The sequence below is a fragment of the Helianthus annuus genome, chromosome 8 (assembly GCF_002127325.2).
Source record: "Helianthus annuus cultivar XRQ/B chromosome 8, HanXRQr2.0-SUNRISE, whole genome shotgun sequence".
In the NCBI taxonomy this organism is placed as follows: Eukaryota; Viridiplantae; Streptophyta; class Magnoliopsida; order Asterales; family Asteraceae; genus Helianthus; species Helianthus annuus.
This window is the reverse complement of record NC_035440.2, coordinates 86303496-86365383: the sequence shown is the minus strand read 5'-3', so window position 1 is coordinate 86365383 and position 61888 is coordinate 86303496. Positions and strand designations below refer to the sequence as shown.

Here is a 61888-nt window from a genome sequence, read left to right as displayed (position 1 = left end):
TGTGCCATGAGGATCCTGCTCACATGAAATATTTCTTCAAATGGACAGCATTCCAAGCTCTTGGTAACAAATCACCTTCCATGGTCAACAATCTATATGCCCCTTTTCCTGCTTCAGCTTCAATCAAATAAGGGCCTTCCCATTTTGGTGCCAATTTTCCATCAGCAGGATTGGTGGTATTCTGAAATGCTTTCCTTAATACCATATCACCAATCTGAAATTTCCTGATCCTAACATTTTTGTTGTAAGCACCAGCCATTCTTTGTTGATAACTAGCCATCCTTATCCTAGCCAGATCCCTGATTTCCTCAATAGTATCCAGGTCTTGAGCCAAGTTCTCATCATTTTCCTCAGGATCACGGGTACTTGTTCTAGCAGTTGGAACCACCATTTCTGTTGGGATCACTGATTCTGCCCCAAATACCAAAGAGAATGGTGTTTGACCAGTAGCATTCTTAGGGGTTGTCCTATCAGCCCAAAGCACATAAGGTAATTCTTCTGCCCATTTCCCTTTCTTGGATCCAAGCTTCTTCTTCAAATTGTTGATGATGATCTTGTTGGATGATTCTGTTTGACCATTAGCTTGTGGGTGGACTGGTGTTGATGTTATCATCTTAATCCCCCAGCTGTCACAAAAGTTAGTAGTTCTGCCCCCAATAAATTGGGAACCATTATCACATATAATTTCAGAAGGGATACCAAATCTAGTTATAATATTTCTTTTAATGAAGGATATAACTTCCTTTTCTCTGACTTGGGCAAAAACTTCAGCTTCTATCCACTTGGAGAACTAATCAGTCATGGCTAGCATGAACACTTTTCCACCAGGTTCCTTAGGGAGCTTACCAACTATATCCATGCCCCATCTCATAAATGGCCAAGAGGAGGATATAGGATGTAGAAATTCAGCCGGCTGATGAAGGATATTGCTGTGTCTCTGACAAGGATCACACTTCTTAGCATATTCCACAGCATCCCTTTTCATAGTTGCCCAGTAGTATCCTGTCCTTAGGATCCTTGAGAACAATGCCCTGCCCCCAGTGTGGTTTCCACAATCTCCTTCATGGAAGTCTTTTAAAACTTCTTGGACTTCAGGATCCTCAATGCATCTTAAATATGGTCCTGCAAGAGATCGCTAATACAACATATTATTTAAGATTGTGAATTGAGATACCTTAATTTTGAAAGCCCTAGGATTTTCTCCCGTAGGAATCTCTCCGTGTTGTAAGTATCTCATGATTGGTGAGATCCATGATCCTGATCCTGAATAAGATTGAGTATCCTCACTAGGGATAATTGCAGAATCCTCCCCTATTTCCATGGCCACATGATCCTCGATGGCAGGAGCCAAGATATGGATAATGGGGATACTTATATCCTCCGGGATCTTCAAGGATGATCCTAAGTTAGCCAATGCATCAGCTTCTGTATTTTCTTCCCTTGGTACCTGTGTCAAACTAAAGGAAACAAAAGAGAGTGCCAACTCTTTGACTATCTCTAAATATTTGGTTAGCTTTTCACCTTTAACAGTATAGGATCCATTAAAGTGATTTGTAATCAATAATGAATCTACATGTACCTCAAGGTACCTGATCCCCATATGCTTAGCAATTTGCAAACCAGCAATTAAGGCTTCATACTCGGCCTCATTATTAGTGGTTTGGAACTCACAAGCTATAGAGTGGGGTATTATGTCCCCCTGTGGCGATTTTAGTAGTATACCAAGCCCTGTGCCTTTGACATTTGAGGATCCATCAGTATAGAGTATCCAAGGATCCTTGGTCTCCTCTAGCTGCTGGACTTCTAACTCAGCTTCTTTTTGTGAATCACTACTGAAATCAGCCACAAAGTCGGCCAATGCTTAGGATTTGATGGCTGTCCTAGGCTCATATCTTATATCATAGGCACTAAGCTTCACTGCCCACTTAGCCATCCTTCCTGACATCTCTGGTTTCCTGAGGACATTCTTAATTGGAAAATTAGTTTTAACAACAATAACATGAGTTTCAAAATAATGTCTCAACTTAGTAGATGCCATAATTAATGCAAGAATAAGCTTTTCAAGGTGTGAATACCTGGATTCGGCATCAAGTAAACTCTTACTTACATAATAGACAGGATGTTGTGTACCTCATCCTTAACAAGGACCGCACTTACTGCTTTTGAGGATACTGCTAGATACAAGGATAGCACATCGCCTTTTTCTGGTTTCATCAAGGCCGGGGCTGAGGATAGGTAATCTTTGAGAGCTCTTAAGGCATTTTCATGCTTCTCAGTCCACTCAAATTTCTTGTTCTTCCTTAGGATATCATAGAATTCTTTGCACTTCTCTGAGGATTTGGATATAAATCTGTTCAAAGCTGCTATCCTGCCTGTTAGCCTTTGGACATCCTTAGCATTGGCAGGAGATTTGATATTCACTAAGGCTTTGATCTGCTCCGGGCTAGCTTCAATGCCTCTCTTGGTCACCATGTATCCTAAGAATTTACCCGCTTTAACACCAAAGTGACACTTTGAAGGATTAAGTTTCATGTTATATCTGTCAAGGATATCAAATGCTTCCTCCAAGTCCCTTAGGTGATCCTCAGCTTTTATGGACTTTACCACCATATCATCTATGTAAACCTCCATAGTTTGTCCAATCTGATCCTTGAACATCATATTCACCAGCCTTTGATATGTTGCACCTGCACTCCTTAATCCAAACGGCATAGCAATATAACAATATATACCGGTTGGAGTCATAAAAGCCGTATCCTCTTGATCAGATGGTTCCATCTGAATTTTTTGAAATCCAGATGAAGTATCCATAAAAGTCAACAGTTCATGACCCGCCGCTGCATCCACCATGGAGTCAATGTGGGGTAATGGGAAAGGATCCTTGGGACATGCCTTATTTAAATCTGTGAAATCGACACATACCCTCCACTTTCCATTTTTCTTTTGAACAACAACCACATTGGCCAACCATCTTGGATACTTGACCTCTCTAATCATACCTGCCCGGAGCAATTTCTCTACCTCTTCCTGGATAATGGCATTTCTTTCGGGTGCAAACTTCCTCCTTTTTTGATGGATTGGTTTGAATGACCTGTCAATGCCAAGTTTATGAGTTATAATATCTTTAGATATACCTGTCATATCCTCGTGTTTCCATGCAAAGGTAGTCTTCCTTCTTTTGAGGAAGGATACGAGATCTTCTTTCATTTTGCCAAGGATCCCTGATCCGATATAGATTTTGGATTCAGGATCATCAGGATCCATGAGGATTTCTACCACATCCTGCTCTCTTGCCTCCAAGACATCCCTTGGAGGATACTTTGATTGCTATTGCTCCCTTGACTTCGAGGCTGGTTTCATCGATGAAGTGTAGCAGTTCTTAGCCTCCTGCTGATCACTGTCAATCTTGACTATTCCCCAAGGACTAGGGAGCTTCACACATTGATGGTAGGTAGATGGGACTGCTTTCATATCGTGTATCCAGGGCCTGCCAAGGATAACATTACAACAAGATAAACAGTCAATAACACAAAATTTTTGATAAGAATGTAGGCCTTCTATGTATATTGGGAGTTTAATGTCCCCTAGGGTATTCTTAGTTTCGCCACTAAATCCCACGAGCACGGAGGATCTTGGTATGATATCTGATTTAGGGATACCCATTTTCTTTAGAACATCAAGCTGGATAATGTTCACTGAGCTTCCTCCGTCAATAAGGATCCTGCGGACAAAATGGTTAGAAATGAAAAGAGTAATAACTAAACCATCGTGATGAGGATCCTGGATATCAACGCGATCGTCCTCATCAAAGGTTATGACTTTTCCTTCAGAGACACTTGATGTTCGAACAGGTCTTTCTCCATTATCCATTTTAGTTTCCTTTGCATGCCTTTTAGCTGCTGAGAAGGATGTACCACAGATGTCTGATCCTCCAGAAATAAAGTTTATTACTTGTGCATCTGCTGGAGGGGCCGGAGCTTTTTCAGGGATCCTTTCAGGATCCTGAGTCCTTGACTTTTTTCTACCCAGCAATTCTTTTAGATGCCCCTTGTTTAACAAGTATCCAATTTCCTTTCTCAATGCAATGCATTCTTCTGTTAGATGCCCAAAATCTTCATGGTATGGACACCACTTTGATTTATCTTTGGTTGTAGCTGGTCTGTCATTTTTTCTAGGCCATCTGACTTTATCACCTAGGTTCTGCATCGCAAGGATTAGTTCATTGTTATCAACAGAAAAACAATATTCAGAAATTGGAGGATAATCCTCATCATCCTCTTCTTGATCAACTGCATGCACGTTCTGGTTATCAGATTTGTTATAGGATCTTAACTTGTTATTCTTAAACGAGGATCCTTGCTTCTCTTGCTTTGAGGATCCTGCTAATCTCTCCTGGATCCTCTTGTCATCCTCTAGCCGGATGAACCTGAGTGCCCGGGTTCTTACCTCATCTAAGTTCCTGCATGGTGTCATAACAAGATCATCATAGAACAATGAATCCCTAAGCAATCCCATTTTGAAGGCCTCAACAGCCGTGGCTATATCCAAGTTGGGAATGTCTAAGGATTCTTTACTAAATTTGGTAATGTAATCCCTTAATGATTCATTATGACCCTGGGTTATCCTATATAGATCACTAGTTAATCGTTCAAATTTTCTACTACAAGAAAACTGATTATTGAATAAGTTAACTAGATTAGCAAATGAGGTGATAGAGTAAGGGGGAAGACTTAGCAGCCATTTGAGAGCTGATCTAGTAAGAGTGGATCCGAATCCCTTGCATACGCATGCTTCCTTTAACCTTTCTGGAATTGGATTGATCTCCATCCTCTCCCTGTATTGTGCTATGTGTTCCTCAGGATCCGTCGAACCATCATACAGTTTCATGGTTGGCACATGGAACCTTTTGGGTATCTCAGCATCACAAATTGGTGGTGCAAAACGAGATATCTTATGGCTTCCATCTGCAATCTCCGGGATAGGTTTGACCACTCCTGGAACACTTGATATCATATCCTTCAATTTTTGCAACTCTCTGGCCATGGCATGGTTGATACCTGTATCCTGCATGAATCCATGGTTAGTTGTAAGAGAATTATTAATAGTGTTACCTCCCATCGGGTTTAAATTAGGAACACCGGATGTGAATCCGTATTGCTGGGACTCTGGAATGACCGAAGGGCCAGTAGAAGCAATGGTCTGCATCGGAATAAAATCTCCTTGATGGACATCGGAACTTCCTGTTTGCAAACTCCTCAAGGATCCTGGCATCTGGAAGGATCCCTGAAACTGGGACGATCCTGGAACAAAGGAGGATCCTTGAACCTGGGATGATCCTGGAACAAAGGAGGATCCTTGAACCTGGGATGATCCTGGAACAAAGGAAGATCCTTGATTCTGCTGCGCTCCTGAGTATCCTCCTGAATTCATGAAGGATCCCATATGCTGAGGATAGGATCCTGCTGGCTGGAAATATGAACCTGATGCCTGAGTCACTATTGCTGATCCGTAGTGCACTCCCTTTGGTCCACCCACATATTGAACATCTGGAACCACTGATGGCTGAGAAGTAATCACCGGAGTATCAAAATTTAAAGATCTGGGCACCAGTGGGGAATGATCCTCTGCCGCTTTCTTTTGTTTCTTGAGATCTCCGATTTCTTTGAGAATCCTTTCATTGGTCTTATCCTGTTGCTGTATATGATCCTTCATCTGCAAAATCAAAGTAAACATGTCACTAGTAGTGGGAGTGTAAGAAGCAGAAGAAGTTGGAGGTTTGGAGAAAATGGGAGTTGGTTTCTTCTCAGCATTTTTATGAGATCCAGCAGGTGGTGGAGGCAAAGGTGGAATGCCCTGAGACGAATTGACCGCAGACATTGCAGTAGAGGTATTCTTCAATGATGAAGCCATGTACTTGTATGCAATGAACCGGAATGATCACCAACAGAAAAACTTCTTAGGAATGAAGCACCAATTGCCCCACGGTGGGCGCCAAACTGTTTTGGTCAAAAATCTAATGAGGATAATGCAACCAAACTCTTAGTTACGGGGAATGATGCTTGAAATGAAGAACAATAATAAGGATCACTTCGGTGTAAATTGCAGAAACAACACAATGATTTATACGAGGAAAAAGCCCTTGATCAATGAATGATCTCCGGCATAAAAGACCTTGGGTGATGGAAACTACCGATCACTAAGCTCAAATAAATCAATAAATGTTTACAACTTCGGATAGTGACGAGCTAAGTACAAGGATCACTATGGTTAATTGTGTAAAAGTGTGTGAAAACTGTTAAGTATTTGCTGAAAGCTTCGAGAGTGCAGTTGTACGAGAGTGTATGTAGCTGAAAATGGCTAAGTGTTCTAAAAATAGCTCGTCACCCCTTTAAAAATAAAAGCTAACTAAGCTAACAAACTGTCCGACTTTTGTGCCATGCTCCCACGTTCTCAACAACGTCCATTTCCATTCAAATGTGTGCGAAATACCCGTGGAATATTCCATAGTAACGTTGCCAAGACCAAGTCAAGCCTATTACTCCTGCAAAACAATACGAAACATAAACAGCCAATCGTTAGTATGAGGATCCTTAGGGTGATCCATGATCCTGATCCTGAAGCTCTTCTGAGGATCACCATCTGTCACAGAAGTAAGGATCACTATTAGGATAACAAGTAAGGATCACTAATTGTTAGAAAATCCTCCCCTAACAGGTATCGGTATCGGTACTGGTATTTCGGTATTTTACCGCATTGGTACCGCTTTTGTGTTTTCCATTGGCTACCTAAAAAATATCACGTAAATCCATCTATCCGTTATTAACTGAATTAGCGTAATATATAGTGGAAAAACTAGACAAATGTACATAGTAAAAAACTAAAAAATCAAAAGGAAAACATACATGAGTTCGAATTTCGAATTTTAAAGATAAGTTTAGAATAAAATATAACTTTAATTTATTGGTGGCAAAACTGTAACTTATTATGCTATACTCATAAAGTCCTCTTTTCTAGTTTCAATTTACTACAACGAAGAGCTTTTAATCATGTTTTTCTTAACAAAAACTGTGGTTTTACAAAGAGTATATGACGAATTCCTATACCACGTAAGCAATATATTGACCCCTTCTGTTGATTAACGAATATACTTGCTCATATGAGTTCAAAGTCATGAAAATATAAAGGAGAACAATGATAATTAATAGAAAATATAAAGAAGACAATGATAACTGATAGTATTGTAGTAGTTCTTTGAAGTTTGAATACTTTGAAGAAGATGGCTTTGGATCTTTAATTAATCGCAAGACGTAGATTACTTTGGAATGGAAAATAAGATATTTTAGGTTTAGGCTATGTTTTATATTAGTACAAGATTATGATAAATTAATTATATTTGTCAAAAAATACCTTAGTAAAATTCGGTATTAATACCGCTTTTTACCAAAAAATTACCGGTACCGATACCGTTATTTACCGATACCAAATTTTGAAAATTCTAATACCGATACCGGTACCGTTTATGATTATTCGGTACGGTACTGGTACGGTGCCGGTATGGTACCGGTACCGTATCGGTATTTCGATAAAAGTTCTCATCCCTAATCAAAACCACTAAAAAATAGGGAAATATGACTTTAATGAAGGAGGGGTAAAATTGACACCATAATGTATATAAACATTTCTAATTTCTCCATACATTATCATTTTTTTAAATGGCATCACAAGATCACATTTTTTTTATCTTTCATTCGAGTATATTCGAGCATATTTTAATGACATAAAAAAAGATTTAAGGTGTCGTATTTTTTTTTTCAAAACTACTATTTATTACTGTTGGGGATAGAATTTTAGTGTTTATGGATCATGTATCCTCAGTTTGGCCTGGATCACGGATCCTCAGAAAATGGTGTAGGAAGACTAAGGATCACGGATCCTCACTGGTATTCTTAAGCTAACAATTGTTTCCACTATCCTTTGGCTTTGCTTTGCAGGTGCATTTCGTGGACGACTTATTCCAACCGAGATTCAAGTGGAATATGCTCTCTTTTTTGGCACGTGCATGGGTCGAAGACCGTTGGTGGTGAACGTGGGTACATGGCTGAAAATTCGGATAGTTAGTTGAGGATATTTTTAGCTAGATTATTAGGGGTATTGAGCTAAATTAGAAGGCACTTGCATTATTTTGAAATGAACAACACTTCTGCTACTCTCTCTCTTTAGTACACACACACACTAAAAATTATTGTAACATGCTCAATACTTCCAAAGTTGTAATCTATGTTGATCAATATAGTTGATAGTGATAGTTTTCACTATCCGAGGTTTTTTATGCCAGAGATCACTCATTGATCAAGGGTTTTTTCCTCGTATAAATCCTTGTGTTCATCATCATTTACATTTCATACTTGTTCATACGATTGGATCATTATTTCAAGCACTCAATCTCACAAAATCAGATTTGGTTACATTATCCTTGTGTGATTTTTGACCAAAACAATTACTACACATGTGCAAAATTACAATAAACCTAAACCCTCACCCCACACCTAAAAACCTAAACCCGCTCCGCCCAACCCACTCCCCATCCCCGCCGAAAAACTAAACCTAAAACCTAAACCCCTAAATACCTAACCCTAAAAGCTAAACTAAACCCAAAATCTAAACCTTAAGGAAAATTACATGTTATGTTGCACATGTGCACCATTATAATTAGGGGTGTGCATGGGTCGATTTTAGCCTAAAATCATAACCATAACCGCGATATCGGTTAATGGATAACCATAACCATAACCGATCTGTTACGACGATTATGGTTAATCGGTTTTGATGGTTATAGCGGGTCGGTTGTGGGTGGTTAACCGTGTATTTAGCCTAGCTAACAATAGTTTAATGTTTTTTAACATGCAATAAATTGTTATTGCATATTTGTAGATATTAGTATATTACATGGTATTAAAAAATACATATAACCCATAATATCAATACCGATTATTACCGAATATTCAAATAAGTGATCTGATATATTCCATAAATTCAAATAAACATTCAACCAAACCCGCAAAACGACATGAAATAACCAATAAATACGATTTTTTTAATCAAAAACATTAAATATTAGAATACTGGTGAAAAGTCCTAAATCCTACAAAGATTTATTACATGTCGGTTCGGTTCGGTTATGGTGGTTATCGAAACATTGATAACCATAATCGACCCGCTACTTTCGGTTTTCAAAAAAACCATTAACCGACCCACCGGTTTTTTATTTGGTTCGGTTTTGTCGATTAATTCGGTTTTTGCACACCCCTAATGGTTATTAGATTGAACTGTTTTTTTACAAATGTGATCGACTTGTCTTTTTATTTTTTTTCTACAAATGAAACTAATTAGTGTATATATTAATATTAATATATACGGGTTATGCCCTATTTAATAAAAAAGTATTAAATAGTTTCTAATAAAATATAAATTTGGAAATATCAAACGTTATTTTAAGACAAGATATATTTATAAAAACAAATGTAATATGAATGACAGAAATAAGAGAAAGAAGAAGAATATTGTATTCACGTAATTATACATGGTATGTAACCAATTACTTATTTATTAGGTATATTGACACGTGGTCTCAAGCGTGTCAAGATGAAAAATTTCATTCAAGTGTATTATTGTGTTATTATTAGGTATATTGACATGTGGTCTAAGGCTCGTCAAGATGAAAAATTTCATTTAAGTGTATTGTTGTGTTTTAAAATTGGTCAAAATCTAAAAGTAAATAAAGTAGGTATTTCGACTTAATTATATTTTTATTTAAAATGTAGTTTAAAAACTGGTTGTAATAAGAGAGGCAAGTTACATTTTCTGTGATTTGGCAAGTTGTTGGGTTTGAAAAGACCGTTGTATACCCATGAGAAGATCAAAGATTGAACATCTTGTTTGTTTTAGTTTAGTTAGGTTACTAGGCGACATTTCTAGCGACACTCTCTAGTGTCGTCAGGTGTTTTTGTTGTATAGACCAGGAGTGTTGACCGTGACCGGCAAAACCAAATGATTAATATTGCCAACACTCATGCGTTGGGAGTGCCTTTGTCGCCGGTGCATATACTAGTGATAGAGCATTGTCGCTGAGACACATTTGATTTGCCTTTAAATAGTCCAAAGTCAGTTTCATTATTTTAGGCTTTTGGATCTTTATTCTCTCACATTCAGTGTGTGTTTTATGCGTCTTCAGAAAAGTCTTGTGTTTATTGTAAATCATATTCAGGCTAAGGCAAAGCTTTTTAATGATGATCTTGTTATGTTCTTGAGTGCTCTTTATTTCTGTTCTTAGATTTCTAGCTATTTTCAGGTTCTATCATCAAATTCATTGATGTGTTTGGATCTGAATCTTGTGAGAAACATCACTAGCATTGTAGATTCAGGTTTGAGACTTACACAAGTTGTGAAAAATAATGATGAAAGATGGTACGTCTCTAATGTGGAAAAGAGGGGCGTTGTGACAAGCGTGGCAAACAAATGAAGTAGGCACTCCCTCCTTTCTTGTAGTGCTTGAATAAAAAGTAAAAACACAACAACCATCCTAGCATTTTTGAAAATCAAATGCACATCTTCAAAAATGATTTTGAATCATTCTTTTTGTTTAATTTAAAGGTCACACACAGTCATATACCTTAAACATTTACATTAATGGGTCGAAAATATATTCACATAGGTCATGTGCAAACGCTAAAAAGCTAACCGATCGATACATACGTTTATATGAAGTAATACATAATCATTAGTAAAACGAAGACTAAACTCTATAAACAAACACAAAGGTTAAAACACATCGATCCATACATACAATAAACTAAAATAGTATTAATCATAGATCTTTTTTATTCTAAAATTCAAACATTAATTTGTCACATGTGAATCACATCTATAATTAGAAATTGAGATGAGATGAGAGAAACAAAGAACAACGCTTTCTAGTTTAAACCTTTACTTGATCAAACATTTAAAATCATGAAATGGCTTAAACATTTACTTGATAAGTTGGAAAGTGGGGACGTTAGACACTGAGACGAGATACAAGAACAACGATTCCTAACTGGGACATCAGATGACGTGCGAGCCTGGGCAATATGAGACCGTACATTGATATTGGAATTCTGATCATTGCTCCCGAAGCCCCACCTCTCTAATCTCTCTTTTAGTTGATTTTGGTTTTGATTACTTTGAAAAAGATATGATTAATTGTGACTTTTGGATTAGGAGGGGCCAACCACACTTCTAACCCTAACTAAACAAACTCCACCCATCCTCACATATATCTAAACATACTTATAATAGAACTTGAACATTCATTATTTAGGATAGATACCACTTTAATACTTTGATACCATTATCTTAAATGCCCTAATCATAATAAATAACCATACATATGGTGAAAACATTTTGTAAACTATCAACACCCCAACCATGAAATATGAAGAACATGTAAGCAAAATAAAACAAAACAATATGTCAATTTTGTAACACAAAAGAAATGTTGATGGCCAACCAACGAAAGGGTTGGGCGATAAGGATATCTATCATACATAAATGATGCATCTATATCACTTTCCAAGATCTTTTTCCACTAAAAAAACACCACAATTAACAATCTCAACAACCTTGATTAAGAAAACAACCTAAAGATTTCGACCCATTTCTTTTTTCACACCTGTTTCCTCCATCTTTGCGGCTACTCTGTTCTTGCTCCATCAGGTTTTCCACTCTCATTCTCAAAATCTACACACATTTTTGTAAATACCCATTTGGATTTGGGTATTATGTTATTGAGGTTATTTATGTTTTTAGGGTTTCTATGTATGCATTTAATTTAGCAGATTTTCTTGATTTTTGTTTAATTTTCATTACAATCAAGCTTAAAGATTCAATTTTGGTTTATTTCTCAAAATACCCATTTGGTATTAGTTGAATATGATTCTCATTACAATCAAGCTTAAAGATTCAATTTTGGTTTATTTCTCAAAATACCCATTTGGTATTAGTTGAATATGATTCTCATTACAATCAAGAATGTTGCATTTCACCCATGTGTTATTGATCAAGTTTAACGATTCAGTTATGGTTAATTTCTCAAAATACCCATTTGGGTTTTATTATGTTATTGAGGTTATATATGCTTTTAGGGTTCTTATGTATGCATTTATTTTAGCAAATATACTTGATTTTTGTTTAATTTTTATTGCAATCAAGAATGTTACATTTCATTACAATCAAGTTTAAAGATTCAATTTTGATTTATTTCTCAAAATACCCATTTGGTATTTGTTGAATTGAATTCTGATTACAATCAAGAATCTTTAATCAAGTCTAAAGATTCAATTTTTATTTATTTCTCAAAATACCCATTTTGTATATGTTGAAAAAAACAGGTGTAATTAGGTGAATTTCAGTTTTGTGACTGGAGGAAACCCTAAATGGCAACATGTATACCCTCATCTTTAATGCCTTTAGAAACCCGAAATCGAATGGGGGCATTGACTGTTTTCGGTGGGAGAGTGAGTTCCTTAAAGATAATTGATGACAACAAACATGCGAACAACGCTAGCCACAAGGTTTCTTATAATCCCCAAATTAAATGTATGTCGAATTCGCACAACGTCAATCAGTTCAACAGTAAAGATAAGTTTCTCGATCTTCACTCCGAAGTTTCGATGCTTCGAGGCGAGAAAAACAACAAGAACGACAACAATACTGTGATTAACCCGAGTGTTACTGAGATTTTGAGAGATTCACCGGGTTCGGGTGGTTATAATGAGGCGAAGATTAAAGTGATCGGTATAGGAGGGGGCGGGTCGAATGCGGTGAATCGGATGATCGAGAGTGAGATGAAGGGTGTCGAGTTTTGGATTGTGAATACCGATGTTCAAGCGATGAGAATGTCTCCGGTTTTCCCTGAACAACGGTTGCAGATCGGTCAAGAGTTGACCCGTGGGCTCGGTGCCGGTGGTAACCCTGATGTCGGTATGAATGCGGCTAAAGAAAGCCGAGAATCCATTGAAGAAGCTGTTTACGGTTCCGATATGGTTTTTGTAACCGTAAGTTTTTAACTTTTTGAGTAAGGTACACGAATAGTCCCTGTGGTTAACCAAAATTTTGGATTTAGTCCTTGGATTTTTAAAAGTACACGGATCGTCCCTGTGGTTTACATTTTGCATATTTAGTCCCCAACTTTTGCCAAAGTACACGGATGGTCCCTGTGGTTTGCACTTTGTAAAGCATTTAGTCCCCAACATTTAGTGACTAAATGCGTTACAAAGTGCATACCACAGTGACCATCCATGTACTTTTGGCAAAAGTTGGGGACTAAATGCGTTACAAAGTGCAAACCACAAGGACCATCCGTGTACTTTAAAAAAGCTAGGGACTGAATCCAAAATTCTGATTAACCACAGGGACCATCCGCGTACGTTACTCTTAACTTTTAATATTATTATTATGTTTTGTAGATTCATAAGGTTTCTGGCATATGATTAGAAAATATTATTTTTATCGCGTGCAGGCGGGAATGGGCGGCGGGACGGGTACGGGTGGGGCCCCTGTGATCGCCGGGGTGGCAAAGTCAATGGGCATATTGACCGTCGGTATCGTCACAACTCCGTTCTCATTTGAGGGTAGAAGAAGAGCGGTTCAAGCGCAAGAAGGAATTGCGTCTTTAAGGGAAAACGTTGACACTCTTATCGTAATTCCAAATGACAAATTATTAACGGCAGTTTCTCCGTCTACACCCGTAACAGAAGCTTTTAATTTGGCTGATGATATTCTTAGACAAGGTGTTCGTGGCATCTCGGATATAATAACCGTAAGAAAATTCATTAAACGTTATGTTATGAGTGTGACAGTGTTGATATCCTGTTTTTTTTTTTTTTTTTTTTTTTTTTTTTTTTTTTACTTTATTTGTAGATTGAATGAGTTGATGTTATTTTGCAGATACCAGGATTGGTTAATGTCGATTTTGCTGATGTACGAGCAATTATGGCGAATGCGGGCTCGTCGTTAATGGGGATAGGAACCGCAACTGGTTAGTATGAACTAGAGTGAATTACACGGATGGTCCATGTGGCTAACTAAAATTTTGGATTTTGTTAACTAGTTTTTCAAAAGTACATAGATGGTCCCTGTGGTTTGCAATATGCCAATTTGTTACGTATTTAATCTCCAACTTATGCCAAAAGTACATGGATGGTCCTAGTGGTTTGCACTTTATAACGCATTTAGTCCCCAACGTTTAGTGACTAAATGCGTTACAAAGTGCATACCACAGGGACCATCCATGTACTCTTGGCAAAAGTTGGGGACTAAATGCGTTTAAAAGTGCAAACCAGAGGGACCATCCATGTGCTTTAAAAAAGCTAGGGACTAAATCCAAAATTTTGATTAGCCACAGGGACCATCCGTGTGCTTTACTCTATGAACAATGAAAGACCTACTTTTTTTTTTTTTTGATTGAAATTTATTAATGTATGTTTGACAATAGGGAAGACAAGGGCAAGAGATGCTGCGTTGAACGCAATTCAATCACCTTTGCTAGATATTGGTATCGAGAGGGCTACAGGAATCGTTTGGAATATAACCGGTGGTAGTGATTTGACATTATTCGAGGTCCCTTTCTCTCTCTAGAAAAATACATTCATACCCACACACACCGATTCCCACTCCCATACCCGTATATGCATATAACCACCCGTTTGACTCATTTCTTTTTAATCTATTTTTGCCCGTTGGATCTATTAGAGATAAAACATAACTAGAACCGACACATTCACATGAAATCGGTTGATTTTTCCACCTTTATTTGCTGAGATCAGTTCATGTTCAAGATTGATAATGGTGACGGGAAAACGTATATTTTAAAATGTAAATTGTTGCATTTATATTAATTAAAATGTCAATATGAAAGGTGAATGCTGCAGCCGAAGTCATATACGATCTTGTGGATCCAAGTGCCAACTTGATCTTTGGAGCGGTCATTGATCCATCGATAAGCGGTCAAGTAAGTTCATTCTTCTATATGATCTGATGTGGCTATTTCGACCCATTTACTTATGAATGTTTAGTTGGGTGGTATTGAAATATAGTTAGTTAAAAAGGAAATGGTTCAAATGGGCCGAAACTATCCCAAAAGCGCCTATTCTTGCAATATTCAAAAGCATAGATTCTTTTTAATTAATTTTTTGTCCCACCCATTTTGTCACCCGTTACACGTCTTGTCTTCTTTTGGCCTAAACTGTTCATCTTTCAAATTGTGGTGTTTTTTTTGCAAAACTGATCTTTTGTTTACGGCCAAAAAAAATATAAAAAAGTCCAAATATGGTGGTAAAAGTCAACCATTTTTTTTTTTAAAATTATGGGTGTAAACGCGTCGAGCCGAGCGTCAGTTCATTCCGAGTCTTGGTTGTAAAGTTTAAACTAGGCTTGTTAGTAACTTATAGGCCCAAGCTTGGCTCATTTATTATAAATATTAATTATATTGTGTATAATATAATAATTTTCTCTATATATATGTACTATTTACTTTTTTTATAATAGTTAGAGTAAACTGCCATTTTGGTCCCTGAGGTTTGGTCACTTTTGCCACTTTAGTCCAAAACTCAAACTTTTTGCATCTGGGTCCCTGTGGTTTCAGTTTTATTGCCATTTTGGTCCAAAAATGAAATCAGGTCATATTTGTCTTATAGAATCCTGCAATTTTTTCTTTTTCCTCAGGGACAAATCAGGTCATATTTGTCTTATAAAATCTGGTACTCATTTATTAAACAGAAATGACCATTTTGCTTCTGCGGAAAAGGACAAAATAGCAGGATTTTATAAGACAAACATGACCTGATTTCATTTTTGGACCAAAATGGCAATAAAACTAAAACCACAGGGACCCAGATGCAAAAGGTTTCAGTTTTGGACTAAAGTGGCAAAAGTGACCAAACAACAGGGACCAAAATATTATGCTTGCTGTATACACATTATCATATTTATATAACTAATATTCTCATTTTGGCTCGTGAGCCTAATTAAGCTCACTATATGAATGCTCGTTTATTTAACGAGCTCAAAGATAGGCTCGGCTCAAATTGACCTCGAGTGGATGGGTTCACTTACAACAGCTCACTTCACTCATATAAGCGCATATGACGCAAATTAACTTCCTGACTTGATTAGAAAAAAAAAAAAAAAAAAAAAAACTATATATCGGGTTTTTCTCTTGGTTCAGGTTAGCATAACTCTTATAGCAACCGGGTTCAAACGACAAGAAGAAAGTGACGGACGGACTCTCCAGGTATCACTTCAACCACGACGTTGATCACACAATTTTAACTATTTTTTAAGTTAACTGAATAATAATAATAAACTTGGTCAAATGTAGGGTGGTCAGGCGGATGCAGTTGGAATGAACCGACGAGCACCAGCATTCACAGAAGGCGGCTCAGTAGAAATCCCAGAGTTTTTAAGGAAGAAAGGACGCTCACGCTATCCTCGAGCGTAAATTTATAATTTTACTTTTTTGCCCTTGTGATATACTAAGTATGGTTGTGTAGGTAGAAGATTGTAAAGTGGTTGGCAACTATATTACTTGCTGCCAAGACTGTTTAAATTAGAGGTTTAGAGTTGTTACCATTATAATATAATGATCATACTTTGTTTGGTGTTCAAACATGTTGAATAAAACAATATATCTATCCTTCATTCCAATTTAATTATATTCAATCCCAAAAAAAAAAAAAAAAATCTAAATATTTTGATATTCAATCCCGCCAAAAAAAATCTAAATATTTTGATAAAAGGGAAATTGGATTTTAATAATCTCATCTAGAGGTGGCTGACCAATAATAATTCCACTTTCAAATATTGTCACTGACAGTCTTACCTTTTAAATATTTTTTTTCTCACCGGGCCTTTGTTTAAAAAAGTTAACTCCGTTAGTTTTTTTTTTTTTTCCGAATTTTAAACTAATGATTTAGGACTTTTGATCAAAACAATGATATGAGTCAATTCATGTAAACCTTACATTAAAACGGTGCTTTAATTTGGGTGTGTAAACTTTCAATTAACAAAAATCAAGTTGTTAGAGTATCGTTTCGAGGTAAGTTTTACATGAATCGACTCGTATCCTCGTTCTAATAAAAAGCCCTAAAACAAGAGTCTGAAATTTGGGAAAAAAACTTAACGGAGGTCCAATGAGAAAAAAATATTTAAAAGGTGAGACTGCCAGTGACAATACTTAAACGTGCGATTATTATTGGCCAACCACCTCTTGGTGAGATTATTAAAAATCCAATTTCCCTTAATAAAATCATAAACTAAATTACATTGATTTTAAAATATTGTTGGCCACACAAAGGAACATGTGGTAGAAGAGCAAGATTTAACATGTGGTAGAACTTAGAAGAGCAAGGTTTTTCTCATGGGACAAGAATCATGACAAGTAGGGATTGTTAAAAGCACCATCACATAATATCCGTGACTTGTTTTTGCACTCGTATTCTATTCTTTCTCCACACGACACGCGTTAGGGGTGTTATGGTTGCAACAAATAGTGTGCATCCTAAAGAAACCAAAAGGTAGACAAACTACAGGTTAAGTGATTAGAGTTTAGTGAGATCACTTGGGATTTATACCATTGTACATATGTAGGAGCTATAACACATTTTCATTTGAGTTGTTAGTTTGTTATGACATTTAATAGTCTTTGGACATCTATAATGTGGCACGGTAGCCGAATTAAAGTGGGTTGTTACATTAATGATATCAGAGTTTAGGCTCGTTCATGTAACAGAAACACTATAAACTATGAGGTTTGAGTAGAAAAACGTTAGGACTCTATTAGTTATTTATTAGGATCATGTTATATCATAAAGTTCAATTTGTCACCAATTCAATTTCCATTAATAACTTAGCATACCATTAAGATACATGAGGGTCATCCATGTCATCTCTAAGCCAAAATGACGATTATACTTGATCAATGTTGTTATAGAATCAATATTTTATTTATATGCTATTGAAATCCTGTTGTGTAGATTGATGTTCATATTGACGTTCTGTATACTGCGTCCATAAATTTATACAACTTAATTTGCGGTTTTCTTGTTTGTTAATGATAAAATTTAGACAAAAAAGATATTTTGATTAGTTAATGTAGAAAAACTTATATAATAAAAAAGTATGAAAATACCTAATTCTAATTTCCTGATTTTGAATTGTGGATAATTGGATTGAAGGAATTGTGGATCATTGGCTTGACAGCTGAAAAACTGGATTTTAGCGTTGGTAGGGTTAGGATGTTAAAGGATATAATGTATTCTCCGTACAATCATTTTATAAGTTTACTTTATATCTCATCAATTTTTAAATATCACTATTCTTTTATGGACAATACATTAAATGCATTTGTCCAACACACTACTAGAAAAAAAAAAAAAATACAACTGACGTATAAAAAAAGTATTAATAAATATGAAAAATACCCTTGGTAACTTTCAACTTACTAGCGACGCATAACCAAAACCAGGTCGAAGAGGAACCTTAAGACGGCGAAGAAGAATCCGAAATTTGAAATGAGTAGTGGATGTTATTAAACTCGATTGTAACAATGATGAAGGTGCACAATGGAAAGGGAAGGGATCCAGAGCGAAGCTATTAGGGTTAAGGGTGAAGGAATTTAAGCAATTTTATGCAGCTTTGACATTTATAAATCGAACACATTTTTAATTTTGAAATCCATTTTTATTTTAATGTCTTAAAAAAGAGGTACTAACCAAACGGGTCCATAGTAGCTTATTAGTGGAGATGGATATGATCTACTAGTTCCGCTGATAGCACGATAATACGCCAGTAGTTGTCAGTAATCCAAAATTTGCCGTTCAAAAAAAGTATCTTATTAGTAAAAACCATATGTTAATTCACTATATGGTGGATAGGCTTATTGGTGGTGTCAAAACCAAAAAGGAGAGATGATTGTTTGAAGGTGTCCGGTGAAGGACAATATATGCTAATTGTGGTGCTTCTAATATGATGTGAGTTGTCTTGTAAGAAGATAACTAAGTTGTCTTGTACGAAAATAACTAACAATATATAATAATGACAAGAACAATAATAAAAAAGTTAAATGTCATTTTAGTCCCTGTGGTTTGGGTTAATTTGTCAGTTTAGTCCAAAGGTTTGAAACGTTGCCTTTATAGTCCGAATAGTTTGAAACGTTGCCATTTTAGTCCACTTAGTTAACTTCATCCCATTTTTCTATTAACGAAAAGGGCAATTCGGCCATTTTATATGGCCGAACTGCCCTTCTAGTTAGCAGAATTACATAAAAAATGACTGAATTGCCTTTCTAGTTAACAGAAAAAATAGATGGAGTTAACCCAGTGGACTAAAATGACAACATTTTTGGACTAAAATGACAACGTTTCAACCCTTTGAATCAAACTGATAAAATAGCCCAAACCACAGAGACTAAAATGTTCATATAACTCATAATAAAAAAAAAAAATACTTTTAAGACAAAATCTGGCCAGTAAAAAATATAACAAAGGTATGAACTTTGTAAACCAAACACGTGCACTTTTCACAAACCATACAACATGTATATATCTTCTCTACCATTTTCATTTTCTTCATTCTCATCAATCAACAACTTTTCTTCATTCAAAAATGGACACACACAAAAACCTTAATTCTATTCAAACCATCACCACCCACAACCACCATCAACAACATCTCAACACCACCACAACACCACCACCACAAACGACGGAAGAGAGCGGAAGAGAGAGGTTGAAGAGGCACCGGGTGGAGATGGCGGGTCGGGTTTGGATCCCGGACGTATGGGGACAAGAAGACATGCTAAAAGATTGGATAGATTGCACTGTCTTTGACTCTTCTTTAGGGAACAACTCTATAATGTCAGCAAGAATGGCTATGGTTCAACAAGCAAGATCAACGGTCAAGATTAAAAACCGGTGTTAAACTTGGTTGAGGATCATCCTTGGAGGATGACCCGCCAAGTAAGCGTCACGTAGGATGGGTGTGAGGATGGGACAAAGGGGATGAAACTAAGGAAATGGGGGATGAGCCTAATATATATATATATGAGTTGTATGTATGTGTGTGTAAGAGAAGAAGGAGGTGGGGGTTTTGTCTTGTAGTGCCCGTCTCAAACGTCTGAAGGGCGACGATTATGACGACTAGGGGGGGGGGGGGAATGGTGTTGCCGGCGGCGTCCGACCCCGTACCGCATAGCCTTAGTAACCACCGATACGTGAATCAAATGATGGTGATCGCATCGGAAATAGTCAATTTTCTAGTAGTGCTAAACGTATCTCATCCCTTATGAATTTTATTGACGCATCATCACTCTACTTTTTTTTCATAGGGGATGAGTTAAGCATATAAAGGTATTTTTAGTCTCACGTAAGTGGATATTGGATAACTTTTATGCTTTTCTTTATGGCTGTTAATATTCACACACCCCTCATCTCTATCTCTCTCTATATATACATACATATATAGAGAGAGATAGAGTGAAAATGGTGTGTAAATAAGATTTTAGAGACTTGGGAATAGAAAGAGTGTTTCTTTATATGTACAAGTCTGCTATAAAATTTATGTCATGATTCCTAAGTTCGTGTTAACTTTGTTTATAACATTAGGGTACACGGGGTACCCACCGATTTCATATCGGGGACCCCTTTTCCCGCTCGGCAAAAGCACCGCCATCCATGCGGTGAGGTAGAGAGAGGAAGAAATCCGGTGGGGAGCTGCCGAAGAGAGGGGGAGGAGAGAGGGATGAGGGGACCAATCAAAAGTTTCTTTTTTTTTTAAAAAAAAAAAAAAAAAAAACCAATTCACCTAAGAGGGGAGTGCCGCCATCAATTTAGGGTGTTAGGGGAGTTTAAGAGGGGAGTTGGCGTGGCACACGAGGATTGGTTGGGCGTAAGAGAGGGGACTCACCTCTTAGGTGAGCACCCCTTACACCCTTAAACGAGGTTGACTTAGTATGTACTTGCAAATGCAGGATCGCCAATAATGGGGATAGAACTGCAACAGGTTAAATATCAAATAAAAAAAAACTTTTCTGAGGTAAAAATTTGACACTTTTTCAGGTCTTTCACAAGTCTCAGATCATCATATATGTTTCTAGTTTCTTATGTTTGATTTTCAATTTTTTTTTAGAAATAATGGATTTTAATAATCTCAACTATTTATTGTTGGTCGCTGACAGTCCCAACTTAAAAAATAACCACTGGCAGTCCTAACTATTGACATATTGGTCACCAATGGACTCTGACTAACAAAACCCTAACCCCGTTAGTCTTCGGTTGCCGGAAAACCGTTTTTGTCCAGAAAAAGATTTCTAAAGATCTGATCTAAGGTTACAAAGAGGTTTGGGACGAAAATGTTGAGTTTTTCGACCAAAAAGTTCAGTTTTCCGGCGAAAAAGGAGTTTTCCGGCAACTTTAATAATTGGGGCGTTTACTAGAAAAAGGTTCCCAAAGGTCCACAATAAGGTTACAAAGAGGTTCGGGACGAAAATATTGAGTTTTCTGGCCAAAAAATGTTTTTCCGGCGACCGGAACACTAACGGCGTTAGGTTTCTGTTAGTCAGGGTCCATTGGAGGCCAATATGTTAAAAGTTAGGATTGTCAGTGGTTATTTTTAAGGGAAATTGGCCTGTAATAATCCCACCTAGACCTTATTGGCCATTAATAATCCCACCTCAGAATATTTCCCCACTAGTCCCACCTTTCACCTATTTTTCCTACAATGGTCCCCCGTTAAAAATAACTTAACGGAGTTAAGCTTTTTTCACAAACAGATTTTTTAGGGCTTTTGATTAGAACGACGGACGAGTCTATTTATGTAAAACTTGCCTCGAAACATTGCTTCAAACGATGAAAACGACGCTTCAATTCGGGTGTTTAACTTTCTAATTAACTAAAATTAAGTCACTTCGAGCACCATTTCGAAGTAAGTTTTACATCAATTGACTCGTATCATCGTTCTGATCAAAAGCCCTAAAAAATCTGTTTGTAATTTGGAAAAAAGCTTAACTCCGTTAAGTTTTTTTATCGAGGGACCATTGTAGGAAAAATAGGTGAAATGTGAGACTGGTGGAGGGAATATTCTGAGGTGGGATTATTAGTGGCCAATAAGGTCTAGATGAGATTATTACAAACCAATTTCCCTATTTTTAAAGTTGGGACTGTTGGTGGCAAACGACGAATAGTTGGGATTATTAAAATCCAATATTCCTTTTTTAACGTGTTTTAGTCGCATGTGGACGGCTAAAGCGATTTAATTAGGGGATTAATACAAATTATAAAAAAGAAATTGTTTTGTAAATAAATTATTTTGATAGACCCAATAAACCAAGATACTATTGGGTAGCGTTTGGTATGCAATATTAAGAGGCAGAATGAAATAGACTATTGAGAGGGAATGAAAAAAAGGAAAATTACCAAAATATCAATTGACCAAAACTTTTTTCAAAAATGTTAATCTCCTGCGTCGGTGGAGAGACTCATGATGCGTGGGATGCGTCTGTGGAGCGAAACCCAATGAAAAATGGACACGTGGCTACGGGATGCGCCCAGCGAGTTTCTGAGCGTCCGACAAGTTTTCCGGTGAGTTGCAGGTTTCCAGAAAAAAAAATTATAAAGTTAGTAAATACATACAAATTTCTGGTTGTTTTGAGTTCTATTATAAAAGTTACATCATTAAATGGCAACAAGTGAAAAGGTGATAAGTTACTCGTAAACATCATGACAAAGGTCCTTCATGGAGGTAGATAATAAGGGGATTCCGGATCCTTCAAAACCAAAAGATCAGTAGTTAATTATCTATAAATCATTCATATTTATGTTTTTCATTTTATGTATAAGTCTGCTAAATTATATATATTGTTATGTCATGATTCCCAAGTTCGTTTTAGCTTCGTTTATACATTAAATGAGGTAGTTAATATGTACTTGCAAATACAGGGATTGGTTAATGTTAGATTTTGCTGATGTTAGGAGCAATGGCAAATGCATTTCTGAGTTAATAATTTGACATTTTTTTGAGCTCCCTCAAAACACATATGAATCTATACTTGTTTCTTTTTGTTTGTAACTTTTTTTTGATCGGGTTTGAGAATAGGTTAGTTGCATTCGAGACGGCTCAACCATTATTGAGGATTATTTCAAAACTTTAAAATTAGTGTCTTTTCGTTAATAAATTATTTTGCTTATATTCATAATTAATAAATCAAGACGCGATAGTCGTTTTGATATAAATACTAATGTAATGCATTTCTTAAATACTTTAAATGAATGTTGACTCATTAAGGCTATGTGTTGTGGGTTATGTGAAAGGGGCGTCAAGCCCACCACCATGCAAAACACCGCTAAGGGCAAGTGAGCACCGGTATGAAGACCACTACGGGCATGGGGTGGAAATGTGATTTTTTTAAACTAGTCTTAAGATACCCGCGTTGCAGGGCAAGGGCGTAAAACCGTTGTGGGGTGAGGGGGAGTTAAAACCGTGCTAAGTGCAAACGAAATTCACTAAATAACAACCGAGTAAAGTACATGATATGTAAATAAAAATTCATTAATGACAAAGATAGGGGAAAACCGTGCTACCAGCATTGCAGGGTAGGGGGTATAAAACCGTGCTAAGTAGTAATAAAAATTCACTAAATGACAACGCCGATGTATATGAAAATTCATTACATGTTTCACATGCTTTCATCCCTCCACAACGTACATGTTCTTAGGTGCGAAAAATGAAACCCTCTACCTAGGGCCGACCCATGGGGTAGTGAACCCGAACACTTGCTTTGGGCCACCACCTAAATAGGGCCCAAATTTAAAATGACAATAAGAATTTTTTAGATATACATAAAGTTAACCATTACTAGTGCTCTAGTGGTGGCCACGGGTATTTAAGTTTCACCCATAGTGGGTTCGGGTGAGTTTTTCTCTCTAGGTCTCAAGTTCGAGTCTAGATGATATGGGTTTCTCATTGAGGGGTTTAAATTGGAGATCTATTGTGCGAGGGAGCTCTCTAGCGCGAACCCGATTAAGACAACGTATGCTAGAACTCCCGACATTCGCGAATAGTAACCAAGTTTCAAAAGTGTTCTAATTAGGTCACTCGTATCGTTTTTGTCCCAATTAGATAATTTAACCTTCAAATCGAGTCATGTCCTTTTTTCTATGTGTCAAGAAAAAAATGAAGAATAAGATGTTGGGGTCAGATTATTTTAATATATGAAATTATATTTATTAAAAATAAAAACACTTTAATTACATTAAAAGTTAAAAAAACAAGTTACAATTCACGTTATCACTCAAAGTTAGCATCAAATAAAAGGGAAAAAAGAAACAAAAATTCACATCACCATGGTTACTTATGAAATGGATGAAAAAACCCTTAATTTTAATAAAAAATGAACGTTGAGTGACCTGATTAGAACACTTTTGAAACTTGAGTGACCTAATTGAAACACTTTTAAAACTTGGTTACTATTCTACAAAGTTACCTCTTTCAAAGAGATATACATAAAGTTATTATACTTAGAATTTTTTGAACCAAATTTGACTACAGCAGGCTGGTTAACGCCACCAAAGATCTTGATAGGTAAACAAGTGAAAAACAACGTAACAAGTAAAGGGTCATCGATATCATTTCACACGAAAAAGGGTCAATCTACATACATGTTTGATTCTTTTTCTATTGGTTTTGTAACTTTGATTGTGGTTTTGTTACTATTCTACAAAGTCACCCCATTAATATTCCCCGTGTTCCTTGTTGAATGCCTTTCAAATAATAGGTGCATGCTAGGTCAATTACTGTGTGTTCTTAATTATTAGATGGTTTGCTAGACATAGTTATCAATTGGAGTGTTATTCATAAATTGAATAGGGTTAAGTATTCTACCAATCTTGATAGTTGTGGGTGCGAGATTGTTGGTTTGCCTTTAGTGTTAGATCGTTAGGATTAGATACTTTCTGAGAAGATCCCCTTAGTTTCCCTTTCACTATTTGCTTATCGAGTCTAATCATTAAACCATAGTTACCTGTGACTTTCGCGCTGTAAGGTAGATTGTCTAGAGGGTACTTTATCATTACAGTAGGAAAGCCCGTGAAGGAATCCTCTAAACTGGTAATTCAACAACTTTTAGGTCTCCATAGGTTTCTCCTCGAGAAAGGTCAAGGGTCTTGTAGGTTATCCTTTAAGTTTAGTATCTTAAGATCCCGGTTCCACAATAATTTCTTTGCCGATAAAAAGCTTGTCATTCGTGTGTAGGATTCTGGCCTAGGTAGTGCTTTCCTATCATCTGAATTCGTCCTCAGTCTTAGTTCGTGTCTTAGTTCAGTTTTAGGTAATCTTTAATTAGTTGCTTTAGGATATTAGAAAACCCCCTAAAAAAACAATCAAGTCAAGTCAGTAGATAAGTAATCGAGTCTAGTTAATGTAATTAATAGAGTCTCGTCTCTCGTGGGTTCGATACTCGGACTTCTTAGGTTGTATTACATTGATTGGTATACATGTCGGTTGTGTGCTTTACGTTTAGAGAGTCTTAGGTTATAAATTTAAAACTTAGAATGTTTAGTTTTGAGTTAATTTAGTTAGTTTTAATTAAACCATTTTGAGCACATCAAATACCTTGTCTAAGCAGGGGCGGATTTAGCATGGTTCCATGGGTTCCCAGGAACCCATTCGATTCGAAGAAAATGGAAAAATTTAGTGTAAACCTTGTATGATTTGGGAAAAAATAATGAAAATTAGTGAAAAATTACCAAAAGGAACCCAGTAAAATCCGACCCTGGATCCGCCAATGTGTCTAAGCTATTCTTAATACCTTTTGGGCGTATTTGTTGTGAACAAGAGGCAAACTCCAGAATGTGTTTTGAGTTGGAGAAATTATTGTTGGAGTAGCTTTGTGGGAAGTTTTAACCCCGTGTATTGTTAGAAAGGTGTGAGCTCTAAGTAGCAACTTGATCAACATGAGGGCCATTGTTACAACTTCCATATTAATTTGTTTAAGTTTGAGAAAGTTTAATGGTTGTATTTTAAAGCATACGCGAACATGTATATATCAATAACAAAAAGGTAGCAATGATCCATTGGCCTATTGGTCAAATAGGAGGTGAGAAGCTTTGCTTCTCTTGAAGGTCTTGGGTTTAAATATAGGCATGGGAGATTTTAATACTAACTTGGTAATAGTAACATACTAACTACTAACTCGGTTAGCTTCATCCTAACCATACGCCATTAAAAAAAAATAATAATAATAATAATAATAAATAATAATAATAACAAGAAGTGTAATATGAATAATTACAATTAGATAGAAACCTATGTTTCGCAGTTTAGTTCAGTTCGTCACGGTACAAATACACCAACACTCGTATGGCTACAATAAACAAAGACCTCTACTTTGGATACAACTTCGAAGTGAAATGTCGAGAAAAAAAAAATACAATTATGTATCATCGTTTTTTAAAAAGTTAATGAACGTAGGTTATAACAACTTAAGTAGGTTAATATTGATGCATCTACATACTTGATATTTTATATTATAATAACGGAAATGATAAACGCCGTCACTTTATATAAAAAAACTAAACCGTGATACTTTAAAAACATATACGTTTGTGTTTTCATTACTTGTACATTATTATTCACAACTCGGTTTTGAATGAAATTTATACCGAATTATAAAAAAAAAGAATATCACAACGACATACTCCAAATCTTTAAACTTTATAAAACATTATAATTTAAAAGCTATACTTAGAAAACAATATATACTCAGAACTAATTATAAAAATAAATACACTCTTAAGTGACTAGTGTCCTACTTCCAAATGTGTGAAAAAACAAATATTCTCTATATATAATATAGGTAGAGGATCCTGTAAAAAGTGCTCAAAGTGTGAGAAGTGTGAGAAGTGTATTATAACATTATATATAATATTATATAACACCATATAAACACCGTATAACAATATGTAATACCATATAATACCATATAACACTATGTAACACTATATATCATTATATAACAAATATAACACTATAGGTTGTCTGATAGCATATCTATGATAGATGTGTTGATGCAACAAACACTAGACCGAGGATGGTAGCTGAGTTGGTTAGGCAAAAAGGCTGAAGGGTTCAGTTTTGCCTAACGCAGGTCGCGGGGTCCCCCCACGTTTTGCAAAACGTGGAAGGAGGTTCACTAGTATGTAGTTTGTTTGCTTTGAGGTTCTTTCTCCGAGACAAGCTCGAATCCAGAAATGAAAGCAAACAGAATGTATGTGGTGAATATGACGAGGAGTAACTTTGAGGTTCCTTCTCGCTTTTCCCACTTCACAGCTTTTTAACCATTGAACCGTTTAACCTTTTAAGCACTTATATGTTTGGTTACTTTATTTGGTCTTGGGCTACCCCCGTCATCAGCCCCCCAAGTCAGAGGCTTTTGGGTAGTATACTCAAAGACTTCTGACTTTTATGCCTGTGTGTTATTGCTTGAAGGTTTCAATGGTTCGTTGCTTGAGTGGTTGAAAGGTTGCAGGCAGTTAGTATTTTGGATTTGAATTTTAAATTATTGACAGTTGATTTGATTGATGTATGGCAGTAGATAGGGTGGCGGTTTTGCAGGAGACTTTAATTACTTTTATTGCCCCTATAGTAATTCATTTTATATTTTTCTTTTGCTGCCTTTTCATTTTCCATCAAGAGTTTCCTGCAAATCTTTCCCCTTTTCTCTCAAGGTTAGTGCTTGTTCACCCTTTGCTTTACTTTTGTTTCATAATTTTCTTACAAAAATGGGTGCCCTTAAGGATTTAGCGAGATCCTTTTCCCGGTTAACCCAAGAGGAAGTAGAGTTGTTTTGTAAAGATTATGGTATTGGGGCTGAATTTACACCTACTGCTCCTGCCTGTGATGCTTCGGTTGATAAATGTCCGGCTGGTTTTATTGCCCTTTATTGCCGTCATTTTGAATTTTCAAACCTTCGCTACCCGTTTTCTCTGTTTGTTTTGAATTTGTTAGAGTATTACCGGGTTTCCTTTGGTCAGATTCATCCGAAGGGCATGGCTAGGGTTTTACACTTCGAGGTTTTATGCTGTGCCCTTGGTTATGATCCCTCTTTGTTATTATTCCGTCGCTTTTTTCGTCTCGCCAAAAATGGCGATTGGTTTACTTTTGAAGCGTCTAAAGTTGATTCTGGCCTTATTTCATCGATGGTTACCACACTTGGAGTTTGGAAAAATCGTTTTTTCTGGGTTTCGGACACTATTGTTCCGTTTAAAACTGTGTGGCGTCACCCGGATGCCGTTCTCAATGAACCGGAACCCCTTGAGTCTGATTTAAACGATGCTTTTCTGCAATGTATTCGTAAATGCCCTGCGAGGGTTCGTCCCTTTCCTGAGCATTTGCTGGTTCTATTAGGGGTTAGTAAGTTGTGGGAAAAAGCCGACCGGGATCCGGTTCTGATGAGAGATGGCACGGGTATGCATTTTTGTTTTTCTTGTTATTTTGTTTTTTTTTAATTTTTCGTCTTATGTTTTGTCTGATTGTTCTTTGCAGTTATGTCTGCCTTGGACTTTATTAAAAGTGATGACACTTCGGACGTTGTGTTTGAGGATGTTCCCTCTGTTCCAAATGAAAATGTTGTTGTTAGGACCGCTGAGCAAAGGTTTGAGGGTAGTGGGTATGCTAGTGTGTCAATTGTGAAGGGTTTCTCGAAGCCTCTTGCTCCCAAGGCTTCAACTCGACGATCTAATCGTCGTTTGAAAGCTGCCCCTCAATCCACCTCTACTGAACCGGTGGATTTGAGTGACGATATTGAAGTTTCGGAAGATCAGGTTGAAGCCGGTGTTGAGAAGGACAAGGAGTTGGTTGTTCGTGGTAAAAAGGTTCAAAGCAAAAAGGTTGTCTCTACCCCTGTTCAGGAGTCTTCAAGCAGGGACGTTGAAGGGTTGAATCCTGAAGGTACTTATGTGCCTGCTTGGTTAGTAAAAATGATGACACCTTCAAGGATGCTGCTGTTTGTGAGGATGCTCTTAAGCATCTTGCTCCTCCTTCTGTGCACAAGACCATTGCTGAGATGGATGATGACTTAATGTTGTCTCGCATGGTTTTAAGCACCTGCAACCTAGCGGCTATGCTTCCTCAAGGGATTACTCGTTTTCGTCAAAGGATGCAAGAATATGAGGACTTTTCCAAGAAAAAAAGATAAGATGAAATCCTCCCTAGCATCAATGAAGAAGGAAATAGCTGGTTTTGCGGAGAAGGAAGCAGCGTGGCGGAAGGAGGTTAGTGATTTGAAGAGAATGCATGATATTGAGATGGGTGATTTGAGGAAAAGTTTTGAAGCTAACTTGCTGAAATTAAAAGCTGACCGGGAGGCCTTGGCTGTTCAGCAACAGGCCTTTCGTGAGGAAAAAGAAGGGTTGAAAGCTTCGGTTGGCCATGTTACTGCTGACAATCAGTGGTTGATTGAGCATGGTTTCCAGCAGGTTGTCACTTACCTTTTACATTCCAAGGAGTTTAACTCTGCCCTTGGTGATGTTTATACTAAGCTTCTGAACCTGGGGAAACATCAAGGCCTTACTGCTGGTTACAAGCTTCATGAGTCTGGACAACCCTTGGAGAAATCACCTATGTTTCGCCTCGAGGCTTCTGATATTTTCAAAGGCTCTGTTGAGCAGATGTAGAGGCTAACCTACCCTTACATTCATGAGGTTTCTTTTTGCTTTGGTAAGCCTTTATCTGTTTTACAGGATTTGAAACCTGAGGGGCTGAATGAGAAGGTGTGTGCTGAGGTTTTGGGTTCCCTTTCAAGGAAGAGGTCTTACTCTGGGGATAGCGATGATACCCTCTCAAGTCTGCCTGATGCTTCAAAAGATGCTGGTTTGGAGACCTCCGCGGTTGGTGGTGATGAGGGTGCTAAGGCCAAGAAGACTAAGAAAGCCAAGAAGTCCAAAGCTGAAGGTTCCAAGCCTTCTGCTACCTGATGTTTATTCGTCGCTTTCTTAGCAAACACTTTATGTCTGTAATATCTTAAACAATATTAGGTTTCTAGGAACCCTTAAGGTTCCTGTTGGTGGTTTGTTAGGCCTGTATGGCCGTTTGAACACTAGTTTCTCTTGCAAGTTACTAGAACTTGCTTTAACTTTTTCTGAAGGTCTTTTATGGCCTTCCTAGTTATGATATGATGGTTGCTATGTTGTTTGTGTTATGTTTGTTTACTTGTTTTGCTTGGTTTGTTTTGTGGGTTTTCAACCCTTCAAGCCTTTTGTGTAGCTGTTTTTGGGTTAAAGCCTTTAACCTTTCGAGCTTGTTTTCTGTTAGCTTGAAACCTTGATAGCTTTTGGTTTGGTTTACATGTTTTATTGATGGGTCTGCTCATTTTTCCCTTGTCAACTATTTTTATTTTCTGGTCTTGCCTTTGTTGAGTTTACTTTGTCTTTATGTTTTTTACACTTTAAAGGGTTCAGTGCTGCAGACACTTTACCTTAGTGTTTATTAACAACAAGACGTAGTATCTATCCTTTTCATTATTTCTTTGTAATTTATTTGATTTCGTAAGTCTATTTGTTGATTATGTTTCTAAGACTTAAGGAACGATTGGTGTAAGCTGTTCAAACCTGTCTATGAGACATTATTGTTTTTTCTTAATAAATCTCATGGAGTTGTGTTGATTTAGGAACTCACCCCTTATATAGGCTCATTCAACCCTTGAACCTATTGAGCGATATGGCCTGGGAGCTCATCCCCTTACATGGCCCTTGCCATGGAGTTTTTTGCTAGGTTCTCAACCTGATATTAGGATAGAAAGACAAGTTTGATAAATCAACTTCATTCATTCAAGCAGTATCTGCTTTTACAAAAGGTTTTCGTTTTGATACAAACCAAACTTTTTAAACATAGAACTTTCTCAGGGTTTTTCCGTTCCAATGCCTTGGAAGCCTTTTGCCTTCTGGGTCTGCTAGCTTGTAGGATCCGCCCTTGTGTGCTTCTAGGATGGTATATGGACCTTCCCATTTTGGGCCCAGCTTCCCTTGATTTTCCTTTTTGCTAGCTTCGTTGTTTCTGAGGACTAGATCCCCTGGCTTGAATCGTTCATTCTTAACCTTCTTGTTGTAGTAGGCTTCCATCTTTTGTTTATACTTGGCTTCTTGTATTGCCGCTTGATCTCGGGCTTCCTCTAGGAGTTGTAAATTCAACATGGTCTCTTGTTGATTTACTTCGGGATCCATGTTGACAATTCGTTGGGTTACAACTCCTATTTCAGCGGGGATTACGGCCTCGGATCCAAATACCAAGCTGTAAGGTGTTTTCTTGTGACTTGCTTTTTCGGTTGTTCTAATTGCCCATAAAACGCTAGGCAATTCTTCGAGCCAATTGCTTTCATACCTCCCCAATCTTGTTTTGATGCCTTCCACGATGCTTCTGTTGGTCCTTTCGACCTGGCCGTTTGACTGTGGGTAAGCCACTGAGCTAAAAATCTGGTTGATCCTGTATTCCTTGCACCAAAGGCTGAAAGGTTTCTCGGCAAATTGCTTTCCATTATCGGTGACAATTACGCCCGGCAAACCATAGCGGCAGATGATATTTTCCCAAACGAAGTCTATGACTTGTTTTCCTGTGATCTTGGCAAGGGGTTTAACCTCCGGCCACTTGCTGAAGTAGTCAATTGCTACTAATAAGAACTTCACTCCCCCTTTGCTTGGAGGGAATGGCCCAACGATGTCCATTCCCCATTTATGGAATGTCCATGCCAGGGTTATTGGGACCAGGTCATGTTTGGGGCTTCTTGGGATTGGGGCATGAATTTGACAGGCATCACATTTCATCAACTGTTCCACGGTGTCACGATGCATCGACGGCCAGAAGTATCCAAGGTTCATGAGCTTTGCAACCACCGACCTAGCTCCAAAATGAGCTCCACATATTCCTTCATGCACTTCCTTAATCAAATACTTGCTTTGTTCAGGACCCACACATCTTAGCAAGGGTGCAAGGTAACCTTTTTTATAGAGGGTTTCTCCTTGCAACACATATTGCCTTGCTTTGATTTTAACCCTTTCGGCTTCTATTTGATCATTGGGTAGTTCATTATTTTGGAGGAATTTTTTGATGGGAGTCATCCAATTTGGATCCTCCTCGGTGACTACATCTTGTACTTCCAGTTCATCAATCGATCGGGCCTTTAACACTTCAACCAACACCTTTTTCGTGAGGTGGGCAAATGTGAGGGATGCCAATTTGCTCAAGGCATCGGCCTTTTTGTTTTGGGACCTTGGAATTTGTTTAATGCTGCATGTCTGGAAGGTGTTCATTAACTCCTTGGATTTTTCTTTGTACCTTCTCATGTTGGGCTCTTTGGCGACATAGCTGTCGTTAATTTGGCTTGATACTAGTAATGAATCTGTGAACACTTCAAGCTTCTGGACTTTCATTTCTTTGGCCAGTCGTAGACCAGCGATCAATGCCTCGTATTCAGCCTCGTTATTTGTGGTCTGAAAATTAAAACGGAGAGCATATGTGAATTCTAGCCCCTCAGGGTTGATTAGGACTAAACCAGCTCCTGACCCTTCAACGCTTGAAGCCCCATCAGTGAATAATTTCTAGGCTTCAGGGTTGGAGGGTTCAGCGGTTGTGGTGTTTACTTCTTCAATTGTTTGGTTTGGGACTTCAACCAGGAAGTCGGCCAGGACCTGAGCTTTAATGGCTTTTCGTGGGACATAGGTGATATTATGTTCACCTAGTTCCACTGCCCATTTTGCTAGCCTCCCCGAATTCTCAGGTTTTTCAAGCACATTCTTGACAGGTTGGTCAGTGACCACTTGTATAGGGTGTGCTTGGAAGTATCTCCTAAGCCTTCTGGCTGTTTGAACCAGGGCTAGAGCAAGTTTTTCGAGGGGAGGGTATTTGGTTTCAGCTAGTTTTAGAGTTTTGCTGAAAAAATAAACGGGTACCTGAGCCTTGTCTCTTTCAATGGTGAGAACTGCACTGATGGCTTCGTCGGCAATTGAAAGGTACACCGATATGACCTCCACGGTTTTTGGTGCTGCAATATCTGGTAGGGAAGCTAAGTGCTGCTTCATTTGATTGAAAGCTTCTTCAGCTTCATCGGTCCATCTGAAATCTTTTTTATCTGAGCAGTTCTTGAGCGTTTTGTAGAAGGGTAGAGACCTTTCGGCCAGTTTTGAGGTAAAACGCTTCAAGGCTGCAAGCTTCCCGTTTAAGCTTTCAACCTCCTTCTTGGTCCTTGGTGGTTTAGCTTCAAGGACAGCTTTCACTTTGTTAGGGTTGGCCTTGATACTTTGCTTTCCGACGATGTGACCCAAGAATTTTCCTTCATCGAATCCAAACGAGAATTTTTCCGGGTTGAGCTTCATGTTAATCTTTCTAAGGTTCTTGAAAGTTTCTTGGATATCATCAAGCATTTGATGTTCGGTCTTGCTCTTAATTACCAAGTCATCGACATATGCCTCCATGTTTCTACCGATTTGGTCTTCAAAGGCCTTATCGACGAGTCGTTGATAGGTGGCACCTGCATTTTTGAGGCCAAAAGGCATCTTTTGATAACAAAAGATACCTTTGTCTGTGTGGAAAGCTGTCTTTCCTTCATCCTCCTTCTTCATGAGGATTTGGTGATACCCTTTGTATGCATCAAGAAAGCATTTAAATGAATATCCCGTGAGGGAATCGACTTTGAGATCAATTTCCGGCAGCGGGTAACAATCTTTGGGACACGCCTGTTAATATCTTTAAAATCTATACACATTCTCCAAGAGTTGTCGGGTTTTTTGACCATAACAGGGTTTGCAATCCATGATTGGTACTTGACTTCCCGGAGAATTCCTGCTGATACAAGCTTTTCAACCTCTTGGCAGGCTGCCAGGCTTCTCTCGGGTGCCAGGCTTCTTTTCTTTTGGACCACCGGTTTGACATCCGGTGGTATTCTTAACTCGTGTTCAGCAATGTTTCGGGGGATCCCAGTCATATCTTCAGGACACCAAGCGAACACATCACTGTGATGTTTCAGTAGCTTTTCAAGGTACGAAAGAGTCTCCTGGGAAAGGTTGGGGTTGACCCTTATTCGTTGCTCAGGGTATTTAGGGTTTATGACTAACCCTTGTTTATCCTTTTCACCGTTTGAACTTTCACCCTCGATCATGTAAGCTTCCTGAGAGGGTTGAAGGGTTGCTATCCCTCTTTCAGTAGGGAATTTGACTGTGCCATGGCCGACGGACACTGCCATGTAAAATGCACATTGTCCGTGCCTCCCTATGATTACGTCATAGTTTGAAGGGATGTTGATAACCACAAAGGTTAGTGATCGGGTTCTTTCTTTCGATCCCTCGCTGAAACGAACATCAAGGGTTATCTGCCCCAAAGGCTTCAGGGTTATATCGGCGATACCTTTTATGGTGGTTCCGGAAGGTTGAAGCCTTGAACGTTCCTCGTCGCTTAAACGGTTGAAGAATTTCTCGAACATGATTTCAGTGGCTGCTCCCGTGTCTATGTATGCTTTACATGTTTGTAGTGTACCCACGGTGGCTTCAACCACAAGGGGACTGGGAAGTGGGTCCTTCCTCGTTGGGGGAAAGCAGACACATTGAAGCTCCCAGGCTTTCAACCGCTGCTTCTTGTGAGGAACCTTTTCATCAGAATACACCATGTTTACTTCCTTTCCTTTGCCTTCAGCCATCTTGTCTCGAACCCCTTTTACCAAATGGGCGAGCTCTCCTGACTTAACAGCCTCTTCAATTCTCTTTTTTAGTTGGAAGCAATCGTTGGTGTGATGTCCCTTTTCTTCATGGAACTCACAGAATTGCGTGGAGTTCTCATTTTTTCTGCTTTTGGGGAGAGGCCTGGGAGGTCTAAAGTTTTGTTTGACTTCTTCCGTTGCCAGGATTTCTTGAGGGGTTTTGGTGAGGGGAGTGAAACTCATGCCTTTATCTCTGCCTGAAGGGTTTCGACCTTCAACCCTTCGAGGGTCTGAACCCTTTGGGCGCCTGTCGTAAGAGTTGAAGTTTCCTCTCTTTCTGACTGGGCTGTTGCTTCGCCAGCCAGACCCTCTTTTCCTTTGTTCCTTGATATCTACAGCCTCCTCTCCCCGAATGTGAGCTTCGGCCCTTTCAAGGGCTTCCTCCAAGGTTTTGGGCAGAGATTTGTCGAAATCTCGTGTGAGGTATTTAGAGGTTATGGCGTTCATAAAGCCGGCCACTCTCATTTTCTCGTCAGCCCCTACATAGGTTAGTCCTTCTTTCTTGTATCGTTCGATGAATGCTCGAAGACTTTCATCGTCGCGTTGTTTTATTTGGAAGATTACTGTTGCGTCCTTGACGTATCGCCTTTGTTGGGAGAAGTTTTCCAGAAAACCCCGGCTGAGATCATCAAAGCTTCGAATGCTTTGAGCAGGTAGGTCGTTGAACCAGATCCTGGCGGATCCAACAAGAGTTTGCATGAACATTAGGCAACATTCAGCATTTGACCATTTTTCTATTCGAGCAGCACCAGTGAAGATCTGGAGGTGATCCTCGGGATCTTCAGTCCCATCATACGTTCTGATGTGGGTTGGCATCTTGATTTTGGATTGAAAATCATAATCGGCTATCTGCCTTGAGAAGCATGAAAGGTTGCTTGGCTTATAGGGTTTAGCCAGGTCTTCTTCAGGTCTTGTATCCACATTGTGACTATTGCCATGATTCCCCTAAGTGGCTAGCACTTGATTAATGAAGTGTTGCCATGGGAAGTTGGCCATCATCTGGGACATCATGTTGGGTATGAGGTTGAAACCCTGAAGGCTTCCTGGACCAACCGAGCAGTTTACCCCGAGAGGGGTGCTAGTAACAGCACTTCGTGCTAAAGGGAGCACGGACAGAGCTTGCTCCCATGTGGTTGTTAAAGAAGCTGGATAGCTTGTCACCGGGGACTGTAGGAGCTGGTCAAGCGTTAGCTCATGTCCCAGAGGAGTGCCACTAGTAATTGGTTGGGAAGAGAGAATGGGATGAACCGTTGGATTTGTCATAGTGGATAGATAAGGATGAGGGTTTGATGGGTTGCTAGGACCAGCCTCACTTCTTGTGGCAAAAGGAGGTTGGGGTGGTCCGGGAGACAGCGTTGGCTCAGGTTCGTCATAATCTAAACGAATCCTTACCCCCTTTTCCCTTTCTTTACTCACATGCTGGTTAAGAAGTGACCTTAACTCGAGGAAGTTATTAGCGACCCCCTCGGGGGTAAGTTCAACACGCGCTGGGGTGTCTGACACACCGACGTTGGGAGACGGAGCCCCGGATCTGGATGGGGTTGGCGTGTTGAAGGTAAGGAACTCGGGTGTACTCCCCGGAGTCGAAAACGGTGTTGTTATAGCCGTATGAGCTTGACCACCACCCGGGGTAGAAGTGTTAGGGATCTGGTTCACTTCTCCCGGGGATCCACTTTCTGACATGGTGATTTTGAGTGAAGAGAGCTACACTACTAGGTCTTTTTGGAGAAGAAATAGTGGCGTAGCCCCACGGTGGGCGCCAACTTGTTGATGCAACAAACACTAGACCGAGGATGGTAGCTGAGTTGGTTAGGCAAAAAGGCTGAAGGGTTCAGTTTTGCCTAACGCAGGTCGCGGGGTCCCCCCACGTTTTGCAAAACGTGGAAGGAGGTTCACTAGTATGTAGTTTGTTTGCTTTGAGGTTCTTTCTCCGAGACAAGCTCGAATCTAGAAATGAAAGCAAACAGAATGTATGTGGTGAATATGACGAGGAGTAACTTGGAAGCAAGTACTCTTATGAATGACCAGAGATGAAGGAATCTTTCTCCGGTTTGGAATGTCTTTTTGAAGTGAAAGAGCTGTCTTCTTATAGGGGAAGACATCTCCTTAAATGGCATGTACAAGACTAGTGGAACCTGTTTGCAGTGGAGGGTTTCCCCTTTTGGGGTTGAAGGCTTTGGACCCCTGGGTAATAGCATGTATTGCAGACCTGCTCTGTTTTTTGCGAGCGTGGGTTGGTGGACTGAGCTCGGATGTGATTGATTACTGTTCTCTTCTCGCTTTTCCCACTTCACAGCTTTTTAACCATTGAACCGTTTAACCTTTTAAGCACTTATATGTTTGGTTACTTTATTTGGTCTTGGGCTACCCCCGTCATCAAGATGTATAGTATTATATTTGTTATATAATGATATATAGTGTTACATAGTGTTATATGGTATTATATGGTATTATATGGTGTTACATATTGTTATACGGTGTTTATATGGTGTTATATAGTATTATATATAGTGTTATAATACACTTCTCACACTTTGAGCACTTTTTACACTATCCTTACCCTATAAATATATAACACACCGAGTAATGGTACAATGTTTTTTTTTTTTTTTTTTTTTTTTTTTTTTTTTGTCTTTTGTGTTTTTTTCCATAGTAAAATTTAGAGTTTTTTTTTATTATTTTAATTAGAAAAACTTTGGTTTTTTATATTAGTTCTTGTTTTACATTTTTCTGGATTTGATTATTATTCGGTTGCTACTTAACACGGTGTTTGGTAGTTATATTTGGTCCCTCGGGTTTTGTTTTCACCATCAACTTTCTAATACTTGTTAAAAAACCGTGTTTTTGTTTTACGTTTTTTCTCGGTTTTATTCGCCGTTCGGTTGCTACTTAGCATGGATTTACGTCCCTCCAGCCTCGCAATGCTGATAGCTTGGTATTACGTCCTCACCCCGCAACGCGGGGGGTTTAAATTTGAATAAAACAGAAAGATCACTTAAAATATATACTGAGAACTAAAGATTATTTAAAATGAATAGCATATTCAACGTTGTAACAAAAATTGTAGTACAAGCCTCTTAACTCTTAAGCGAACCTTGATTGGAGGCCAGCTGAACCAATTCACTAACACTTGGATCACCAAGCCAAACCCAAGACTCCGGCCCAACCCCAAATTTACAACTATTAACCATCTCCTCTCAATCAAAAATGCGGTGACCCAAAGCTCGAGTTCGGCTCACGAGTAAAACCCAAAGCATGAGCTCGGCTCAAGTTATTTTGAGAACAATCTCAAACGAGCTAAAATGTCGGCCCGAGCTTGGTTCGATATCGCTTAAACGAGTCAAAGCTCAGAGCTCGAACTGGGCTCACCAATGTTATAAATCATATGGGCCTAAGTTGAGACCGACTTGGGCTTGTCATGATTGGTTATAATCATCGTTATCATTATCATTGTAATATATATTAAAAAACTAAAATTTTGTTTGGACTCGTTTAGGCTAGCAAGCTTTGTATTTCAGACTCAAGCTCGAGCTCTGGGCTCGATAACTAAGTGAGTTGTATTTCAGGCTCGAACTTGGGCTCGGGCCCGTTAAGGCTCGGCTCATTGGGCTTTTAACCGAGCCGATCCCGAGTAGCTCTCAAGCTTTTACGCTTGTTTACACCCATAGACTTAGGGTAGGCTAGATCTAGAGTTCCAAGATGTTCCACAATATGAAATCGAAGCCCAGAATGTGTATTTGCATCTAGGAACTCCGAAAGGACATAATAGCTAAAAACTGGCTCGACCAGAGTCATGGGCGGACCCAAGCCCAGCCCAAGGTGGGCGGGCGCACCCCCGGGGAAAAAAAATTAGTGCTAAGTTCCGTCGAAAATCCCGTCCGCACCCCTTGGAAATTTTCGTCCGCACCCTTTGGAATTTTTCGACCGCACCCTTGAATTTTTTCGTCCGCACCCCTTAGGTAAAAAGTGTTATCAATTTATATTTTAAATTTTTTTAGTAACTCTTATTTAAAAAAAAAAATACTACCTAAATTATATAACTTTTAATACCTAACTAACTAAACCCAAATACCCATACCTTTACCCACTTATAATTCCTAACTAGCTAGCCCACTAAGTCTTAGCCCATTAACCTAACCCAACAATATTTCAAACTATAATAAAATAATTAAAGCCCAAAACCTTTAGAAATTCTCTCCCGCTCTCTCTCTCTCTTACGTCCCTGCACTGCCAACGAACAACATCACCCAGCGACAACAGTCCAGCAGCCAGCGACCACCGTAATCAGCCACCATACCACCGTCGTTTGACACCAAATCTAACCGGAATCCGAACACGGGCAAGTTTCTTTGTTATTTTGATGATTTTGGTTGATATTATAGGAGAAAAAAGGGTAATAAAGTTGTTAAATAGGTTTGAAATTTTATGTGTTATGACGCTGTTTATGGTTGTTTAGATGATTTTTAGGGTGATTATGTTGTTTATATATTTTTAGGGTGATTATGTTGTTTATATATTTTTAGGGTGATTACAACTTACGTTATAATTTCTAGGCTTGAATAGTTGAAAATTAAAATTAAAATTAAAATTAAAACATTATGTTATAGAGCGATGAACTTATGTTATATAGAGAAAGAATTGCTTAAGAAATTAGTTTTAGATGATGTTTTGGATTTATTTCAAAAACTGAAAACTCGTAGGGCGTCGACGTTTTAATTATGTTTTAACAAGGTTTGACATGTTTTTGATGATTATATAAATTTAGTTTGATGTTCGTTTGTTTTACATGACCCGACCCGACCCAATACGAACCGATTTTTTTACCGATATACCTAGGGGTCTAAAATTTTTACAAATGTTCCGCACCCCCATGAAAAAAATTCCTGGGTCCACCACTTACCAGAGTATCCCTAAAGTAGACCGGTGATTTCGCATTTTCGTTGTCTTTTTTGGGTTTTGTTGCCTAATCTTGTCTACAGTAATAGCCTGCATGGATCGCCTAATAATATACCTCATATTATAATCCTTTTATCTTACTAAATTAAGTTAACAAGAAAGCTTAAATATATAAAACAACAATCCCTTCTCAGATCGCAATGCATCAAACAAAATGGAGAAACATGCCTAAAATATCAACACGAAAGTCAAATGGGAAACTGTATTGAATCAGCAACTCTTGTTTGTAATTGTAATGCAGAAATTGTCAAGTGTTGTTGAACAGAAAAATAGTGCGACTGCCAATCATATATGGTCCTTCCACAGTTCCACTCATCAATATATTGTTCCATTTTGCAGGGGAAAATCACGTTTTTTTGGACGCGTCTTAGATTTTGTTAATAAAAGTTGGAAAACACTTTCAGCTAGAGTCTAGAATAGCAGTGACGAAGCTTGAGATTTCCGATGGGCCGGGGTCGAAAACGTATATACCCAAAAATTTCTATACGAAAGCTACATATATAACACTACTGAGCGAAAAGTTCGGGGGTCGGGCGCCCCCGGCCCCTTCTAACCTGCGCCCCTGTAGAATAGGAGGTGAAATTCGAACAATTAACGCAACACCAAAAAGATCATTCTAATGATGGAATATAGCCATGCGTTTGACAGAAAACGAATCGCTTTGATTTCATTTACAATCTTTTGGATTAAAATTACTTGTTGTTGAATGTTTTATCATTTCTAGCTCTCTAAATGCACCAACATGGTGTTGCAAAGATTGCTTTTATCACCAAAATATCTGATATCGCTCTACTAGTTCAATAGGATGTTATCATACCCCAAATGTGGACTTGCGTGCATGTTAGATTTGCCACCTCGGACGAGGGAATTAGATAATCAGCGATAATCAGCAGTGCCGGCAGAGATATATATAGAGAGAGTGTTTAAAATACAAGACCACCTTATTATCTGATGCTTACGCGAGCATCTCAACTCAGTGGTGGACCCAGGAATTTTTCTATGGGGGCGCGGAACATTTTTAAAAATTTTAGGCCCCTAGGTATATAAGTAAAAAAATCGGTTCGTATCGGGTCGGGTCGGGTCGGGTCATGTAAAACAAACGGACACCAAACTAATTTTATATAATCATCAAAAACATGTCAAACCTTGTTACAAACATAATTAAAACGTCGACGCCCTATGGGTTTTCATTTTTTGAAATCTATCTAAAACATCATCTAAAGCTAATTTCTTAAGCAATTCTTTCTCTATATAACATAAGTTCATCGCTCCATAACATAATATTTTAATTTTAAGTTTCAACTATTCAAGCCCTAGAAATCATAACGTAAGTTGTAATCACCCTAAAAATATATAAACAACATAATCACCCTAAAAATCATCTAAACAACCATAAACAACGTCAAAACACACAAAATTTCAAACCTATTTAGCAACTTTATTACCCTTTTTCTCCTATAATATCAACCAAAATCATCAAAATAACAAAGAAACTTACCCGTGTTCGGATTCCCGTTAGATTTGGTGTCGAACGACGGTGGTATGGTGGCCGATTACGGTGATCGCCGGCTGCTGGACTGTTGTCGCTGGGTGATGTTGTTCGTTGGCAGTGCAGGGACGCAAGAGAGAGAGAGAGAGAGAGAGAGAGAGCGGGAGAGAATTTCTAAAGGTTTTGCCCTTTAATTATTTTATTATAATTTGAAATATTGTTGGGTTTGGTTAATGGGCTAAGACTTAGTGAGCTAGCTAGTTAGGAATTATAAGTGGGTAAAGGTATGGGTATTTGGGTTTAGTTAGTTAGGTATTAAAAGTTATATAATTTAGGTAGTATTTTTTTTAAATAAGAGTTTACTAAAAAAATTTAAAATATAAATTGATAACACTTTTTACCTAAGGGGTGCGGACGAAAAATTTCAAGGGGTGCGGACGAAAAATTCCAAGGGGTGCGGACGGGATTTTCGACGGAACTTAGCACTAATTTTTTTTTCCCCGCGGGTGCGTCCGCCCACCTTGGGCTGGGCTTGGGTCCGCCCCTGTCTCAACCGCACATCTAATCTAATCTAGACCTTCAATTGAACGTGGTGGCACAATAATAATCAACTTTGCATAATTACGCACGCTATATTGGTGGTCGCGTACGCAGAGCACAATAAGGTGGTCTTGTACATTAACCAGCCCCTCTCTCTCCCCTCCATCTCTCTTTCTCTCTCTCTCTATATATATACACACACTCATAATCACATGAACTTGTTAAGATGTCGCTAATGTTACACTTTGAGTTGACAACTCAAGTTTTTCTCTTGGGTTATTGGATTTTATCATTCCTAACTATTGGTAATTGGCACTGCCACCCCAACTATCACTTTGACATACGCCACCCCCAACTTAACAATTAGTGTGTTCTGTCCCCAAATCGTTAACTGATCACTAACTTTTGATCTTGTTACTATACATTTGGGGTGTCCTAAGATCCCTAAAACCTTCATAAGATCCCTATGACATCCCCAAAAGTATAGTAACGAGATCTAAAGTTAGTGATCAGTTAAAGATATGGTGACAGAACACACTGACTGTTAAGTTTGGGGTAACGGACATCAAAGTGATAGTTAAAGGTGACAGCGGCCAATAGCCAATAGTTTAGGATGATAAAATGTTAGTGAAAACGTTTTCCAGGCATTATTGATGTAAAGGCGATATAATATAATATGTTAATTATTAAAAGTACTGTAAATAGGTCAACTGAATAATGTTTTAAAAGTGGTTGAATATACAAAATAGATAAAGAAATGGATTATAAGGTCAACGTTACTTTAAAAAAGTAAACGAAACATTTTCAATAAATACTCGAATAAAGTAAAAGCGGTTGTATATCGTGTCTTAAAAAGCAGCGGTTGTTAATATCACCATGTCTCGTTTGATCTTCATGCATTCATAGAGAGAAGAAGCGGATCTAATAATACAAACTTAAAAATGCAAAAGGGCAACCAAACAACAAGGAATTACAACATGAAACCACACATATTTAAACTTATACCAATCTTTTCAAAGAGAGATTTGTGTTTTAATTTAGATTTTAGACACATGAAACCAAAGAATTTTATGTCTTCAAATATTTTCTCCACATTTATAGGATTGTTTCTAGCGTTTCAAATTTTCCAACAAAATATCAATATAACTCCATTAATAACTCTCTTTTGGGTCTTACAGAAATGTGCTTGAAACGCCCTAAATCTGGGGATTTCATTTGTTGGGTTTACTCTTTGGGAAATAGTTCTTAGACCGAAAAATTATTCACATGCAGTGAAAAATCGATCAACTCAAACAATCAAGTCAAATACAAAACCATAGGTCTCTAGACTTAAAATAAAACATAACAAGATGGTATGAAATGTTAGACTTTTGCCAGGTAGTCTCTGCAATGCCACAACTATCCCGAAGCTCTATTCTATCCAAACTTTAACCTAATGTGCACATTATAAGTTAGCTACTTAAGAGAGCTCTTAGTTTATAAACATTTGAAAACATTAGCAATATATTTCATTAGGGTGAAGTACAATTTGTGTCCCTGTTGTTAACACTAGGTTGCATGTTAAGGCCCTATCTTTTTAATTTTAACCTCTTGGTCTCCAACATTTCATTTTTTCAACAATTGAGTCTTTGTTAACAGAGAATCTGTTAGTTGACCATTTCTTGATCGGGGTACATTGGTCTTTTTAACTCTGTTTTGAAGGGCAATTGTGTTTTTTATCTCGTATTCACCAAATTTTAATAACCATAAATAAAATAAAGAGTTAAATGTCATTTTAGTCCGTGTGGTTTGGTCCATTTTGTCAGTCTAGTCCAAATGTTTGAAACGTTGCCATTTTAGTCCAAATAGTTTACAAACATTGCCATTTTAGTCCACTGAGTTAACTCCATCCCTTTATTCTGTTAACTACAAGGGCATTTCGGTCATTATATATGTAATTATGTTAACTCGAAGGACAATTCGACCATATAAAATGATCGAATTACCCTTCTAGCTAACAGAAAAAATGGACGAAGTTAACCTAGTGGATTAAAATGGCAACGTTTCAAACCTTTGGACTAAACTGGGAAAAGGTTTTAAAAAAAATTAGCAATCACTTTCCCCAAATTCTCCCTCTCGTACCACCGTGCCATCACCACCACCGCCGCACCATACAAAGTGTACACCACCAGCAACCTTCGCTTCTCGAACACTGCCACAGCCAACCACCAACGAAAACACCACCTTACACCACTGAAAAGGGGGACAACAACACCCTAGCTACCATCATTCATCATCACATCCTTCGACAATCACCACTGACCAACCACATTCATCATTCACACTAACCCCCTAAACCTACAACCAATCAACGATCATCCACCCTCGTCTGTCTTCACCTTACCCATCACCCCCAGCCACTAGAAAACCATAATCACTGTAATCACTTTTCATCGTCCTCCAAACATTGCACCACCATTCCCAACCACCCACACATTTGAAACCACTATCACCATCATTGAAAGTCGCGCACCACCATCTTACCGGAGACCGTTGGAGTGCCATCATCCATCATCATTGTTCGCGGAATGGATCACCATTGACCACTGTATTCCACCACCATTCACTACTACATCATCTATGGATGATGATGCTTGAGACATACTACATCATCTAAGGATGGTGATGCTTGAGACATGCTTAGGGTTCATCGACTGATTTATGAAATTCACACATTTGGTTCCTAGGGGCATTTAGTCATTTCACCAATACTATAACATTGAAGTAATAACTTCTGTTAATAAGGACTCAACTGTTAAAAATTGACTATGTATTTCTTTAGAAACCATGTCTTTTTATAACTTTCGGCTATTGTTTTATAAAAGTTGTACTGAGTATGCACATCCTCTCAAAACTGTCTAATACGTGGTCTATAAACTCACCTATGATACTATGTTGTAACCAGAATGATCTCGACACCTGCACCTAAGTCAAATATAGTCAATAAAAATAAGTGAAATGTTAGCTTTTCGCTTTGGTGTCCATGCAAAATCCCTATACGTGAAAACCTATGCTTCACGTTAAAAGTCATACTGAGTGAGAAGTAGGGTTCGCTCAGAGTCACGCAAAAACTAAGTTACGTGAAATGCTTTGCTTCGCGTTAAAAGTCATACTGGGTAAGAAGTAGGGTTCGCTCAGAGTCACGTAGAAACCAAGTTATGTGAAATGCTATACTAACGAAATGTTCAACAAAATCTTTGTTGTGAAATGATATACTAAGCGAAATGTATACTTTTCACATGATCAAGGCTCGCAAAATGTACCTCTTCTTCAGCTCCACCTTTCATTCTTCATATTTTCCCTTTTTTTTTTTTACCAAACAAACAACAACAACAACAACCATACCCAGTAAATCCCACAAATAGCAATGCTACTTATAGGGTCTGGGGAGGGTAGGATGTAGACAGACATTGCCTCTATCCCTAGGGATAGAGAGGCTGCTTCCAGAGAGACACTCGGCTCCAAAATTTTTTACCAAACAAAAAGACTTTTATTATAACCACAAACAAGGGCTTTAGCAAGCAGCTTAGCAGACCCAAAACACCCCAAAATAGAAACATAATCATATTTTCCCCGTACTTCCCATTTTAGAGGGATCCTCCCACTAGATACTAAGTGAATTCGAGGTACATGAGAATTTTTTGTTAAGAAAACTTATTCTAGCCCCTTATCTTGTTTAGTCTATGGTTTATATGAAAAGGGACATCTAGAGTTTTGTTTTCTCGCCTAAATAGACCTTATTTCTTTTTAAATAAAATAAACTAAATATCAAAATCATTTATTTGTAAGATTCGAATATTTATATAATATCAACCATGGTTGGCTTGCTTTGTTTGTACCTTATGCATTGATGTTGTATTGTGTAATATGTTATTGTACCTTTTGTTGAAATGTTTGTTTTTTATTTTTCTTAATGTTTTGGCTTTGGACCGATGGCACGTGTATATGTAGTGTGCCACGTGTAATTAGGGGGGGGGGGTTTCTTTTGTATCATATTTCTGCCATTTCTCTCTCACCTGTGTCGTTGTTCTTTTTTTTCCTCTCTCTCTCTCTCTAGAATTTTGCTGGTGATATCTATGTGGACTGTTGTTTACCTGCGATCGTAATCAGGTACTACTTCATCTGTTGTTTGAACGTTGGGTGACTTGTGTTGTTTTGAGAACCCTAGCTCCGTTGAATACATGCTTATCTTTGAAATGTTGAGTTCCTAAGTCTTTTTACCGTTCTTTTTGCGTGTATTTTGTTATGATCGTGTTTTACTTTTGAGATGCAGACGCGATGATCCATTGGTGAGCCGTTCGCGTGACGTTTTCCTTGATCTATTTCGTTTAGATATGTCTTTTTTAGTTGTTTCAGTCGGGCTTTCTGATTTAACTGCAGAGGCGATGATATGTGGTTCAACCCCGTATATGATTTGTTTACTTAAAACCTTTAATCGGGTACTTGGGTATATGTTTGTTTTTTGGTTGCTTCAGTAGGACTTTATTGGTCAAATGCAGAGCCAATAATATATGGTTGAGGCGTATATATGATTTGTGAACTTAAAACCTTTACTTAGGTATTTGAGTACTTGTTTGTTATGTGGTTGACCATTTCTTGAATCAGACACTTTTCTCCGAATGCAAGGGCAATAGTGTGTGCTTGAGCCCTATAGATGATGTATTGAGATGTTAACCTTTAAATGGTTATTTGGATATGTGGTTGTTGCGGACCTAACATTGCTTATATCTGAGTTTGTTCTTTGAATGAAGAGGCAATAATGTGTATTTGAGCCTTGTGTATGATACGTTTGGAAGTAATCTTTAATCGGTTTTTTGTATTTGTGGTTGTTATTTACCTATACCTATTTTTGGTGTCGCTTATCTTTTGAACTGGATTTGTTGGTAGTTGTGAACCTTTGTGAGCCATTTGTTTGTTGTATTATGTGGAATTCAAGTCGGCTCAAGTAATATTAGGCAGTGATGACTACGTTCTTTATTTTAGTTGTTTGAGACAAATTTTAGAAAATAACCACGCCTATTTTAATCGAGCCTATGGTCACTTGTAACCAATGATGGTTGATGAATGATATCATATTGATGGCTTGGTGAGTAGAGGGAAACACGCTTGTGTGGACCTTTTAGGAGTTTACCTCTTGTTGGGCTAAGGGACAATGAGTTTATTACGGGCCAGGCAGCTGTAACACCTCGTAAAATCACGTCCAGTGACATGATGACACGTGTACTAAACCCTTATAAAGTCAAACGTTGAATTGGAGAGACTATTTTTTGCGAAAAATCAAAAACTTTGAATGTGAAAGGACTAAAAGTGTCAACGTGCTTAATATAAGCCTCCGAATGACGTTACACGGTGTTCCTATTCACATATGAGCCACTTGTTGATCGAGAGTAGCCGTTTGCGTGATTAATTGAAAGTTTGTGCGACGAAGGGTTAAAAGCGTCAACATGTTAATTCTTACCTCTGAGTGACCTTTTAACAAACGAGAGCTTCATGATGGTTGATTATACTCTCGGGGATGCCAAATATTGGCCATCTAAGGCTTTTATGCCTATAAGTGACGTTACGCGCAACTTTGCAAGTTAGAAGGACTAAAAGCGTCAATATGTTTAATTATACCTCTGAATGACCTTTTTACGAACCCGAAGCATTGTGATGTGTAATAATACTCTCAAGAATGTCTAATATGGATTAGATTGGGCTTTGACGCTATTAAGCGATGATATGCGCAAGTTTGCGCATTAGAGGGACCAAAAGCGTCAACTTTTGAATCTACGCCTTTTGTTGACCATTTAAGCGAACGGGAGCGTAGTAATATTTAAAAACATGCTTGGGAATACCCATTATGGGCCACGGAAGGCTTGGATATCATTAAACGACATTTCGCACTACTTTGTGCGATTAAGGGACTAAAAGCGATGACTTGTGAAACTACGCCTTAGAGGATCTTTTTAAACAAACCAAAGACTTCGCTATGCTCGGTCAAACTCCCGGATACCTAAGAATGATTACTATAGGTCCTTATACCTTATATTGGCATGACATAATAAATTAGGAAATTATTGTGCCGTTAAAGTAAGATTTAAGAGTTATATAACAAGTAAAAGTGTAAAGGACTGACCTTGACAACTTTCAAAAGTTGTTTCAAACCTGTATCCATCTGATTCAGAAGTCAGAGGGACTACTTATGTCATTTTTATAAGTTACACATGTTAAATAAAGCTGATATATGAAGACAGGGACCAATTCTGCGCAACAGCCAAACTTGTTGGTCTGAGGCATGCGCTGGCGGGCCGCGACCTACCCAAACATCAGCAATAGTTGTTTTGTGTTGTGGTTTTGAGGACATAGTTTGTTCTACACACATACAAAACCATTTTTATCAAACCTGGGATTTGTCCACTGATTTGTAAAACCGGATTACACATGTTATGATCTTGTTATTATTTCCAACACTTGGCATTCATCCGTGGTCTCTCGAAAACTATAAATAGGGGTTGTTTTCATTGAGTAACTCACACTTCATTCCATTCAATCTGCTATATCTCTAATTGTAAGAGGATCCTGATCAACTTGGGAACCTCCTTCTGTCCTAAGGACCACTCGTAAGTGTTCCTATCATGCTTAGATATTCTGTTTGGCTCTTAAAGCTGAAAAGTCAAGCATTTGCGATAAACGCTTTGACTTTTAAACGGTCGAGCCATTGTTCGCAACGAACATGGCTACGTGATCATAATTAGGTAGGTATGAAACCCTCAAAAGGGCACCACCTAATTATGACGTTTGCTTGGTTAATTGTCGGGTCAAAGTAATTAAAATAAAAGTCAAACAAGTCGGTATTTAAATAAAATTCATAACTAATTATGTAAAGGCAATAAAATCAGTTTTGTCACTTTAATAACTTGGTAAATATTAATTGAACATGTCTAGGCATGTTCAACCCGACGATTCTGAGTTTAGGCTCGGTTCGGAACCGAAAGTCGTAAAAGTAGACTTTTGCTTTGACTTTCAGTTCTGACCCGATTTAGCTTAGTTTAGATATGTCTTAGGGTTTCTTTAGGACCATATTATAGGTTAGTATAACCCTCTGAGGTTATACAACTTGGTTCCATAGAAATCCTAGTTCATCGCATGTTTCCGTTAAATGCTTAAAAGTTGACTATGATGCCCTTTTGATATAAAAACGAGATTTTTGAAAATGGGAGAGGACAAAAACCTTTATTACTGATTTATAAGCATGTCCTAAAAATTTGACATCAGTATGTGGTCTAAATTAGGACTTATGCTCGATATCGTAAAATGAACGCTTTTTATTAATTAAACGACATTTTCGGCATAAAACCTATTTAAACCCAAATTTGACACCAAAATTTCTACGCACTGATGTAATATAATATTTAAGGATTTTTAGAAATTTTATTAAATTTTAAACTGATCATAACATGGAGTTCTTGCATAGACTCGGTAATTGACGATAAAGCCTTTTTCGCTAATAAAATGAATTTTACACATCCTTTACATATCAAACCTTTTCCTACTGATTTTATATATTAAATAAGTTATTTTAAACAGTAAAGGCTGATCAAAATCTTATATTTCCTTAATCAACCGGAATATCGTCAAATACCGACTTTTATGCGATTTAGGCGCATAGTATGGTTTAAAACCACATTTGGCACCTAAGGCTTGTTACCTACTGATGTTAAGAATAAAATTTTATACTTTAACAGTAAGTAAAAGTTTTGAACTCAGATTTCCAAATTTGACTTTTATTACATATGTAAAATGACCAAAACGCCCCTACGGCGCATAGTTTGGCCATAATTGATAAATTTTACATATGTATGACCTCTTACTGATATAACTTACTAAAATAAATATTTTTACTGGTCACTTTAGACCAGAACCTCAGATTACTATTTAACCTCTTTTATAGCCTTTAAAATGACCAAAATACCCCTACGGGGCTTAAATTGATTTTAAATCCGTTTTGGGCATAATGGAAGGTATCCTACTTATATCACAACATATTTAAGGCATATTAACTTGTGAAACATGTTCATGACTCATTTGGTTACCCGTTATGCATTTTTCGCGTTCGGTACGGTTTATGTAACTAGTTTGCATAAATTAACCGAAATGGGTCAAACCTTATCATTTTTACTTCAAAATCCAGAATGTGTTTAGTTTAACCATATTATATAAGTCTTCATACTTGTCGGGTCTAAATCACATTCTAATCCGGTCTTCGCTTAATCTTGCGATTTGAACCGTAAACCTTTCATTAAAACTAACCGGTCTAAGTTTAAAATTAAGACCCGTTAGGAATCTAATAGGTTATTAAAACCTTCGTTCCAGATTCAGGAGCCCAGTAAAAGCTATTTACACTTGCTGATTGTTATACGGCTGAGATTAAATTATATTTTGCTCAGGTAAATACTTTTAACTTATTTTCCCTTATACGGGCTTGGGGTACGGTATTTAATAATAATACCGCTTGGTCGGGTATTGAATCTTTAATCGAATAATGGTTAAATCATTGAGATAACCCGTTTAATCTGCTTTGTTTGTTTTAAGGCTTTGGGGGGTTAATGACCATGTCCTGGATATCCTCTGCTCATTCATTGAAATGGCCACGACTTAAGCACGGGGTGTAGGCATACACCTGTCGATGCGTATGTAAAAAGATATACCCGCTTATTGAGAATAACTCGCCATGGGCTATATTATGTGGTGTGTCTATTAATCTTTAACCCGGTACTTCTAATTCGGGCTACTGAACGTATGACAAACATATAATTCTTTTACAAGATTATTTTTAAATAATTATCCCAAGTTATAAAAGAATATTTGTGCCTTGTGCATTTAAATTAATTTTATAAACACTTTTCAAAAAGAGTCAGTTAATTGTATTTACCAGTGTAAACTGACGTATTTTCCAAAAAGGTTAAGTGCAGGTACTAAGCGAAATGGCCTGGCTACTCCTAGTATCAATAAAGAGTCTTGCAAGCTTTTGATGCTTAAAAATCTGTTGAACAATATTTCTTTTGTTTTAGATCCGCCTGTGGATCCCTTTACAATCTGTTGTAATATTTATGTTACTTTCAAATCGGTTTGTAATATTATTACTTTAGACTTCAGCTGTGCATTGAACTGTGATTATTTGACTATGATGATATCAACTACGTCACGATACTCCCCACCGGGCCCACCGGTAATATGTGGAAATATCGGGGTGTGACAGGTTGGTATCAGAGCCAACATTGAGTGAATTAAACACTAGCCTTTTGTGTTTAATCTCAATGACACAGTAGCACATTCTTTGACTTCCGAGTCTAGACATGAACTAGGAATGATCTCATCCCTGTGATATGTATACATTGTTTTCGATATTTATGTATTACAGAAATGTGTCGCCGAGCAAAGCTGCCATTGGTGGAGACTCTCCAAACCTGAAGTCTAACAATGTTAAGCTTCGTACTACAGCTCAAATAAGCGTATGACTAGTATGGAGAAAGGACCTTTTTGAACCCATACCCAAAAGTCAAAACAGTTGAAACCATTAACCATATTTCAGATTCTGCACCCAAGACTTTTAAAACTTCAAATGAGAAGCCAACATCGGAGGAGTCCATACCAACTGTCCCTGAGGCTCCCACTCCCAAGATGATACCTATGCACCCAAAGGACCCATATTTCTTACCTCCAAGTCTTGGAATCCCAAACTTGGATTATACCTGTCCTGACCTTATTCGTGATCCATATTATTCATTAAGCATAGAATCCTTTGATTCCACTTTTGCAAAGATTCCTAAAATAGAAGATTTCGACTACCTACAAAGACTTTCTGTATCCGTACCGCACTCAGGGAACCAAGGAGAAAACTTTTAGAAATAAAATGAAGAAGAAACTTCCTTTGTTATATTTCATTTCTATAATAGTCCCTATAAGGACAAATATATCTTTTATGTCCTTGCGTGGGCGAATTTATTGGTTTAAGACCCGTTTAGGGCAATTATAGTAATTCTTTATGGCTTTCTATGAAAAGTTTTCTTTTTGAAATTTACTTTGATATTAAACAATATACATATGTATTGTGTCTTAAATCAGAACGTCGTATTCAACTTATGATTGCTCTGCCATTATATCTCAAAGAAAGTCTTAAAGGTATAACCTAGCCTATATGTCGTTTTAGACATGGCTACAATGGTAAAGCTTTTTTTAATATGATAGATCCTTGTTAACACCTAAGAACGTGTTAGCACTCTTGACAAGTGTGGTTCGAGAAAATCACAATAGTCATCCTTATATTAATTCTTCCAATTTCTTATCTAGCCTAGTGATTTAGAAATCATGGCTCAAATCATCAAATAAGATGATCCTATCATAAACATCCCTTATTGATGAAATGCCTACGGGCTATATCTATTGTCCTAAAAGACAAAAGACAGTTGTAGCCTTTGACTCCCTGTCAAGAAAGGTAATGAACTATGTTCAAACCTTAAATGCCTCGATCCTATAAAATCATGGCTTATAAATTCAAAACTGTCCTCGTGACAAGGCCTTTTGTGCCATTTCAGTATCCTTAATAGTTTATAACTGGATTAACTACAATGAAAAGTTTAAAATAAGCCTGATTATCAAATTAACCAAATATGGTCTATTTATACCATGGTTAATGAATCATCGAAAATGATGGTTCCATAAAGACTTCTAAGCAAAGTTATCATCAACTACTTTCAGCATGCCTGAATCAGACGAAGTCAACAGTCATCCCACTATGAGGAATGGCAATACAAGGATGAATGTAACGGCTGTCGATTTACAGACAATGATAGATAATGCTGTCACGCGAGCCATTGACAGACAGTTCAAAGAATCAAGTGGTACTCGCAGTGGGACCCAATATGTGCCTCACACAAAGCCACCTTTTAAGACACATACGTCTTATAAGAATGATTCTCATCATTCTTCAAATCAGAGAAGTGTTCCATCCAGACAAATTGTGCTCAATTAGGAGCTAAGTGTTAAGACCTGCTCTTATAAATACTTTGTCTCTTGCAAACCAAGGGACTTTACAGAAGAAAAAGGAACCATCGATTGTATGACATAGCTGGATGAGATGGACACAGTAGTAGACATCAGTGGTTGTGTAGAGCATGATATTGTAAAGTTTGTTTCACAATCATTCAAAGGAGAAACGTTGGCATGGTGGAGATCATTGATCCAAGCCACGGGGAAGATCCTACTTTATAGCCTGTCTTAGGAGCAATTTGTTGCACTGATCAAGGAAAACTTTTGTCCTCAGCATGAGGTAGAAAAGATCGAAACAGACTTCTTGACCCTGGTCATGAAGAAATTAGATTGTCAGGCATACTTGACAAGTTTCAACACCATGTCCCGCCTGGTTCCCTATTTAGTCACCCCTGAACCTAAACGCATAGCGCGTTTTATTGGAGGCCTAGCACCAGAAATTAAGGGAAATGTTAAAGCATCTAGGCCTACCACTTATAGGTCCGTGGTGGACTTACCCTTATCTCTCACTTTGGATGCAATCAGGGATAAGTCTGTTAAGACTTCTAACGAGGGAAAAAGGAAAAGAAAAGAGGAGAACTCTCATCGATCTGACAAGAAGAAAAAGGGGAGTTCTGAGCACAGGAAAGATTCCGAGTTTAGGAAAAACTCGAGTCAGTCTACTAACAGACCCAAATGCAGCAACCGCAGAAAGCATCATTCAGGTAAATGTATGATCGACCCACATGCTAAACTGTGTGGAATTTGCAAGACCAAGGGTAACAAGATTTTAGATTGCAAGGAGCTGAAGAACGCGACTTGTTACAACTGTAACGAGGAAGGGCACATCAAAACCAACTGCCCAAAACTTATAAAGAAGCCTGAAAAAGCCAAGAAAACAAACGCGCGAGTCTTCCAGATGAACGCCCAGGAGACAGTGCAGAATAATAACGTTATAGCAGAACTCTAGACATAAAGCATGTGGTAGAATTGGCCGATGATACCTTAGAGATTGCTTCAACAATTTTAGATGGATGCTTTATATCCATTAGGAATCACTCTTTTCCAAGGTCCTTATGGCAAGCCTTCAAGCTATCCAAAATCATCAATATGACAAAGACAGATGTGATATTTTGATCCCCTGTCAAAAAGGTGATGGACTAGGTCCAAACCTTAAATGCCATTGATGGTCTTTTTGTGACCTAGTCTAAATATAACTGATATACATTTAAATGACATTCATTGTGGATTTTCATACCATATTAGCTTGTATGGTTTAATGATACCATGGTTAGTATATGTTAGGTCATCGGGATGATGAGTAGCTGTTGTAGTGCAACTAAGTAATTGTTTCATTTGGTGTTAGGGACCAAGTCTCGAGTATGACAAACTCGGATAAGACAACCGTCAATCGCGCCATTGATGATGCGACACATGCTAATGACGCTACAATTGTTAACCTCAAAATTAACAAAGATATTCTCCAAGATATGATTGACGCAACTGTTGGAAAAGTTGTGAGAAAGGCTATGAAAAAGTTTAAAAAGCCCAATGCTTCTTGCTCCAAATCCTATTTAAACCACACTTCCTTACTCACGAGAAGGAACTTGTTCATGCCTTGGATGCAAAAAATGAACTGAAAAGGAAAAAGGGAGGAAGATAACTCCCAGACTTCTGAGAGAAAGGGGAAGCTTGAGCTCAGTAAGAAACAACGAAAGTCCAACAAGAAACCTGTATGCAAGACCTGCTGTAAAAGGCACTGGGGGCAGTGTCGATTGGATCGAAAGCCGAGACCGTGTGGCATCTGTAAAAGACCTGGTCATAAAACCCCTGAATGTAAGGACATAAAGGATGCAGTCTGCTTCGGCTGTAACGAGAAAGGCCACGTCAAGACTACGTGCCCTAAATCTGTCAAGGAAGGTGCGGCTAAGGATAGAAAGCCTAAGAATGAGAACGCTTAAACTTTCCCGATAAATGCCTGAGACAGTTCACATCAATAATGACATCAGGTACATTCCTTATCATTTATCAGTAAAATAAATGCTAAGAGTTCTATTTTGATATCGGGTACCAATAAATCCTTCATAAATTGTAAGTATAGCAAATTTAAAAAAATTTCCATAAGAACCCCAGATATTAAGTGTAAGGTAAAACTTACAGACGAAAATCATAGGAACTACTTTTTCTGTTCCTATCAGAAATCTTCATTCGTAAAATCCTAGAGTACTCTCTCTCCAGATGGGGTACGTCAGTATATGTTAGTTTGGTATCTCATTGATTTCTATCAACTACGAATACCAGACTGTATGAATAAAGCGCCATATGAGGATTGGTGTATCTTAATATGTTCCATAGATTGCTTCCATGCCTGATCAGTATGGAGGTTTAATGCATGGAACCATTGAGATATCCCAATGTTCATGTTGTACTAAAGTCAGCTAATGGTATTCAAAGAAGATATCCAGAATGGAAGTGTCCAAGTAAGTATCACTGATTAAGGAATCCATGGACTCGCAAAGTAAATATGTCCTTTATCTGACGCAGGCAATGATAAATGAACCGAAGCTTGAGATTTAAAATATCTTTGTAATCTCCTTGTGTCTTGATTATCTTCTCCAAAGACTACTGATGTGCGTGAAGTATGTTATGTTTTTATTATATATATATTAAGCCCTTTTTACACTTTTTAGCCAAGTTTTAAATTTATAAAACATGATATTTACTAACACTAAACACACATATGGGCAAGTGCACCCATCGTGGACGTGGTATAGTGTTGGTAAGATACCGAGGTCGTCCAAGGATACAAGAGCTTTTAATACCAGTTTATCCTCAACGTCTAATCAAATCAAAATGTTAGAAAGGATTTTTAAGCTAAGAAAATAAAACTAACTAAATGCTGAAAAATAAAATAAAAATAAATAAAAACAGATAGACAAGATGAATCACTTGGATCCGACTCGTGTATTAGTATAACCTTTGATTATTTTTGCACTTTTGCACTTGTTTAAGAGATTATCTTAGTTATTGTAGTAGGCCCCTCTTTTGAAGGCGACGTTACCCTCAACCCAGTAGTTTGAGTCAGCAAGGATACAATCCTAAAGGGTCGGATTATTGAAAGATAATGAATTAAGTTATTAATGCAAATTATGGTAGGCCCCTCTTTTGGAGGTGACGTTACCCTCGACTAAGTAGTCTGATTCAGCAGGGATATAGTCCTAAATAGTCGGGTTATAGTATTAATAGTAGTTAACTTATGAGGGGATCAAAGAGTTTGGACCCCCGCCATCCAATACCTTTGGGTATTGAAGGAGGTCCTACTAAATTTGACCCAGGTCCCTTGCAGGACCTCTAAACGCTGAACAAGGGCAAGACCCTTACCAAACAGTTCCCTTAACCCCCGACCAGGTAGCCAACATACCTCCATATAGACCGTGGGGATATGAATGGTGAAAATGTTTTATTTTATATAGACAGTAAAATAATGCCAAGACACCACGGGCAAACGATAAGAAAAAGTCACCTTCAATATAAGCAACTAGTTATTAAAGTCATTAATACAAAACCAAATAAAAAGTGCAAAAGATTAAAAATAAAAAGTATTATACTAAACACTTGTCTTCACCAATTGATGTAAGAGACTTAGGCAAACATGGCCTTGATTGTCAAGAACTCTTACGATCAATCTTGGATCCCGAGGCGACTCACACACTCTATGATGGACTATGGATGATGGTGGTGGATGATGGTGTTGTGATGGTGGTAGGTGGTGGATGAAGTGTGAGAGAGGTGATGTGCCAAGGGATGAGTTGCAATGAGCCAAAGCACTCCTATTTATAGGCTGAACAGAGGGCTGGGCACGGCCCCGTGTCCACTGGGCACGACCCCGTGCCCGTCTGACGCTATCTCTCCTCATTAATTGTAATTCGCAATTACAATTAATGCGCATGCAGTACTTTGGGCACGCCCCCGTGTTCACTGGGCACGGCCCCGTGGTGAGCAATAGAAGCTTCTATAGGTTTGTCTTTTCTGCTGCTTCTTGGGCACGGCCCCGTGTTCGCTGAGCACGGGGCGTGTTCAGTATTCTGCCTTCTCTGTTTTGCTTGGGAGGATGCTGTCGAGGGGTCGGGCAATCCACTATTGTTCCTTTTCTTGTATTTATGTTAGATTTAGCTGCCTTTTTGCTTCTTTTGTTAATTAGAGCTCATTTAATCCTGAAAATACAAAAGGAAGACAAAAACACACTTTTTCCAACATTAGTACTTAAAAAGGGTTAGTTTTATGCCTCATTTGATGTAATTTATATGTTGCATTTTACACACATCAAATACCCCCACACTTGAATTTTTGCTTGTCCTCAAGCAAAACTCCTTAATATGTGGCTTACACTCCCAAATGGAATGGGTAGAAGAGAAGGTTTTGGCTTGTCATAGAGTGTCGGGATTTTCCAAGATTGTTTAGGTTTTATTTTTACTTATTTACAATCCTTATTCGTCATGATTTATTAAAAACTTTTCATAAGGTAAATTATTTATTAAGGCATAACATATCTTTCTAAAATTCCATTTATATACAAGTTCACATACCTCACGGGAGAAATCACTTACACTCGGCCGAAGGTGTATTTTTAGTGAATCACTCGAGAGCGGCATGGAACTTATTCCTACCATAAGCTTGCCAAGCAATCAATCCTCCTCCTTTTTAACTTTATACCTTTGTAAATATCAAGAGGACTTTTTGGGTGAAAGGTTAGGCTTGGGCTAAAGGTGGGTAGTTGGGTTAGTAGTTAGTAGAAAAGGGCGAAAATCGTAAAAAGCGTCGGTTTTCATAAAACATTTTGTTTTTGTGACTTTTTATTTTAAATGAAGTATTTATCCAAACAAGCTTTTGTTTGAGGAGCTTTGTTTGTTTATTTCTAACTTCATTGTAAATATTTTCTTTTAGTCACACGAAAACCGAGCTTGTTACTAAAATAAAGGGTAAAAATAAAAAGGGTTTTTGGTGGGTAAAAAGGGTTTTGGGTTAAGAAATGAAAAGGTTTAGGCTCAAAGGGGTTAACTAGGGGGAATTTTTGGGTAGGTGAAAAGAAAAATAAAAATAATGGTGTTGAAAGAAAAAGGGTTAGTCCTAATGCCTCCATCATTTACTTACTTGGGTTTAAGTTGGTAAGGACCGGGAATGAATTGTCGTGGCAAGTTCTAGAGTCGTAAGAACCAAGTGGCTATTCACACAAGAAACGAAAAATGAACATTTAGCGTAAAGATGTATATTTATATGCTCAATAAAGGCTCAAAAACTCACTTTTGTGGGAATGGGTTTTTATGTGATCGAGCATATATAATCGAATTTTAACTAAGCTTGTCATGCCGTTTCATAATTTTCTTATGTTGGTTCTTTTTATCACGACGCTATCGGTTGTAAACTTATAAAAATGTAACCTTGTTAGCCTTAGAATTCCCAACTTAAACTTAGACAAAATAAAATAAAAAAAAAATTTGAAAAAAATTTGGGGTGATTAGCAGTTCCAATAGAGTTTTGTGTAAGGCTTGTTATTAGGACTTGCAAAATTCAAGGTTTTAACATCCCCCATACTTAAATTACACATTGTCCTCAATGTGTCCCAAAAATAAATTTTCTAGGTTGATTGAATGTGTAAAATGGTGTCAAAAGCAAAAATTTTAGTTACTGGCAGTCCGGACACGGCCCCGTGTTGAGTAGACACGGCCCCGTGTTCAAGTGCTAGTAACGAGAACTTACAGAAGTTGAGCACGGGGGTGTGCTCGCTGGACACGACCTCGTGTCTGACCAAAAATCTGCAGAAATTTGCCAAACAGTAGGTTTGGGCGATGAGCACGGGGGCGTGTCGGCTGGACACGACCCCGTGTGGGAAGCCTGCAAGGCTGAAAAACAGGTTTCTTCTTCCGGTTTTCCTGTCATGGCTTTACTGATGCTAATGATTAGCACTCTAAGCCTCAATTGTACCTGTTTTACCACTAAATACCATACCAAGCAATACCAAACATCCCAATTTACCATAGTTAATTATCCAAACCATAAAGTAAAAGAAAAATAAAGCAGAAAATAAAAAGTAGTCAAGGAAAGTAAATTGTCTAACACTTCGGCACGCAGGCCGGAAATTGTTTTGATAGATAAAAGGGGAACCTTAACCTGTGGGCTCGCTATCAGCCCGCTCCTGCTCCTGCAACCTCCTAGTCCATATCCTCATCGCTGTCATCACCTCCATCCCCATGACCCACCATATACTCCCGGATGTTCCCGATGTCGTCTTGGATATCGTTTATGTTTCGTTCGATAGCTCCGACCCGGTGGTATGTATTGTTGGCAAGGTTGTAGGTGTTCCTGGTGCACATGAGGTTTTCCTGCAAAAGATCATGTAAACTTTGAAAGTTAGGAAAACCGCCTCCTTGGGAGGAGGATTGCCCCGGATCACCATGGGGTTGATATTGGTAGTGGGGAGGTGGAGCGTGAAGGACTAGTGCCTCCTGTGGGTTCCATGCATGGCCTTGCATCCTTTGAAAGCTCACTGATCCGTCTTCCGCCTCATAAAGTAGGTTCATGGCGCGGCAAATGTGATAATCAACTCGTCCCGACCATGGGCTCCTTTCAAAGGACCTAGGAATGCGCGTGAAATGCTTGAAGAGGCGGTGCACCCATACCCCAAAGAAGATAGGGGTTGGTGCACGAGTAAGATGGTTCAGGTGCATGTTTCTAAGCAGGAGATATGGAACATCGAGGGCCCTTTGGTTGTGGATGCATTGAAGGACTACCAAATCTTTTAACCCAACAACCCCGCTACTGTCATGTCTTTGGCTGAGAGAGTAAGTGAGGAGCCTATGAATGTAGCGATAGAGCGGATCCCCCAGCTTAGTACTCTTTGTGCTGCTGGGGTTGTAGATTCCTTCACCGATTTGGGCCCATGCGGCTTGGCGCTCATTTTCATCTAGATCTCGTAACCCCCCGGTGTTTTCCTCATTTCCCGATTCTTCTTCCGCGTACAGTCCCACTATTGCCCCGAATTGTGCCATAGAGATTGAGTATCTTGTTCCACCACATCGAAAAGCGACCGCTTCATTGTCAAACGGGTCACTTCTTGAAGTGAAGGTGAAAGTACTGTAGAACTCCATAGTACATTGATGTACCGACCGAAGCCGAGTGGTCAAGGCAGCCCTTAGTGGTCTGGTAACAAGGTTGTTGAAACGGTCGAGCTGGTTCACCAAGGTCAATAGGTCCGTGCACGCTTGCCTCGGGTATTCCTCGGGCCTTGTTTGGAGTATCTCATATCTAGCCCTTGCATCGAGTTCTGTGGCATTGAATCTTGTGAACTTTGCCATCTGCAGGAATACATAAAAAGTTAGCATGAAACGATAAAATTTTCGGTGAAAAACCGCAAACAGTTAGCTGGACACGGCCCCGTGTCCAGCAGACACGACCCCGTGTCCAGGCGTCTGTTACTCAAAAACTTCATTTTTCGACCCGGTCCCGAAAATCTGAAAATTTTTGGCCAAGTAGGTGCGGTTTTCCCCGAAAATGAAACCCCAATTGCCATTTTCCCCAAAACAACCCGTTTACCCCTTCAATTTTATCTTTTTCAGTTCAAAAAACAAGGGTTTGAGGTTTTTGTGAGAAATCGGGCAAATCTTTCAACAATACAAGTGTATCTACTTCCCATTACACTAATCTAAACTAATACTTACAGATTACTTAAAAAATTTAAGGTTCGATCCGGATGAACTTCAAGAACCCTAGATTTTCCCCAAATTTTTTATGTTTAACTACATGCAAGTAACTAATCTAACTACTAATGATGATAGAATCATACCTTGATGTTGTTAGATCTAGAAGTAATGTCGAAAATCTGCAGAAAATCGCCTTGGACCAGAGCGTTTTCGGGGAAACGGGGGCGTGTGGAATGGTGTAACTGTTATGAAAAGAGGGTTTTATCCCGACAGTTGCGTCGACACGGCCCCGTGTCCAGCGGACACGGCCCCGTGCCGAGCAAAGTTTTAAAAAATAATTATTTTTTTTGTGCTCGTGTGAGTGCCCGTTTTTTCTCCGAAAACATGGTTAGAAGACTTACCGGTTTCGATGTATACTTACTCGTTCGTAACATATCAGGTATGATGTGGATGTTTTTTACTCATTGACCGTTTGAAGCGAGATCTCTTCTTCCTCCTCCTCAATGGATCCTTGATAGAGTTTTAGCCGTTGGCCATTGACTTTAAATGGAATCCCATTTCGAGCTTTAATTTCTACTGCACCGTGAGGAAAAATATGGGTGATGGAAAAAGGTCCTGACCACCTAGATTTTAGTTTACCCGGAAATAATCGAAGTCGAGAATTAAACAACAGAACTTGGTCTCCTACTTGAAATTCATTAGGTTTAATATATTTGTCGTGTAAATTTTTCATTCTTTCCTTATAAATTTCAGAGTTAGAGTATGCAAAATTCCTTAGTTCGTCTAATTCGTTTATTTGACAAAATCGATTTCTACCTGCAGTTTCTAAGTCTAGGTTTACATTTTTATTGCCCAGTAGGCTTTGTGAGCTATTTCTACTGGCAAATGACAACTTTTTCCATAGACGAGCCTATACGGGGTTGTGCCTATAGTGGTTTTATAAGCAGTTCGAAAAGCCCATAAAGCATCATCTAATTTATCAGCCCATTCCTTTTTATTTAATCCTACGGTTTTTTCAAGTATTCATTTTAAACCACTGTTAGTCACTTCGGCTTGTCCATTTGTTTGAGGATGATATGCTATTGAGACCCGGTGATAGACCCCATTTCTTGTTAAGATTTTTTCGAGTTGATGATTACAAAAATGGGTACCCCTATCACTTATCAAAGCTTTTGGTGTTCCAAAACGAGAGAATAATTTCTTCAGAAATTTTACCACTACTCTTCCATCGTTTGTTGGAAGAGCTTCGGCCTCGGCCCATTTAGACAAGTAATCAACTACCACAGTATATATTTGTTTCCTTTTGACGGTGGGAAGGGTCCCATGAAATCG

General features: G+C 38.2%; 1 protein-coding gene across 1 annotated transcript; it reads left to right on the top strand.

Moving 5' to 3' along the window:
* The first annotated feature begins 11567 nt into the window (after positions 1 to 11567).
* On the top strand, positions 11568 to 16745 carry LOC110873323 (cell division protein FtsZ homolog 2-2, chloroplastic). Its single transcript, XM_022122252.1, has 8 exons — positions 11568 to 11751; positions 12426 to 13091; positions 13556 to 13855; positions 13984 to 14074; positions 14531 to 14655; positions 14954 to 15046; positions 16262 to 16327; positions 16415 to 16745. Exons 2-8 carry the CDS (start codon positions 12471 to 12473, stop codon positions 16532 to 16534), a joined length of 1416 nt encoding a protein of 471 aa, XP_021977944.1. The 5' UTR covers positions 11568 to 11751; positions 12426 to 12470; the 3' UTR covers positions 16535 to 16745.
* Positions 16746 to 61888: the final 45143 nt, after the last annotated feature.

Coding starts and splice junctions, on each gene's coding strand:
- LOC110873323 (XM_022122252.1), top strand. CDS start 12,471: ATGGCAACATGTATACCCTCATCTTTAATGCCTTTAGAAACCCGAAAT. Junction 13,856..13,983: donor GCATCTCGGATATAATAACC/GTAAGAAAATTC, acceptor GTTATTTTGCAG/ATACCAGGATTGGTTAATGT. Junction 16,328..16,414: donor GTGACGGACGGACTCTCCAG/GTATCACTTCAA, acceptor GGTCAAATGTAG/GGTGGTCAGGCGGATGCAGT.